This window comes from Numenius arquata, chromosome 7, assembly GCF_964106895.1.
Source record: "Numenius arquata chromosome 7, bNumArq3.hap1.1, whole genome shotgun sequence".
NCBI lineage: Eukaryota > Metazoa > Chordata > Aves > Charadriiformes > Scolopacidae > Numenius > Numenius arquata.
Genome location: NC_133582.1, coordinates 2,911,640 through 2,983,728, shown reverse-complemented (window position 1 = coordinate 2,983,728; position 72,089 = coordinate 2,911,640). Strand labels below are relative to the sequence as shown.

At 41.6% G+C, this 72,089-nt stretch overlaps 1 protein-coding gene across 1 annotated transcript; it reads right to left on the bottom strand.

Annotated features, from left to right (window-relative positions):
- Positions 1 to 21,839: 21,839 nt before the first annotated feature.
- On the bottom strand, positions 21,840 to 45,864 carry TTK (TTK protein kinase). The gene is made up of 21 exons (XM_074150648.1): positions 45,720 to 45,864; positions 45,211 to 45,436; positions 40,612 to 40,718; positions 36,642 to 36,785; positions 35,354 to 35,462; positions 35,165 to 35,240; positions 34,987 to 35,078; positions 34,202 to 34,301; positions 33,400 to 33,496; positions 31,619 to 31,797; positions 31,362 to 31,498; positions 29,713 to 29,839; positions 28,962 to 29,054; positions 28,007 to 28,164; positions 27,767 to 27,918; positions 26,957 to 27,081; positions 26,599 to 26,679; positions 24,261 to 24,437; positions 23,444 to 23,534; positions 23,129 to 23,226; positions 21,840 to 22,165 (listed from the first exon to the last, which is right to left on the bottom strand). Exons 1-21 carry the CDS (start codon positions 45,862 to 45,864, stop codon positions 22,076 to 22,078), a joined length of 2,604 nt encoding a protein of 867 aa, XP_074006749.1. The 3' UTR covers positions 21,840 to 22,075.
- Positions 45,865 to 72,089: the final 26,225 nt, after the last annotated feature.

Sequence of the window (72,089 nt, the reverse complement as noted above, 5' to 3'; positions counted from 1 at the left end):
ACAACGTACGTAGTAACTAAGTTATTACTAAGCAGTGATGATGAGCTCTCCTACTTTCCTAAAAGGTGAGACTGGAGGCAGATGCATTTATGGAGGAGAAGAATCTTCCACAATTATTTCATATGGGCTACAAGAAGGAAACACCCTCCTGGGAAGCTGACAGCAGCCTTTTTGAGGTCATCCTGTCACACCAGTCTCATACACGCACGTTTTCCTTGATTCAGTGATCTCTTATCTCTCTGGTCTCCTGTACAAACATTTAATTGGCCCTATAAACATCTGCACGACTTCAAAACACAATTTCCTCTAGAAGTTTTATGCATTTGGATTTCTGGGAGGAGTTGGGTGAATCTTGTGTCACTGGTACTTTGGAGGACACCTCACTTCACTAACAGCCTTAATGATGGCAAAAGGAGCCAGCAATAAACCCAATATCTTTCTAGAAGGGTTCCTTGGCCTCCTTGTCCTATGGTGCACACCGTCTTTCTTGAGCAATAAAGATACTTGTTTCTCAACTACAGGAACTGGGAGATAGATATTATTCAGAGTGCCTACTCTGGCTGGGCAGATGGTGGGAAGTTTGATGCTCCGAGGGCTGGAGCCCCTCTGCTGTGAGGACAGGCTGAGAGAGTTGGGGGTGTTCACCCTGGAGAAGAGAAGGCTCCAGGGAGACCTTAGAGCCCCTTCCAGTCCCTAAAGGGGCTCCAGGAGAGATGGGGAGGGACTCTTCATCAGGGACAGCAGCCATAGGATGAGGGGGAAGGGTTTTAAACTGAAAGAGGGGAGATTTGGATGAGATCTCAGGAAGAAATTCTCTCCTGTGAGGGTGGTGAGACCCTGGCCCAGGTTGCCCAGAGAAGCTGTGGCTGCCCCATCCCTGGAGGGGTTCAAGGCCAGGCTGGATGGGGCTTGGAGCAACCTGGTCTGGTGGGAGGTGTCCCTGCCCATGACAGGGGGTGGGAACTGGGTGGTCTTTAATGTCCCTTCCAACCCAAAGCATTCTATGATTCTATGATCATCCCCAAGTTAAAGCCTGCTCAGCTTTGAAACGAGCTCTGAAACGGTGTCTTTATCTTATGTTCCAACAGGTAATGCCATGGCAAGCCGGGATTTAGCCCTTAGTTCTAAAGCAAAGGTATGTAGATTACAAATCCCGTTAATTTAAGCGTGTTTAGCTTATCTTGAAGGTTAGTGGGTGAACTTCTCAAGTTAAGCATGTGAAGTTAAGCACTTTGCTTGATTAGGTCTGGTAAAACCAGCATGTTTTCGATGACAGCCCTTTGAATAGAAGCAGCAAATTGATAGAGGCGGCTGCCCCAGGAGCCCCAGCAGTGAAATGTTGTCTGTCACTGAAACTAAGCCTGTTTTAAACTTGCCTCAGGTGACCGAGTCAGAGAAAAGGCAAATGCCTCTGAACTTCTGCCTCACATCTTGACACGAAGGAGGAGCCCCCTTTCTAAAAACCTACCCCAAGGCATCTGCGGTTCACTCGTGTTCTGCTGCTCTTTGCTCTCAAACACGCTGGAGGAGCATTTAAAGTGAGGTTTGGGCAGGTGCTGGTCACTGCTTGAAGAAGGGAGAGTGTTTCTCTTCCTTTTAGACCAAGGACATTTTGTTAAAGGCTTGATGCTGCCCGACCGTACTTCAGCTGCTGCAAATGTGAACACAAAGATGTGCCATAGATTCATAGATTGGTCCAGGCCGGAAGGGACCTCCAAAGGTCATCTAGTCCGACCTCCCCGCAGTCAGCAGGGACACCCCCAACTAGACCAGGTTGCCCAGGGCCTCGTCGAGCTTCACCTTGAATATCTCAAGGGAAGGGGCCTCAACCACCTCCCTGGGCAACCTGTTCCAGTGTTCCACCACCCTCATGGTAAAGAACTTTTTCCTAATATCCAATCTAAATCTCCCCTTCTCCAACTTAAAACCATTGCCCCTCGTCCTGTCACTGCAGGCCTTTGGAAACAGACCCTCCCCAGCCTTCCTGTAGCCCCCCTCAGGTACTGGAAGGCCGCTATGAGGTCTCCCCGGAGCCTCCTTTTCTCCGAGCTGAACAACCCCAGCTCCCTCAGCCTGTCCTCATAGGAGAGGTGCTCCAGCCCCCTGATCATTTTAGTGGCCCTCCTCTGGACCCGCTCCATCAGGTCCATGTCCTTTCTATATTGAGGGCTCCAGACCTGCACACAGTACTCCAGGTGAGGTCTCACCAGAACAAAGTGGCAGAATCCCCTCTCTGGATCTGCTGGCAACACTTCTTTTCATGCAGCCCAGGATGTGATTGGCCTTCTGGGCTGCGAGAGCACATTGCCTGCTCATGTCCAGCTTCTCGTCCATCAGCACCCCCAAGTCCCTTTCCTCAGGGCTGCTTTCTAACACCTCATCCCCCAGGCTGTATTTATACTGAGGATTGTTTCTTCCCAGGTGCAGAACCCTGCACTTGCTTTTGTTGAACCTCATGAGGTTCATCTGGGCCCACCTCTCCAGCCTGTCCAGGTCCCTCTGAGGGAGGGACCAAATTTGAGACTAAAATATTAGTGCAGAAAGTAAATAATCAACCCAGTGATGCTCCTTGGGCAGAAGATGGGGTGACACAAGAACGTATTTCTTAACTCTTCAGATTCTTATGAATCCAAAGCAGCAGTGGATTTCCACGTGTGCAAATGCATAAATAAACCCCCCCAAGGGCTTTCATGGTTGTTTAAAACAAAGCCCAGCTGGACAAGTAAACTCTTTCCAGGATTTTTTAACAGCTTTATCCTGCCTCTCGGTAACACAGGGTCGGAGCCTTCTTCATCTAAAAACCCCAAGCAGTCATCACTTGGCAGAGCTGCAGACGTGCCGCTACGGGGCCATTTCTCCCCCAGGTAAAGGTAAGGCTCGGTTTTAAGCTACGTGTAGAAAAAGGCCATGAATCTGGAGATGTGGGTATGTTTTAAGCTGCCCAACATCAATTGTTTGCTTTCTTCATACTAGAAAAATTGGTAACATTTTTATAAGGATAAATGGGCAAATTTTTGTAAGGGCACACCTCGGGAGTGGTGGGGTGTAGAGATTGGAATGGGCTGCCCAGGGAAGTGGTGGAGGCACCATCCCTGGAGGTATTTAAAAGACGGGTTTCCATAGTGCTTAGAGACATGGGTTAGTGATGCTTTTTATCAGAGTTAGGTTGATGGTTGGATTCGATGATCTTAAAAGTCCCTTCCAACCTGGACAATTCTATGATTCTGTGATTATCAAATAAACCAGAAACGACCTCCTACCAGATTGTGCCATTCTTCTACAGCTCCTCCACCAAGGAGAGGGTGTTTGTACAGTCACCCTTATCAGCACTGGGACGGGCACCATCTGTCATTTTAAATACAGATAGATATACCCCTTATTATTGCTCGGCAAGCGGAAAACGCTGGAAAGCAAGGTAGAAAATGGGCACGGTTTTAAAAAAAAGCAAGGTGAGAAAATGCTGCTGGCTAGCAATGTCCTCCGGAGTGGCACTGAAAAGGTGACTCCTCCCCTCAGCCCCCTCCCCTGCTGAGAATGATAAACATTTTAACGTAGCGTGGAGCCCGCTCTCACGTTAAACTTAAGTCTGTCTTATATCATGGACGATAAACGCCTGATCTGATGATTAGCGCTCTATAAATACCACAGGTTAGCGAGTGGAGGTTAGATGACAGATTAGATATGCGGTGTGTATCTTCAGACAAGTTTATCATAAAACGAGCAAGGTCTTAACGAGGAATCTGTGGTCCAAAAAACTAAATCCCTTTTATTTTGAAGTATATGAGGGGTGACTAACTTCTGCCAGACAGGAACTAACACATTGAGTTTTCCCTGTGACAAAATTAACGTGCCCAAACTCCCCTCGCTGTTTGCCAGAGGATAACTTCCTTATCAATACATCTTAAATCAAATATTTATTTATCTATTTGGATTGGGGGGAAAAAAGGAAGAAAGCAGTTCGATCTCAAATTTTGGATTTTCTTAAAGCTCAGACTACTTAAAAACTGATAGAAAAATCTACATCATTTGGGTTTGATTCTTCATAATCGATTACTGATTATGACTCGTGGAGCCTGTTTGCACAAATCTCCAAGCGTTCACCCAGCCCCAGAGAGATTCTCTGTCAGATATTTCCTCACCACAGTTTACCCAGAAGAGCCCCGTTTCTTCTATCTGTCTTTGACCATCTCCCCACCTTGATGGCTGTGACTTTCTTCTACCACAACCCTGCCAAGGAGATACCTGCTGGTTTCCCATCGGATTTGAAGTAAGGCTGGGAAGGGCTCAGACACAGCTGTGGTAGGATCTTATTGCAGATCTATTTCCTTGCCATTTTCCTACCATTTCCTTACCATTTTCCTACCATTTCCTAACGGGGCAGGGACAGAGCAGTTCACAAAACCACCTCATCCGGGGACAAGGACATCAGGGGTCCCTTGAAATTAGAGGAGCAACAAAACCCAATCCACTTTACATCCAAGTCTAAGCACATCTCCCATTGCATGAGCTTGAATTACTTCAAATTTTAGAGATTCTCTGGTATTACACAGAACTGACGCTCAATCTGTTAAACATTTACTTCACTGGCATCACTGAAGACCAATAAGGGCAAGAGTCTGCCAACCTTTAGGCAATGATTCCTTTAGGAACAGGCTGGTCTGAGAAAACTAGGGATGAAGAAAAGCTGTTGAGTCCTATAGATGGTTGAAATTGTAAAGGAAATCTTTCTGTCTCCATGTGTGAGGCTCCGTTCTCCAGATACTTCAGGAAAAGAGCCAGCTTTCTGATAACCATGGAGTCCAGCAGGAGTGAAGAAAAAATGGCTGAGAAAACCTTGCCAAAGAGGAGCGTGGTTCTGAGCAAACAGGATTAGGAAACTAAGGAAATGAATTTCCAGTGCTCAAGCCCAGAGCAAGACAGTCGCAGTGTTTCCAGAGAAAGAACCAGGATGCTGAGAGAGCAGAAGAACCTGAAACTTTTAAACAGTACAGGTTAAAAACTGAATGGAGGGAAAGGAGGAGAAGATAAAGACAAACCCAAGCACATTTAATAAGAGCAGATTACGACAGGATAAATGTTATTTGCAACTATTCATATGAAGATGTGAGCTGCCCAAGGAGTCAAAGGTGGCCACAAGACACAAGCACTTCCGTGCCGTTCCCTGGTAGTTTGAAAGACATTCGGACCTTCTTCTGGACCTGTTTCTGCGTGCAGCAACTGAATGCTTTGCTCATTCAGCACTGAGATCTCAGCCTCGTGAGATCAACTGCTGCTTGCTCTGGCATTTGGGTTGTTCCTGTCACTCTGAAAAACAGCCCTGAGATTTTTAGAAGCGAGCACATTTGCAAAAATCGTATTTTTTGAAAGACAAGTCTGGCTCTGTTTGTCTCATAAAAGTCTGCGCTTAACCACTCTTTAAAAAATACTATTATTTTAAGGTCAGTGGAAACTCTCATTAAAGTGTTTCAGGAAATCGTCAGATCATTAGAGCAATGGAAATTGAAATGTATGCACTGTACTGATTTCAAACACATTATAAAACAGTGGGCAAGAAATCAAGTGTGTCCTCCGGTCTTAGCGTAACGTTCTCCTTTGGGACCCACACAATTTGGGAATGATTTTATCACACTCTGTGCCAGTGACTGTTCCTAACCAAAATGTATTTTTCCTTCAGAAATGCCTGCATTGTCACCTCTCAAACTGGCTTTTGAGACTAAGTGGAGACATACCTTTTTCTCCGTTAGCTACCCTGGAAAACATATATACGAGGAGCATTGTCCTTGAGAGAATGCCTGATACCTAGAACTACCACCCTGGAGGGAACAGACGCCTTAGAGTCCAGCCGTGCGCTTGAAATCATGTTCAGACAGGCAAGATTCATCAGAAAGCAACTGAGAGTGTTGGAGAATCCAGACGGAATCACAGAATTGTCCAGGTGGGAAGGGACCTTTCAGATCATCCAGTCCAACCATCAACCTCACACTGACACAAACCGTCACTAAACCACACCTGTAAGCACCGTGTCTACCCGTCTTTTAAATCCCTCCAGGGATGGTGCCTCAACCCTTTCCCTGGGCAGCCCATTCCAATGTGCAATAACCCTTTCAGTGTAAAAATTTTTCTAATATCCATCCTAAACCTCCCCTGGTGCAACTTGAGGCCGTTTCCTCTTGTCCCATCGCCTGTTCCTTGGGAGAAGAGACCGACCCCCCCCGGCTACACCCTCCTTTCAGGGAGTTGTAGAGAGCGAGAAGGTCTCCCCTCAGCCTCCTTTTCTCCAGGCTGAACACCCCCAGCTCCCTCAGCCGCTCCTCATAAGTCAAAACAAATGGGGAAAAAAGTAACTGTTTTTATTTGAAATGTCAAAACAAGATGTCACTTTAAACACTTCTAGAGTTAAAACAAATAATCTAGAATATATTAAAAGTACCATGCAGATTAGCTAAAAATATTTAGTTTTGGAAGAACTTTTTTTCCCCCCAAATTCAAGTGTCCACAGCAAGCCGTATGGCTTGAAAAACCACCAGGCAGAGGTGTAGCTGTTTCATCAGCCTTCCTCGCCTTCTGTTTGAAGGTGTGTCGCAGTGTGCATGGAGGATTAATGGACTGTTAATAGAGCATCAAAAACCACCCGTCTAGACCCAAAAACGTCACTTCAGGCAGCAAGAGAATGAAAGAAATGAGCAGAACACAGAAAATCCCACCCCACTACGTAATCGTCATGAGAGGAAGAGGCCTCTGGAAGATCAAACTTTCTTCTGAAAAATATTCCTGAGGACATTCTGACAAAAGAGAAGGTGCACGGGTAGCGATGTCACCAAAGAGAGTGACTTCACCGGTGCAGGGAAGCGCTCCGGATCCTGTTTTCTTACACCTTTATTAAGAAAGTGACACTTCACAGTCGGAGCTAGGAGTGTGCTACGGAAGTTTTAATCTCAAAGATGAAAAACAGGAATGGGGGAAGATTTTTTTTTCTTCCCTTTGATTTTCTTTTCTGACAGTAAAATAATTTTTCCTGCCAATAAAGCATTTCTAGCACTGACGTCCACAAGAAGCCACGGGGTAAGTGGTTGGGTTTGGATGGGCCTTAGCTGCGCATAGCTGACATTTTGATTCAAAAAATGCTAAAAGAGATAATGGTTTGAGAAGATACATCAAAATGTGCATTAACTTCCTTTATAATCAAATGTTTTCTGCCAGCCCTTTCTTTCCTGCCTTGTTTCGTGTGCTTGTTTGTCACCAGGCGTTTATAGAACAGGTAAAACAATTGGACCACGACCTTCTTTGGCTTCACCACAGAGCAAATTAATATAAGAATATATTCTTCTATGAGACGTAAACAAACTCGAGCAACTTACAGCTGCACCCCAGCTCATTTTTTTAAAAAAAAAAAAAAAAATCCAGAACGCTTCTAAACGTGAAAGTGAAAATGGAAGGCAGATTAACCCTCATTACCATAGAGCATGATGCCTAAGACTTTTTTTTCTTCTCACTCCATCACTTGACAAACCCAGGTGTAGCCCGGGATCCTCTCACGTGGAGGTGGATCAGCCGCGGAGAGGACGGTGTCCGCACACCCAGCGCTTCTCCGCGTGAACCCGGTGACTTTTGATCTGACAACGATCTCCGCCACTCTCTTATTTATTTTCACTCCAACCGTCTCACGGGTAAACCGAACTACCCAGGTGTAATTGCAAAACCCAAGGACGGAGGATTATGTGCGGGTTGACTTCACAGATAGAAAACAACTGATAAGAGGCCAATATGACAGCTGGCTGTAGTTAACCTTTAATTGGGATCCAGCAGCAGCGTGCGCTTGCTAAACGTGCTGTTTCAAAAGCAAAAAACACACATAATCCTGTCTGGTTTATGCAACAAGTAAAATTAATGGAAAACGTTAATCTCTGTGGCCTGACGTGACCGTGTTTATGTTATAAAGCCACAAGGTGGTGAGTACTATTTAACACCAAGCCTCAAGTGGGATTGCTTCCATTTTGTCTTTACTTCAAGCTGTGAAACCAGTGCTTTAATATCAACTTTGCAACCACACCAAACGTGCGTGGTTTTATTGAAAATCATCATTTACACATACATGTATCTAAGCAGGTACATGCATCTTTAAACAGGTTTTTGCATGTGCTTTGCTGTGTTTCAGAGCAGTCCCAAGAGAAAGCCCAGGAGAGGCTTTCCCCAGCCAACCTCACCTCTGACCGATCCCTCCTTGCTGCACCTCCCTCCACCGCTGTAATTCTAATACTCGTTTCCCAGTTTAGATTCACCAGAAACATAGGGCGGAGGGGGAAAAAAGGGGCAAGCTGCGTATCCCCACCTAAATTTATCGACAAAGTCCTTCACACCTTCATCCCTGTTTTCCACTGCGTGTAGATATTTAGTGAGACGGGAGGAATAGGATTTCCATGTGAAATGAAAATGGGGGGGGGCAAAGGTTATTTTGGACGCTGCTGCCGTACAAGATAGAGGTAGAAATACAAAACGGGTTTGAGATGATCATTCTATGGATGGAATCTGTATCTCACAGCATCAGAGATGGTGGCCAGGAGGACCACCTGCAAGAATGTAAGAACTTACATGAAGAAGATGAGGTGTAAAGGTGCTAGAGGCTGCCAAGCGAGTGGATTTGTGTGCAAGAACACAAGGAGCGAGAGGGATTGGCAGGAAACTGCTCCTCGTGGCACAGATGGAGCAATCAGGGCAGGAAGGGAAAGGAGCAGAGGCCAAAGAAGCAGAGCTGAGCCATCCAGAGCCTCGAAGGGAGAACGCAGAGTTCATAGACAACCAGAGGAGACCCCACAGGGCTCTGGAGGTGGTAGAAACACCCCACAAAAACATAGATCAAGCCTGTTTCTCAACGCCTTCTTGAACTGTGCAGGTGCCTGTTAAATAGCCATCTCTTAGATGCTGGTGAGCAGGAACCATTTTCTTCTGACGCCTACACCAAGCTGCTTTAAAAGGGTGACTCAGAAACGCTCCTGGGGTCAATGCTCACAGTTCTGACTTCTTTACGGAAAATCAGCTGATTAGCTGGTCTGGCAGGGGAAGGGGATAATGGACAAAACGACTTGTAGAGTTGATCCCTGGGCTTTCAAACTACACGTTCACTCAGAGCAGGTGAAGCAAGAGACAGTCTAGGTACCACCGGCTGACCAGGATGGCAGGAGACCCTCATGCAGCTCTCCCAGTCTCCCAGGGAGACATCTGGGTTCCCGCCACAGAAATCCAAGGAATTATTTCTATTGATAGTTCTTCTCCACCCAGTCGTTGCCCGACATGCAGCCTCCATGAAGAGCAGGGGTTGCGCCTCACCCCCGGTTCACCAGAAGGACCAGCGGTTCTAAATCTCACAATCACCAAAGGTAAAGCCTCAGGGAGGCAAATATTTGGCGAGCAAGGAGCCGACCCGGTGACAAGCGGCATTCCTCTTTCCCACCCCTTTGACCAAGCCCAGCCTCCCTAAAGCCTTTGATCCAGGTGAAATTTCATCTGTGGCAGAGGAGCCTCTGGAAGGGATGAGTCACTGAGAAAAATAAGGTCCCCAACGAAGCCACAAATAACAAAAGCAAATCTGGACAGCGATGTCACCCTGACATTTTAGGCCACTGAATGTGAGCGTAATTAAGCGCAGGGTGCAGCTGAGGCTCAGAGAGGCCAGGCAGTTTCTCACGCAACCCGGCGGTAGATTTGAGACTCAAAACCATTTTTCCCCCGATTCTTCGCCTGGTCAGGGCCCTTTGGAGTCTCTGGGCCGAGCCCCAGGTTACATCTGCTCTCCTGCTCTCCCTCGCTTTGTAGGACAGATCTCTCCTACCGAAGCTTCATGCGTTTGGGAGCCCGTTCCTGTGCTGACAAGCCTGAAGTGGACCAGCCTCCGAAACACACACACACACACACAAACACTGTTGGGGCACAGCTCCAAGACCCGCAGCGCTTGCCAGAGAAACACACACCTCCTCCTTTTTATTCCTCCCAGGTAATAAGCTTAAATTCAAAGTATCCCTCGGGAATTCTCCCCGGGCAGCTCTCTGCAGTGCTTTGAAGCACTCCTGCGTGGTTAGCAGTTGTCCCCAGCGGGAGCAGGCCACCCTTTTCTCCTTTCCAGTTTAGTCAGATCCTCGGTCAAACCTCTCTGTCAAAATTCAGAACCCCCTTAAGACCGGCAAGTAACCATCCCTCAGCCACCGTAAAAAGTTAAGTAATTGCTTTTTTTCTAAAAGATTCCTTTTAAACACAGGGAGACGGTCCACCCTGAAGTTAGCAAAAAACCTCTGCTATCGGCAACACGATGGTGCCCTCAAGTGGATGCAAAACACCCCAGAAACAGGTCAGAGCCTGGTCCTCCTCCTGCTTCGCAACCCCAGCGTGTGCCCACCCGGAGAGCCCTTTGCAACGCCAGAGGAATAAACCTGCTTCGACACTAAAGGAGTGCCAGATCAGAAGCTTCTCCTCTTCGATTTAGGGGGGAAAAAAAAAAAAAAAAAAAAGAAAAAGCCTTGGTTGCAATATTACCTTCCTGATGTTTCCAAAGGGTAAGCAGAAAATCAAGGGGCTTCAGGGCCTACATGCCACGGATCTTGTTTCCCTTCCCAGACACAGCATTGTTTGCCCTCCTCTGGAAAGCAGCGGTTGATGCTGAATTGCCTGACACCAGCCCTTGCTGATGTGCCGTCCAGTCACCCAGCCGTGCCAGCCCCTGGGAGGTACTCTGCTTTCATAGAATGGTTTGGGTTGGAAGGGACCTTGAAGACCATCCAGTTCCAACCGCCTGCCCTGGGCAGGGACACCTCCCACCAGACCAGGTTGCTCCAAGCCCCATCCAGCCTGGCCTTGAACCCCTCCAGGGATGGGGCAGCCACAGCTTCTCTGGGCAACCTGGGCCAGGCTCTCACCACCCTCACAGCAAAGAATTTCTTCCTGAGATCTCATCTAAATCTCCCCTCTTTCAGTTTAAAGCCATTACCCCTCATCCTATGGCTCCCCTCCCTGATACAGAGTCCCTCCCCATCTCTCCTGTAGCCCCCTTTAGGTACTAGAAGGTGCTCTAAGGTCTCCCCGGAGCCTTCTCTTCTCCAGGCTGAACAACCCCAACTGTGTCATGCTGTCCTCACAGCAGAGGGGCTCCATCCCTCTGATCATCTTCCAGCTAACATTGGTCTTGCCCATCGTGTGAATTTGGATGTCATCCTGCTTGTCAGAAACAAATCAGAAGCCTGAGGAGCTCGGTGCAAAGACCTGTTTCAATAGGCTGAGAAGAGGCTCTTAGAGCTCCTTCGAAGTTTAAGGTTCACAGCTAGTATTTTTTTTAATGACAAACCCATCATTCTACTGAAATTTATCATTACCTCTGCCTTTATCATCCTCAATTCAGGATCAGTAATTCAGGTCTAGGTGGTTATCTTCATTGCTAGGGGTAAAAATGAGTTGTAGGAAACTCAACCATACAAAGAGCAAGTCAAGCAGCTAGAAACCAAAGCGTTTCACCTGTGTGAAACCTGTGAGGTTCACAGTCAGAGGTGAAAGAAGAGGGTGGGGTGGGGAAAGAGAGTTCAGTATTAGTCATTTTTTTATTAGTTATTAATCACAACTGCATATAAAAAAAAACATTGGATCCATCAACACCAGGAACTACAGTATGGTTTCGCTGCAGAGGGAAGTGGCTGCTTCATCCAGTCCTGCAGTAACATCTTTATCTTTCTTTTATACTTGGCCTGTCTTAGGGAAAGGAAATTCTTCATTATTAGGCTAAGATGTTCTAAGAGGTGCTTGAGATTAACCTCTGTGATAACTTGAAGTTATTGAGATAAGGTATTATTATAATTGCAAAATTAAGAGAGAAAGATAGGATATTTTAGTTAGCAAGAATGAGCAAGTCTCCACTTGTAGCGACTCCTGTTTACTGTAAGCAGGTAAAATGAACAAGCTGTCATGGAAAATGTGCTTGGATGGACCAGCTTTGGGTGCACAACTCATGCATCAGCAATGTTTATGGATTAACTCATTACACAACCACATCCCTTCTGGGGCACGTATAGGTTTCCAGAAATAGTCAAAAGCAGGATGTCTGATATCCAGGAACGTTTATTTTTCACTAGTGAACTCATGAATGAGAAACTCCCTGAACTCAAAACCATCCTTGACCAGTGGCTGAAGAGGCAAGATTTAATGCTCCGATATAACGAAAGACCACGAAACGAACAGCAAATGCTGTGGGGCTCCTTATTTTCAAGCTGGCTCACTCCAGATCCCAAAAGGACCTAAACTCCAGGACATGGAGGCCTTGTGCTAGGAACTATGGCAGGAGTCTACCTAAATGATACCAGGAACCTGTCAAGGGTGAAACCCAAAAGAATTTGAAAAGAACACTGTGAACTCTTTGAACTGGCATTTCCCCATGAAACCACCACTGGAAAGCTTCCAGCCCTTGTCCCAAAACAGGGAATAAGGACATAGGTATAGCAAAGTGTGAGGCAAGGTGCTGTGGGAAGGCTGAACACACAGGGAGCTGCGCAAAGGAAGGGCTGGTTAAACAAGTTTCGCAGGACTGGTTATAGACCTGCCCATGTAGGGAAATAAAAAAAAACACCCCACCAGTGCGCCCAACTGGTTGTTGGAACATGGCCACCTGCAGAAGCTGCCGGCAGGAATTGCTGCCGGCGTCATCAGCTGGCTACGTGCAGAGTGTGACCCGGTGCCAACTATGTCAATACGTGGTTACAAGCCCAGTAGAGAAAGTTGTAGCACATACACAGGACCTAAAGGTGAACCTGAAGGACCGAACCAGAAGACCTGAACCCTGCTCCTACCACAAAGCGCTGCGGTTGACCACTCTGCCACTTGTTTTCCTGTAGACTTGCTCCCGGCTTGCATCCAGGCAAAATCTTTGCCACGATCCTGGCTTCTAGGCACCCTTCTGAGGGATACCGTATGATCATAGAATGGGTTGGACTGGAATGGACCTTAAAGATCATCCAGTTCCAATGCCCCTGCCCTGGGCAGGGACACCTCCCACCAGACCAGGTTGCTCAAAGCCCCATCCAGCCTGGCCTTGAACCCCTCCAGGGATGGGGCAGCCACAGCTTCTCTGGGCAACCTGGGCCAGGGTCTCACCACCCTCACAGGAAAGAACTTCTTCCTGAGATCTCATCTCAATCTCCCCTCTTTCAGTTTAAAACCATTACCCCTCGTCCTATGGCTCCACTCCTTGACAAAGAGTCCTCCCTCCCCATCTCTCCTGGAGCCCCTTTAGGGACTGGAAGGGGCTCTAAGGTCTCCCTGGAGCCTTCTCTTCTCCAGGCTGGGCAAACCCAACTCTCCCAGCCTGTCCTCACACGAGAAGGGCTCCAACCCTCTGAGCATTTTCATTGCCTCGTCTGAACTCATTCCAACAGGTCTGTGTCCTTCTTATGTTGGGGACTCCAGAGCTCCAGGTGGGGTCTCACCAGAGTCGAGCAGAGGGGCAGAATCACCTCCTTCGCCCTGCTGGCCACGCTGCTTTAGATGCGGCCCAGGCTGGAAGCTACAGTGAAGTTACAAAACACTGCCCGACTACTGGAGGCAGTGGCTCCGGCAGAAGGCGAAGGTGGGATGTCACATAACGTTGTACAGATACAGTCAAGCCATCACTGGTACACAAAACGCCTGCCAAAACATGATTGCTTTCCAGTTGACACTGATGTATCTAATCAAATTCATTTGAATGCTGCTTGCGAAAACTCTCATGTTGACAGGCACAGAGAATGCAATCAAGTGTCTAGTACCCAAAGAAACCCAACCACAGGGCTCCCATTAGGGAATCCAACTTTTGCCGCAATGGGTCAGGGCAAGAGGCAGCGTGGTCTGACATCCTCTCTCAACGTAAACCCTTTCAACAAGGCAAGCGATTCCATCTCTGGCAAAACCTCCCAGATGCTTGGGACCAGAGGTTTAGAGGGAATTCCCAAACCAGAGATTACATCAACATTGTGTATAGTCAGTGCCAAGGATCACCCTTGAACGTATCTAATATCTTTTCGAACACGCTTATGCCTTTGGCTCCCACGATATCCCCCCATTGGCCTTATTTTGAACATAATTACGTTTTGCATCCTTAACCCCAGCATCTTCCTTTCATCCCTTTGAAGATTCTGACCAACGGTTTCGTCAGCTCCTGGCCCTGTGCAACAAGGATTTCTCCCCTCCAGCACCCTGCCAGAGCGAGAGTTTCCCCAGTGAGTCACAGAGCTTGCAGTCTTGCATAGAAGTCGTTCCATCTCCTTGGACACCTTCACTGGTTCTCTCCGTATTCCCTAGCTTTACTAAATCCTTTTCAAGGACCACAGGCAGCATTCAAACCAAACACATTTATATAGCAGCACATCAATATCGTGTTTTGCTCTCCTCCTTTCCCAATAATGAATATTCAGTACAAGTTGCAAACTCCTTTAGACTCCTTCAGTCAATACCACCTGGGCCTGCAGGGCTGCTATTGCTCATTTTATCAACTGCCCTAAGAAGCTGTTAGTGGCACATCAATTTCAATTAGTTCCTTGGACTAATCTCTTACAAAGCAAGACATGAAAACTTCCAAGTTCCTCTGCTTTGAACATCGATGCAGGGAACTTTGCTTTTTTGTCACAGCCTTCTCTTCCTAGAGAAGATGAGAAGCAAGAGCAGCAACAGGAGCGTTCTTTAACTCAAGGCAAACAACGTGCCAAAAGCCAGAATTTCTTTGAACCTTCATTTGCTCTCCCTGAAACCAATTCTTTGTATTTGCATCACCCATCACAGATCACCAGTTAGGAAAAGTCACAGAATGGTTCGGGTTGGAAGGGACCTTAAAGACCATCCAGTCCCAACCCCCTGCCCCAGGCAGGGACACCTCCCACCAGACCAGGTTGCTCCAAGCCCCATCCAGCCTGGCCTTGAACCCCTCCAGGGATGGGGCAGCCACAGCTTCTCTGGGCAACCTGGGCCAGGGCCTCACCACCCTCACAGCAAAGAATTTCTTCCCCAGATCTCATCTCAATCTCCCCTCTTTCAGCTTAAAATTGTTCCCCCTCATCCTATGGCTCCACTCCGTGTTAAAGAGTCCCTCCCCATCTCTCCTGGAGCCTCTTTAGGGACTGGAAGGGGCTCTAAGGTCTCCTCAGAGCCTTCTCTTCTCCAGGCTGAACCCCCCCAACTCTCTCAGCCTGTCCTCACAGCAGCAGGGCTCCAGTCCTCAGGACATCTTTGTGGCCTCCTCTGGACCAGGTCCCATAGGTCCATGTCATTACCTTTGCAGTGCTGGAGCTCCGCTAAGTCCCAAGATCAGACTGGAAGGGATTTAGGCAGACACTCACCTTTGAGTCAGGTCTCCAAGTCCTGCTCAAGACTCAAAACTCCTGCTTGTCTTGTCTCATTACTGAGGTAAGTTATTGTCTGCGGGTACTTTCACCCTAAAACTCACTGAAGCTCTAGTGCCACCCCTGCCCGTGCCAACAGGCATCGCTGGCTCGTCACAAACGAGCGCCTGGCTGCCTTTTACCCAAACCAGCGTGAATTTAGGAATCCTACCTCAGCAGCTAAGTTCTTTGAAAGGCCCAGGCCACGAGATACATCCAAATCACACGTAGCAGAGGCGGCCACAGCAGCTTTGTTTTCCGTGACAGCACAAGAGCTCACACGTTCCTCAGCAGTGAAACATTCCTAGGCTGCAGGCCTTCCTCTGCCTAAGGGGAGATTTTGGTCAGTGACTTCCGACACCACGTGGGTGACAAATGTTACCCCCATTAAGAATAGTTCAAAGCGTGATACCACTCTGCAAGAGCAGCATCAAGAGCTCTATCCCCTCCCTCCCTCCAGAGTCACCCAACACAACAGGAATTGTACAAACTTGTGGTCCAAAATGGTTTTCTGTAGACGATTTCAAGAGAAAAGACCCACAGAAATATTCCATCCAAGACCGCACAGGAAGCAAGCGTCAACGCCAAGAATCTAATTCATCTTTCCTCATAGTTACTTAATCGTATTTTTAATTGGTTTTCAACAGGGGAAAAAAAACAAACCTGGAGACAGAGATAGCCAAAGGATGTAACGAGCAGATATTCCAAGTTTACTTGCACTTACCACGTAACCCGCACGTGAAGTGGGTACAGAGACAAGGCAGGGATGGGTACAGTTCTGTAAGGCTGGAGACCAGTGGGCTGATGCTCTTTAATCCTTGACCTTTTCCTTGTGTTTATTACGGGTTCAAAACAGCGGCACCACTACTCCTCATTAAATCCGTCATCTCTGTCATTGCAATAGCTGCCCAGATTTTAGCAATTCATCTGATTAGAGCTGGCACCTCGGAGTTGCCTCACTGTTGAGCTGTGGATATTCCACCTGCCAAGGGGAGGAATCCAGGTGAGGAGTCAGATTTTTATCTGGGGTTTCATTTCAGCAACTCCCATGAGAGCGCAGCGCAGGCTGTACAAAGCCTCCCTCTGTTTCCATACAGCTCTATATCCTGCGAGTAATGGCTCCGCACGGCCCGCTCCGTTCTTTACAGCCTTTATCTTGCAAGAAGATCTCTCTCTTAATTGCTTTGGATGGAGCAGTGAGCAAACAAGGGCATACCCCGCGAGCTCTCCCATGGCCAGGCTTTGTGCTCTCGGTGGGTGGGAACGGATAACCCGGCTGGGGGACGATACATGCGTTGAGGAGGAAGGGAATATTTTTATACTAACAGTTTATATTGAAACTGGATATGTCTTAGCCATGAGAGTGTTTAAGATACAAAGCCTGGAGGGGTTCAAGGCCAGGCTGGATGAGGCTTTGACCAGCCTGGTCTGGTGGGACGTTGTCCCTGCCCAGGGCAGGGGGTTGGAACTCCATGATCATAGAATCATAGAATCATCCAGGTTGGAAGAGACCCTTGGGTTCATCGAGTCCAACCATCTACCCTACACTACAAAGTTCTTCCCTATATCATATCCCCCAACACCACATCTAAATGTCTCTTAAACACATCCAGGGATGGTGACTCAACCACCTCACTGGGATCTTTAAGGTCCCTTCCAACCCGAACCGTTCTATGATTAAATATGATAAGAAGTTGTGGGGTTTTTTTGTCCTTGCTGCAGAGAACTCACACAAACCAAGGGAGCAGCACCACAATATGAGAGCGCAGACAATGGCGAGGAAGCAGCAAATAGTTTTCAGCTCTCACTTGCCATAATTGGCACCTGCAGGGATCTCAGCCTGTGATCCTTGCTGAGGAGCTCAGAAGCAAGCCAGGCTTCAGAGGTGGGCCACAACTCAAGTCTACTTCAGCTCTTTAATTTTTCCCTGAATTTCACTGAATTTTTAGAGTTGGAAGGGACCATAAAGATCATCTAGTCCAACTCCCCTGCTGAAGCAGGAATGTGATACTTATCCCCGCTGCCAGAATCAGTTATCTGTTTAGCATGAAACCACTAACGGGTGCTTAAAGAAAGAACAGAAAGCCATAGGAAGGACCAAAATAGAGTGACAATTTGACCACTTACCTTCAAGCTAACTCACACCCTGCTCTGCCCTCTCTGCTGTTGGGGATTTAGCCATTCCCTTCCATTTAACCACTCCTACATGGCCAGCAGCAGGAACTCAGAGTGCCTTCAAAGGCCGATGAGAAGCGGGACTCCAACTCCTCCAGGGCCATGGGGACAGACTTGTTCTGCTCCTTGGAGAAGTGTCCTGAGTTAGGCAAGAGAAAAGCCTCCTTCTCTTAGATTTGTCAAAGACAATTCTGGGTGTTGACACATCAAGACAGACTATGAGAGCAGAACCTTCAAAACTTAAACTCCATTTAGTCTTTGAATTCCAACTATACGTACAGCTCTTCAGGCTGAGCAATGCTATGCCCATCCAGAAATAAAAAAGAAAGTCATCATTAGGTTTTTCTTGGTGTTACCTGCTGAATAAAAGTATTAGATTTAACACTTGTAACTTTCCACAACCCCTTTTTCAAACAAGAATTACCAAAGGGATCTCACTGAAGTGTTCTCATCTACTTTTCTACTCTGAGTAGTTGTGGTACCTGGATATTGGCTGATAGAGCATTATCCACGTATCCAGTATCAGGGATTTCAACCAGATACGCTCCGGTTTAGTCAGTCACCACCTCTCCCCATTTTATACAGACACAATGTTCTGAACTGTGGCCTTGAGGGTGACAGTAACGCCTTTTGCAATCTTGAGAAAGCTTCTGGCAGCAACCTCTGTTACCCAACATCTAAGACTGGTATTTTCTGCCCTTTAAAGCTACTCGTCCATAGCTATTTTTATTCTTTGCTTCACGCACACTTTTAAGATCCCAGCAGAGTCTGAAAAGGGAAATAGTCATCTGTGAAGCAAAAAACCAGTAGGAACAGACTGAGGGCTGGTAGGTGGCAGCTGCCAAGGCAGGCAAACACCTTGTAGCGTCTCATTGAGGCAGGGAAGGAGAATAAATTCAATTACCCATTTGCAATGGAAGATTTTTATTTGAAAGGGATGACTGATAACAACCCACTGCCTCTCATCAGCCCCAGTCCTCTTTCATAAGCTACCTTCTCATGCCAGGAGCCCGTTCCTTGTGGGTTCTTTAGCTGTCACGGAAGGAGAGAAAGGATTGATAAACCATACACTACAACAGAAAAAAAAAATAAGGCTTGTAGCACGGTGTCTCTGCATATTTAGCACTAACCAGGGAAGCAAAACAGCGAAAGTTAAACAACATTAGAATAATTAGGCAGAAATATTTCAAGGTATGTAATCTAGACAAGTACTTGGAAGACATTTCAATAATAACTCTTTGTGTAAAGATGTTGCTGCAGAGTAAAGATTTTCTTCACAAGTCTTCCTCTGAAGAGGCTGATAGTTCTTTTCCCCCCTCTCCAGAGAAAGCCGGAGACAGGGTTTCAGTTCCCACACCATTATTCTCCCAAACTCTCTAGACCACAAAAGGTGCAGAACTAACAATTTTTTCCTTCAGCAGCTTCCAGCTTTGTAACTTTAACATTTATATAACAAACAAACTGAGTACAATTAGAATATGTGCTCATTATGCCTGAAATACCACCGAACTTCTGCAGGAGTACTAAAGTTTAATAAAAAAAAATAAAAACACACACAGAAAGAACAGGACTGTTACAGGGAACAAGTCTTCAACTTTTTTCCCCTAGAAATATGGGATAGCTCCCCCCATTCCCTGCAGATGACTGAGTGAGACTCCACAATCTGTTTCATGGAATAACAGTAAGTTTCTAATTCCAGGTTTGCCCTTAGGGAGATGTGCTGTTCCTGCCTGTGCCCCACGGCTGAGGGGAGCCCAGCTTCTCTGCCCCCTCCTGCCAGACCAGGCTGAGGGCAGAGGGGCTGGGATCAGGAGTAGTTCCCACTCCTCATCCCTCTCCCTGTGTAACCCAGAGAATCACTGCTATCCTGAAACAAAGGAGGGCAGGACAGACAGAGGAACACCACACCCCAGAATAATTAACACTCTTTTACAAGCTCTTGCTCTGTCACAGCAGGATAGTCCCAACTGGCACATGGAGGTGGTAAGGGCCCAGAGTTTTGAAATACAGACATTAAAAAGAGACCTAATAAAATTACAGAAATACTATTCTTCATTACAGAACCAATTTTTTTTTAATTATTTGAAGAATTGTTTTGCTGCTTTGAATATGAGAGAATTAAGAATAACATTTCCCACCCATCAAGGGTTAAGAATAAAGCTTCCCACCCATGTTTTTATTATATTAGAAACTCTGAAAATCTCATTTAAAAATCAAAGCTATTAAAGTTTGGGAGAAAATGCGATACTCCTGAGTTTCACGTATCGTTTGAGATCAAAGTGCTTACTGTTCTTCTCTCTCATTCTTCTGCTCTTAAAGAGCTATAAAGTCATCAAAACTGATAAATCAATGGCAGGAAAGGATAGCAAGGACACATTGAAATAGTCTTTCCTCTGATATTGCTGTTAAGATAGGTATTCATAACTCACGATCTCTTTTCTATGCTATTAACTTCAGATCAAGACATTACGATAGTGCTATGAGTGATAGCACAAGTCTAGTACCGCTCAGTGTGCAAGCCTGGGAAAGGGTTACGTTGGGAGCTGGAGAGTCAGGCAAAGCACAGCTGCCTCTTTACATCTGCATCACTGCGGGATAGCTTGAGATGAAGGTACCTCAGCCCTGCCAACACACAGCAAAGGCAGTGGGAATTCCCCTTTTACAGGGACAAACAAAGTTCTCAAGAACAACATCCACATCCTCAGAACATCAAACACAACTACCCAGTGTTTTGTGATGCTCAAAGTCATTTAAGACTCCTCGGGACTCCAGAGCATCTTCCCCAGGCAGCAGTTGGCTTAAGTAAACCTCCAGCAGCAAGAATGACCATTTTTTACCTCCTCTGCCCCAGAAAGCTGACCTAATCAACCTGCCAGATGACATACAGGTGACAGAAGTGCCATGAACGTGCACCTCCACCACAGAGGCAGAAAGAATTTCCAGGCAGCTGATTTGCGCTCTAGTTCAGGTTAGCAGGTAACCAGTAGCACCACGTCACTTGGCATTTTGATCCTCTAAATCTTTCAAGAGTCATGGAAATGACAGCTACAGAAATCAACCCATAGTAAGACACCAGTGACGTTCCAAGATAAAACCAAAATCTTGTGACTCCAGGCAATCTGAGGGGAAAAAAAATACTCAAAGTGGAGAGAAAGTGAATATTTAAATATATGTGTACAATGAGAGACAAACCTCCCTCACCTTAGGCCTTTATGAAGCACTACATTATGACAGCCTTTCCCAATATGAGTTATCTAAACTTAAAATACAAAAGCTATCACAAAGACTTAAAGATATTTCAATGCTCTTCTGAAGCTAAGAAAACACGAATTCAGTTATCTGACATGCAGAAATTATCCAGGAAAGCTTCCCTAGTACCCACCTTCAACTTTTTCCATCACTGATGGAGTATGTCATACTCTTAACTCATAAGCAAGGAAAGAGCCACTCTAAGAGTGAAGTTGGGCTCTTTACGTGCAGGGCTACCACGAAGGAAAGACAAAACAGACTAATTCAAAATCCTTGGTCAGAATAGACATCTGACAAGCTTCCCGCTTTAGAAAGTGTCCGAGGAGAGCATGGCAGCCATCATGGAACTGAAGACAATTTAAAACTATTAGATATTATTTTAATACCTTTCAATGACTTTAAGTAAATTTTAAATTCCTACAGTTGCACCAGAAACATAACTCAGTTGAAACAAAACCTGATCAATCCACTAACAATCACATCAAAAAGTGCTACAAAATTCAGCACATGTCAAGAGTGGTTAGTATGAATGCATTTGAAAATCCAAATTAGTGATTTCCGACCATCATGAGCCTTGACAGGTTTTCATTATTTTGAAATTCGAAAAGCGTATTGGATTTATAGTAGCATTTTTAATAGAACAAAAGCCATTTTACTCCTATAACTTCAGAACAGTAGTGATGCTTCCACCACATCACTTAACCACAGGAACCACTCAAAAACTGGGCGATGTTTACATGTATCTCCCAGTGTTGTAACTGATCACATATATAAGGAGAGTCCTTATTTCCTTAGATATGATCAAAACTGGACACAAAAGGTATTTGTTGGCAAAGGACAGAACTGCACAATACTACGTTCATGTCACAGGAGATATTTCGAGAGATATCTGCGTGTTTTTCACAGACACCAATTGTGTCTTTTTGTTTCGAAAAAAACTTCTTTTGTTTTAGCCTCAGAGGGATAAGAGCTTGAAGATTTTCATCCAAGTTTTTGTACTCCAGACACCGTAGTGCTTTTTAAGTAACAAAAACCATAACCACCAAAGAGCAATTTTTATTGTTCAATCCACATGGCATGCAAAGACGGAAACAGCCCACAGCGAAAAAGCATTCCACTGAATTATTTTTAGATGATCTGCAAGCATTAATCGGAAGACATACAGAACATTTTAAAATGTGAACTTTATGCTCAGTGTCCTTTTAAAAGCTAGCAGCACAAAAATATTTTTGGAACAGACCAGACATCTGTGTTGCATCCTGAGCGGTAGTACATCACTTTGTTGTCCATGATTTTTGACTCCCGAGTTTTGCAAATGCTGATACATCAAGACTTTTACCGCTGTTGCACTGTTCATATAAAGTCTGAAAGTCAATATAAACAAGGGTATTCAGGTGAACAAAGTTATTTCACACATGGATTCAAACTATATCTTTATAAAAAATGTTACGACTTGAATGAGTCTGAAATATTCCAAACTCCACACTAAAATTTCTCTCTTAAATCAGAAAATAAAGATACACTTAAGACAACTGAGTCGTACCAGCTGTAACTCAACATAGTGCCTAAAAGAAAACACACTGACTTAGCAGCGTGAGCAAAGGGATAGGGCTTCACAAGCTGGCAGAGAGCAAACTAATTACTGAGATTTAAAATCAAGTTTACTCCATTAATTGTCTCTGATGCGGAAATACCACCATGGCAGGAGAGAGGTATTTGCATACTGCGGGTGAGCAAGCTTTACATGAGATAGGAAAATTAGTGGACACAGTCACATCACAAAAGGACAAGCTCTCATTCACCCCCATATTAAAAAAAAATCAGGTATGGCTAGCAGCATAAGTGTAAATAAACTTGTTTAGATTTATTTCATGCATACTGAATTTGCTTCCCTTCCCACGAAAGCAGCTTTGCGTTCCACCTCAACTTACATATTTGACCACCATCGCCTCTTCCGAGGGACAGGTGGAAAGAACCAAGCTAGTGAAGAGTCATCCAGCTTATCTTTCAGGCAGAAAACCAAGAGGCTGGAATCATAACACCTCAAGGTATAGGGCCTAATTTACACACAGCGATGCATTAACAGCTCAGCAACTTCCAGGAAGGAAGAACAGTTACAGTCCAAGAGCTTGCACACTTGACAGAATGATTTAGATCATTTCTCCATAATGACAGCTCTTAAATTAGAAGACCTACAATGTGTAATGTTTTTCCAGCTGTGGTTAAAGCTTTGATATATGTATCCTTTCAGCTTTCACCACCAAACACTAATCTTTCTCTGCATGAACACGTACTACCATACGAAATAGAAAAGAAAGTGTACTTACCCGAGCAGCTCTAGAAATAGAGTTGGGAGAATTCAAGCCAACGAGTTGGCCAAGAATACGTTTCATTTCCTCTGTTGTTCCCTTTGCATTTGGAACACCTGCAGGTAATTTATACATATATAAGTTACTAGGGCAGTTTGTAAGGAGTTAAAGAATTAAAATACAGAATTCTTTTCTGAAACATATGCAGGCACCAAACAAAATAGGTTGTTACGCCAGCAAGTGGAAAGTACATATAAGAGTAAAGCATTTTGTTTTCTTAAACAGAATTATAAATACTATTCAATATAAATGTATTTTTAAATAAATGTGTACCTGTTTGACAATGACTTTGAATTTGAACATAGGGATGTACCAGCAACTCCGAAACAGATATTCTTTGTTTAGGATTTCTTATTAAACAGCGCTGCAAAAGAATTAAGAAATAATTTAATTTGAAATAAATTAAGAATTTCCCTAAGAATTAACAGCGAGGATCTTCAAAACACCCTGGAGGTGCATGTCAGAACTTCCTACTGCAGAACTACATGCTCAGAAAGACTCAACTCAATACAATAACAGATTAACTAATTACCTTCATTAGCAATCATCTCCAGAGTAAAGTTTGGTAGCCTGTTTTACTCCAGCAACAGCGTGGGAAGAGGTGAAGACCAGAACCTACAATATCCTTTTATTCTCACTGACCCAAAATGACACTGAGATTTGAAAGTTAAGGGGATGAGTGGTGTTTCTGGCTTTCAGTTTGTTACCTGCCGAGCAACACAATTAGGGCTCCAGTGAAAGCACAGGCCAAGTTCCAAAAGCAAATACTCAGGGTGAGGGAAAGGGATGGCGAATACAACGGCTACTGTATTTCCTTAAGGTTGTTCAGCCAAAGGAGTTAAGCCAAACTGCTTTAAGTATTTACTTGTTTATTAGCTACTGAGCCAAAAATAAGACTTCTACTATGGAAACTAGATGAAGTAGCTCTAGTTTCATTAAGTGTTGTGGAATAAAGCCTGTTACTACCAGTGGCAGTGAGCCTTTATTTGTGAAAAAAACTTTACTCAAGCGCAACTCATTCAGTTTAAGAAAATATGCTTTAAATAAATTGCCATTATTTGAATCAAAAGTCATCTTAGGGGACAGTTACCTTTAGCACATCCTGAAGATCCTTCTCAGCAATATCTGGAAATTCTATTTCATAACTAGGATCAACGATGGCATGCAGTTTATTAATTGGATTTGTTATATGTTGAAATGGAGTCCTTCCATATGTCATACAGTACAAAATGCATCCCAGTGACCATACATCACTTTTGGGGCTTATCTAGTATAAAACCAGAAAAATTAGGATTACTCCTCACTTAAGGAACCGTCCCTTCAGTCAATTTGTCATAATACTTCTACAGTCATTTCACTTAACAGGGTGTATTTTACATTGGATAACAGATCTTAGTAACTAGATTTCAACCACCACACCTGGGCTGTTCCTTACAGGAGGATTTTCCACTTCTCCTGTGGAAGCTGAAGCACTTCAAGAAAAGCACATAAAGTTGGGGGATTGGGGGAGAGAAGGGAGGTGGGGGAAGAAGCACACGGAGAGCCTGACTCCCAGCACAAGAGTTAGATTTTTCCTTAGATGAGCTGAGCTCCAGAGCAAATCTGCACTTTGCATGCAATATTTTAAAACCATTAAAAAAAGTATCATCTTTAACAAAAGACATCTCACTCTAAAACATTCTATTCTGTGTTTAGAAAGACATGATTGTGTTTCACTACATAGTGATACTTCCATTCAACTGTTAAAGTCACAACCTTTCAGTGTGTATATGCATGTACATATGAATATAGATACTTACATAGTATAAATATATATTTTTTTTTAATACCTTTCCACAAAACTATATACCCCTGAATTGAAGCTTGACTGCCAATGTGAAATTGCTCTCCTTCAGTACGTCCCTCATCATTCACATTCCATTGCCTGGCAAAGTTATAAGAAGTTCTACAATACACAGTACTCCATAGCATAGAATGGGATACACAGAGCCCTCATGTGTTTCCCCTAAAATATTAGGCTTCATTGTATCAACTTTTTTAAAAGACTTTAATTAGGTATCACTCATTTTTTGCAAAACCTGCCTCTCATTTAAAAGAAATCAAAAATATGACAGTGACATAAGCATCACAATGTCTTGTTGTTTAAGCAAACATACTAACAACGGTTTATATCAGGAAAAAACGGTTTCTATCAAGAAAACCTGCTTTCAGAAAAAGATTTCTAAGCCAGGGTTATTTATGCAGAATGTTAAGATGCAGCTGTGCAGCAGCCAGCAGTACCATAAGAGCTCCACTAATTTTTGGCAGAACAAAACTAAAACAAAAGGACATAACCCGCACAACGGGCAACCAAGTGAGTGAGGAATGATCCTCTCGCTTTGCTCCATGGAAGATTCCTCCAGAAACACCCCTTGAAAGCTCTAGCCTGGAGTGATTTCAGTGCAAAGTAGAACTTGTCGGAGATACAGAGCGTGGTGGACCCTTAACATCGTCAAAAGACTTTTGCAACATTAGTCATCAGTACAGCCTGATGTGTGAGAGGCAGCATGTATCTCACTGTGCTCCATATTGCTGTTCAATGCCATTCACACCAACAACATAGTGGAAGACTGGTTTATATTGCTGCCTAAAAATGGACTTTAAAATATTTTTATGATTATGGCTCCAGAGGAGGCCATGAAGATGCTCCAAGGCCTGAAGCCCCTCTGCTGTGAGGACAGGCTGAGAGATTTGGGGGGGTTCAGCCTGGAGAAGAGAAGGCTCCAGGGAGACCTTAGAGCCCCTTCCAATCCCTAAAGGGGCTCCAGGAGAGATGGGGAGGGACTCTTGATCAGGGAGGGGAGCCATAGGATGAGGGGGAAGGGTTTTAAACTGAAAGAAGAGAGATTTAGGTCAGATATTGGGAAGAAATTCTTTGCTGTGAGGGTGGTGAGAGCCTGGCCCAGGTTGCCCAGAGAAGCTGTGGCTGCCCCATCCCTGGAGGGGTTCAAGGCCAGGCTGGATGGGGCTTGGAGCAACCTGGTCTGGTGGGAGGTGTCCCTGCCCAGGGCGGGGGGTTGGAACTGGATGATCTTTAAGGTCCCTTTCAACCCGAACCATTCTATGATTCTGTGATTATCAGCTTAGATGTTATCATTGTATTATTATGAGCTCCTCCAACACCCAAGCCTGTGCATCTGTTTCAATTTCAATTTCAGTCATTAATTAAGCAGTTACACGTTTCTAAACACCATCTGCAAAATGCTTTTAGGTAGTTGAGAGGAATAAACTTAGCTTTCAATCTCTGCCCACCATCATCGTGGCACAATGGATTTCCTTGCATCCTAGTTTCAGTGGAGGATTTTGAGAAAACTAAGTCTTAAGATATACGCCTGAATTACTTTCTTCTTAATATAAATGGAAGAGAAGAAAAAAAGATCATATGTTACCTTAGATCGAGATTTCCCATTTTCTCCATAGGAAGACATATCTTTTATTGCTTCAGGTGGCATATAATTCATTGTGCCAACCTAGCCATAAAAAAAAGTTAAACATTTCTTTAAGTGAAGCATGCACTTAATTTAACTCACCTGATAAAATGTTAGATTTTTTGCCTCAAAGCACTGAAAAGCACCTTGAAAATTTGTTTCTATTAAGCCCGAAGGCCGTTGTTCTTCCCTTCTATAAAAACTTGTAAAAATTCATATATACATATAAACCCATGCAGCAGTCATTTAATTAACATAATCAGCAAGTACTATAGCACTTTCCAGAAAAGTGTACATGGATTTTCCAGAAGCATTTCACCTGAGAATCTTTAATGATGCTTGTCACATCTGGCTGCATTTGGTTTGCAATGCCAAAGTCAATTAGTTTTAACATCCCATCCACTATCAGAAAGTTTGCTGGTTTCAGATCGCTGTGAATAATGCCTGTAAAACAGAGTTTAAAGTCAATCCAAGTTACTTCTATGGGGTTTTTTATTGCTCAATTCCCATAACGCTTGCACGGAGAGAAGGTGCAGATCAGCTTTACCCGGCCAAAATCAAATTATTCTTTGCAGATTTCAGAAAAGCGGTTCCGTTTCTTTTTAAATAGTTAAGACTTGCTTGAGTTTATAGTTCAACTTATTGCTTATCTCAAAGGTACCATTCACTGAGGATTACATATGAATGAGCTCTCACAAGCCCTACCTACGTGATTTATTATGAATTTTGGTTATTATCCACATAATCAACCAATCCATCTTTATATTTTGCAAAATTGCTTGTTTCAAGGACACATCACATAGTATGTAGCCTGTGTTTTAGTAGGTTTTGCCGTCTCTCTATTATTGACTGTTCTAGTGTTCCTGTGCTGTAAAGGCCATGAGCTCTGCCGTATGTAAAGGTCTCTTCACTTTTTTTCCTGAAATAGGATCCAGATCTGCTCCTTTACATTATTCCGTCAAAGAGAACACAGAAGCATGCATTTTTTTCACCATACAGTAAATACCCATCTTTGAAGATCACTGGGCTTATACGAAAACTAAGAGCTGTATCACCTCCAAACTTTTAACACGTTCTTATTACCTCTGTGATATAACCCATACAAATACCTAGAATTATTTAACTATACCATATTCATGGATTGTGTGAACAGCTTCCAGCATATTTTTCCAATAACTCTTCCTTTCCAATGGATCGATGTGTTTTTTCTTCTTGAGCCAGCTATTGAGATCAATGTTCCCACACTCCATTACCATGTAGATATGATGATCAGTGATTTCACTATAAAATAAATATACTTGTGTTAAATTTTAAGGCAACTTCTTTATATAAAAAAGATGCTGGTTTAATAAGATTAGGGTTTACTCACTAGCCATAAAGGCGGATGATCTTATCACTGTGCTGCTGCAGTTTGCTCAAATGAGCGATTTCATTCTTGTAGCTCTCAACAGTCTGTTGATCAGCTTCTTCTAGATTCACGTATTTGACAGCATAGAGCTGCTTCTTCTCATTCAGCACCTGAAACACCTGCAAAACAGTCTCAGTTTATAACTTCGTTCAATCCGAGTTCTGATTTACTACGGTCCTTCAACTCACCACAGCAAGAACCTCCAAGAAAAAGTCTACTTTTTCAAAAGGAAGCAGCCACACTAAATTTACAAAAAAGTTCCTACAAGACAGCACGAAGAAAAAGAAAGAAACCACCAGTTCCAACAGAAACAACCCTCTATCAGAAGGCATCTTGGTACCACGTTATGTTTCAATAAGTGCATTCAATCATAAGTCTTGAAGTGTTCCTAAGATAAAGGATGTTCACCGATTTAAGTGATTTAACCTCGGAAGGGTTGGGTGATCACTTCCTTCCTATTTCCATAGCTTCTGGCAGCGTTCTGATCACATCTCTTCAGAGTTTCTGTTCACTGTTTATTCTTTACTTCAACACACATCCCCCTTTATCTACCTGCTGCTTTTACTTTATTTCTCCACTAAAATCAACAGGACTGTGCTTAACATCCTGTGCTAATTGAAGCATCATTTTCATAATAATACATTAATTCAGTTATTAGTGCAGGCCATCCGAAGACTCGGATAAAACAGCATTGTACCAAATCTAATCTGTGCGTTACCTTTCTTCTGTATCCATGAGGGACCAAGTCTAAGCACAGCATTAAAACAACAAATTTCTAGATGCTCTGGGTCACTCAAACCCTCTGTAAGTGTTAGTACAAGGCAGTCCTTATTAGACAACTTCATCATCTATGTTTATAATAGAACTACTACTTTGTAAATGAGTGACTGTCTAAAAGGATAAAAGAGCATCTCACCTTACTTGAGCCTCCACTTCCTATTTGCTTTAATATTGTATAAACTTTTCCTTTGATGGCAAGACATTCATGTGAAGGGATAGAAGCTGGAACCTGTGAACATACAGAGGAAGTTAAGAAAAATAACTATTGTGGAAGTTCAGAAAATTAGCTATACTTGCAACAGAACTTGGTAGAACTCTGCACTTTATTATGTTAATATGCTTTAAGTTGTCGTGGTCTTTCTGAACAGGATGAAGTATAGCAAAGCTAAACTTTAAATAGATTTGTCTTGAAGGCTAAAGATCTCTATAGCAAAAGTATTTGTATAACGATCATCACTTGATATGGAACTGAACTCATAAAAGATACCAATGCTTTTCACACCGGGAATCAAGAAAAGGGTGGTTTTTAATAAGGCTTCTCTACTACTACTATAAAAATACAGCAGAAAAATAGTGACTCTAGTTCTTGCCTCTGTCATGAAGTATTTCTGAAAAGGCTTAGATTTCAGAGATAAAGGCTTCAGGATTTGGACACAACCGAACTGATTTTTCAAGAGCTGACTTATTTTACCTAAATTCAGACATACGTATGAGAAAACGGTTATTTTGAGAATAAGCAACCCAGACTACTTTCTGTTGCTCATCCAGAAAGGTGAATAGCAACTTTAGATTAAAAATATATATACATACGTGCATATATTTAACCTAAAGTAGTCTCCAATGAAAATATGTACTGAAAAATGGCAGAAGACAGCCTAAAGTCGTACCTGCAAACCAACTTGATTTTGAAATGGAGTTACTGGAGTGTGAGGTAGGAAATACGGGAGCTGGCTGTAGGGAGTAGAAATCTGACATCCTGGTAGGAAGTTGTTCTTTACAACCGGAGTTCTGAAACTAAAGGAAATTATGAACAGTTGCATTTAGTTGTAGGGGTTTTTTAAGATTATTCTAACAACAAAGTTCAAATCTTCATTGTTTCTTGAAAGTTAAACCCTATTGAGTAGCAAAAGCCTCTGCTAATTCAATAATTAGCATCAAGACCGGTTCAGCTTCTTGGCTTAGAAGTCTGTAGAGTACGCTTAAATGGTAACATACTTGGGAAATATTTCTTAAAACATTAGCTAATTAAATCCCCATCTTCAGATACTGGCTGGCACTCCCCACAAACTGGAAAATGAAAGAAGCATAGAACTAGAAGAGCTGACCATAAGACAGCAAGGCAGACAGGTTTTTTCAGCTTATTCTTCTATATTCCAAACCTTTCTAGATAAAGAGACTTTTTTTAATTTTAAGTGAGCGTATTGAGGCAAATAACTTCAAGGCAGTCAGGAGAGGGGTTTTTGAGAGCTTTAGCTACGCTGCATGAGAGGAAAGATCATGTATTTAAGACTAAAGATTGCAAGAAATTCTTTATGTTTTTTTGATTTGTTCCCCTCATGTGTCTACAGTATATTTAGTTCTATCACCAAATATACCTCTTTTCCCACAGTATTTATAGCAACTGATGCAAAGATCAGAACTGGAAAAATTTATATCACTAGGACTTTTTCTGTGGAAAATAAAATGACAAAAGTTTGAAGAAAACAGTCAAAAGCAGTCAAAAATCAATGTTCTCACTGAACACAAAAGCACTCCACAATTCTGCATATTTACCATGTGCCATACATACTGTGTGTAATGAGAATTTAATTTTTAAAGAAGTTTGAAGGAAGCAAGAACAGAATCTATTCAAGGACTGCTTTTATCAAGTTCCATCATGAGATGATATGCTTCACTCACTCCATATATTCTCAGTTCTAGAGCTACAGAGACAGAGATCCTCCCAACAGGAACGGTGCTTACTCATCATACAGCCTTAACCTATATGATTCATCCTAGAGACTTAGGAAAATAGTAAGTAATCATATAATTAGAAAGATTTATCAATATAGGCACAGGGGTTTATGCCTAATTTAAGATTGCGGGGATAAACAAATGCTGGCGTTTCCTAACTTGAGTGCTGGATTCTGCAAGCCTCTAGATTCCTTACACTTTTTTTTTTAATTGTATTTGCATCACGGGAACCAGGCTGATACACGGTTATCAACCTAAAAAGCCTGTCAGCCACAAAAACACAAGGCATCTAAAAGAAATTGTCACGTAGCAGTGACCAGAGAAACAGGTAAATGCTCTAGAATAAGGACTTATTGATTTGATGGTGTATTTCCAAAGGCTGAAAAACTGCCAGGGAAGACAAAGTTCCCCAAATGCAATCTGAATCTTGAAGTCAGGCACTTGACATCAAGTGTTGGAAGCACTCGGAAACCTTGTTTGCTCTCTGAACAGAAAAGCTTAAGAAACCCCATTAAAAGCTGCTAAAAGTCTTTCTAGACATCAACTACCGTTCATGAGGGTTTGGCTCAAAGCAGTGCCTTACCAGTCCATGTAATCATTACACACAGTGCTTGGTGTTCCACAGAGATGTGATGGATCACTCTTCTTAGAAACAGCATCTGGTGGGGATAATCCCTTTGAAACAGGAGGACCAGGTTGATCAAGGCTCGATCGTTTTCCCTACGGAGGGCAAAGATACTATTCTGCACAAAGAGCCACAATTACAAACACAGAAATCACTTTTTCAACATGTGAGAGCTTCTGCAGCTAGAAAACCACTGCAAAGTCCTCTTACTTTACCTCTCTATAGCAGCTTTTCTGTGTCACTTCTTGAACTGGCCATTTTTTTCTGGCGCTAACACAGTTTAGTTTAATGTGTTCCAACTGCTTTCTGTAGCTTTCACCAGCGCTAAATTGTTGCTGTTGACTTTCCAGGCTCCTCGGCTCTGCTATCTTCAGCTCCTGATGCTGGACTTTTTCTTTAAATAAATAAAAAAATCAGATTATTAAAACACTTTAGTACTTGGAACAGTTTCTGACATTTATCCCACAGTTTCTAGACTAATTTTACCTCATTTTCTGTATCAGAATAAACGAACACAGTTGACTTACTAGAATCAGGCATTAAAAGGCATTAAAACCTTTGGTGGGGGGGTTAGGGAAGCACTGAAGTTGAAAAAAAATCACCATTTTTCAAATTAAATCTTTTTCTTTGCTACAATAAGTAGGTATGTATATAATCCTAAATCCAAGTCTTACAATATTATTACGAATTTTCACCTCACTTCTTCAGTAGAAGCAGAAATCAGAAAGCCACCCAGGGAACTGTGTTTCATCAGAAATACAGAAGTGGCAAAGCGTAAAAGATTAGTACACGTACTCCATGTTCCATGGTGTTGGTACTGTCATCAGTAGTAACCTAAATTTTACCAGCCCTGAAATACTTGCTCTCAGCTCAAGGTGGTCTCACATCACCCTTATTTTTATGTCATGAGGTGACTTCACACAATAGTCAAACTCCATGCATTAGATAAATACTTAAGTAGAGCTTAGGTTATTTCTGGAATACACCAAAAATGTGTTTTTCTAGAAGTTAAAAATCATCCCCCCCAAAATATGTTAACAATTCAATAAGAATCTCAGCCATTCGAATGATAGCAAAGCTTAGATTTCTTTAAAAAAGAAAATTTACAAAAATTAGACAGAAGCATCCTCATGTGGTATCTTTACAGACAATCACGGAGCACAAGGAACGATCCAGTTAAGGATCCAATGAAAACCCATGTTTAGAGCAAGAGCATTTACAGTAATAAAAAGTGTAACAGTGCATTTGGTTGATGCTGAGATTTAATAAGTCTCTAAAGAGTACACATTTATTTAGTACAAGTGTCATTCACACAAGGGATTCCTGCAGTTCATAAATTCGATGACACTAAATATATGGAAAGAACAGTGAAAATAATTCAGGGGTTTTGCAGGACATAGGAAAATCCTAATATGACAAATAGTCTCTGACACAAACAGCAGCAGAAAAAACTAAAGTTTCATGTAAGCAGGATAGAAAACGCTGAAAGCAACAGAGGATGCAGATGTTCTGCATTCAGAGAGAATTTTGGGAACTTCGCACGTTTTTTTGAAGTGCAAGACGATGTCACGGTCTCCCCTTTTTAAACTTACTTCAGCCAAAACAATCTCAGATTAAATGTCAACAAAAGAAATTAGAGCTATGGCATCTATAGGGTAAACAAGGACCATATTCAAGGAAAGGCACAGAGAAACAAACTGCTATAATTTGAGTATGTCTCAAAATCTAAACAGACTCCCCCTCCAGAACATTATAATCCTTGGTTTGAATTTCTCTCAGCCAACATCCACCTGTTGGGTTTTTTTGGTACAAACTAGCACTGTTACCCGATAAAGCCAAATTTTAACTAAATGCTCCTCAATTCCAAGGCAGACCAAGTTTTTCACTTTTTGAAGAATATTTTCTTTAGCAATGCATTTTCTTTAAAATACAGAACAGCAAATTTTAAGTGGTTATTCTATTTCAGACTACTAAAACATCACACATTAATAGTTACCTTCTCTTTTCATCACCAAACTCATATCCATTTTGGGTTTGAGAGTTACAGTGGAATTGGTAGCCATTTCTAAGCTGTTGTCATCCAACATCTGCAACTAAAAAAACCAAAAAGCATCTTAAAAAGAATCAAAGGAGATCCCAAGCATAGTGTCTGAAAGATGTTTCCTTATGTTAATTAATGACTGATGAGACACAAAGCAAATATGCTTCAGGAAACAGTGTAGGGTACACAAACAAGTACTACTGTGTTTAAATCCATCAACAACCTGTTATAGAAACCATAAGATGGAAATTCAAAGACAAATGCTTTCAATTCTTGAATTTTCTTTCAGGGAACAGGGACACAGGAGATGAAAATGCAAGGCACAGCTCGAAATTAATTGATCAAAAGCCATAATTTACAGCTCCATAGAGCATTAGTGAACTCAATTAAACAAACTTCACTGAATAGAGTACTTCCCATGATAAAACTCATGGCCACAGGTGAAAGACCTCCTGTAGTCAAGATGAAATCTGATTATCTCCTCTTTACAAATCGTATGACAGCTTTTAACACCCCCTCATTTCTCCCATCAGGTGAGAGAAAGCTCTTTCTTAATGCCTGATTATGCTTAACAAATTTCAAATTTAAAAGCCAAAATTAATGTTTCTATTCACAACTAATTACTTAACATACATTAAACATTCTACCTTATTTATTTCTTGAATTGAAAAAGTGTTTATTATTTTCCTTTCTAATATCATAGGACAGCCAGGTAGAGTTCCTTATATCTGTTTTAAAAAAAAAAACCTTAAGTTACCTGTAAGTCTCCCAGGTCGTATGAATCACCCCCACTAGATTTTGGTTCTGATGGCGGAAGAGGTGGAATGAAGGCTGTACATTTGGAGCTGGATATTTGCCTATTGAAATAACAGATTCAGAATATTGGGCTTTAGTTACCTTCTCAGAAGATAATTATGCAATTTTTACTCTTTGGTTACATATTTCTCCCCCAAGTTCCCATTTCCACATGAATTTAGTTTCACAGCAATAAAAAAGGAAGAAAGTTGGCATAACAGGCTTTACTTGGGGGCGAGGGAAGCTTTTTCTTCTCTGTTTAATTTCAGGCTGTGCTGTGGTCAGGTAACATGTAGCAAAGTGCTATTTTAACTGGCAGATTCTTCCAATATTGAACAATTATTCACAATAAAATGAGCATAACCACTTTCTTAATATAATCATTATCCTATGGGTTATGTTAAAAATGAGGATTTAAAAGTTTTTTGGAACTTACAAGACTGCCTTATATCTAATTTTAGGAACTGGAATACACAAATGTAAAGTTATTTTGAACAAAGTTTATTTTTGCTTAAGTCTCTATTTCTTTTGAGCCTACTGATTACCCAGAATAAGAAATTGCTCTCATACTAAGAATCAGAATAATAAGATAGGAAGCGGGTTATTGCAATACCTAGTGCAGTCATGACTACTTATCGATAATACTTTGATTAATTTTAACATTCTCAACGGGTATTTCCAACAAAAACGTTCTGTTGAAAAGGAGCATTAAGCTCTGTGGTGCTGCAGAAAACCCAGTAACCGTACCTCCTCATAACACTGGCTGTAAGAGGAACATCTGTCATCTTCTCATCATCATCAGTGACTAGTTTCACAGGAACCCTCCCAAAGGGACAGGCCTAAGAGCAGATTGAAAGTTATCACAGGTGTAAAGAACAACTGAAAGTTTAAGTTTTTGAAGCAAAACGTTACATGTTTTATCTACCTGGTTAGATTTGTTTAGTGGTCTTAATGGATTGTGGCAATTTAATAGGGCATCGAATTCCTGTGATTTCTCCTCCCTGAAGGGAAAAAAAAAAAAACCAACAACACAAACACAAAGCACCGTAGTGTGTATGTGTGGTTTCTGTTTAAATGATGTTTTAAGCAATTAAGTAAGAAAGCAAGCCATTACCCAAGCAAAGATCTGGTAACAGTAGAAGAGTTTTCACCAGATTCATTCCTTTTTATGCTTCTGTGATTTCCAACTATGCTCTGAAGTCCAAACTCTTGTGCACTTGGTACTGTAGGTAAATGAGTTAGAATTATTCAGATAATACTGCAGATTGTAGCTATTTCAAAAGCCAAGGGGTTCTTTTATAAGTGCAATTTAAAAATACATACACTTGCAGTAATCCAGTATCACTGACATATCAGTATTTTCTATTGATCTAAACAGACATTTTATATAATTAGATAAGATGTCCAAAGGCTACCCAAGCAATTTAACTGTGAATTCAAAAACCTCACTTACCTTATCCTACATGCAGAAAGAGGAATGCAAACACCAAAAGCATTGGTTTAAATAGTATCTTGGGGGAGTGAGGAAGAAACCCACACTTTCAGAGCAAGTGGATTTTCCAAATCTACATTCTGAGAACACACCTCCGCTCCAGAACAGCATCATCCAAAGGATGCTTCTGAAGCTTGCTCCATAAGAATTCCTCACGAGATTTAAAACCTCTTATATTTGGATTCATTCTCTGTTCATTTCAGTTATTTATCAGCTCGTAATGAGAACGCCCACACCTGAATAACTATAATAAATCCTAAATTAACTATCAAAACTCAGCTTGTTTGAGAGGTATCTCAGAGGTACAACTGTCTAAATGATCCTAACAAACCCCCTGCTACTGCAGAGAGCCAAGATATTGATAATAGCCTTGACTGTCCTGTTCTCCTCCTGTTGAGCACTAGCTTTTGGGCTCTGACTTCATTTATGTGATATTTAATTTTGAAACAAAATTTTTGTGCTACCTCAATTGTGTTTCTGTAGATCCATCTGGATTTAAAGCATAAAATAAATATGAAGTTGAAATGGATTTGTTTTCCTAGATTTGACTAGTAAGCAATCTGTATAGCTTACTCTGTGTGTTTCCATTCTAATTCTTCTCTACCACCAGTAGCTCTTACTTCATACTTTCAGCTGGAAATCTCTATTACAAAACAGAAAGACCTAATGAGTCAGAGAAACAGAATTGAAATCTACCATCCTGTCTCCTGCAAACTAAATTCATTGCATCAAAGATGGAACTGAGTATTGAGGGAATAAGATGTAGAATATAGATAGATATGCTTTTTTATTAGACAATAACAGATTTTGAGTTTGCATAACTAGAAAGGATAAACACTACAGAATATTTTTTTCCAATCAAGCATTACAACATGCAAAAAACTCTAACAATTTAAGAAACTGCAGTTACCTGCAAAGTTTTCCTTCTCTTCATCTGAAAGCAACTGCTTTTTTTGTGAATGAAAGTTTTGCAGAGCAGTTTCCAACATTTCTAGTGGAACAGCAGAGCACTCCACAGCTTTCTGAAGGAGCTGCTTACACTTCTTCATATTTCCTAAGCAGTAAGCAACAAAGAAGTAGAGATCAAGGAAATAAGAAGTTATACTGGGGCAGCACGGTCTCTTTTTTAAAGACACGATTACACTCATGCTGCCTTATATTCACTTTGCATCGTTCTGTGAAGCCATTGTTCATGAGGCATTTCCCCACCCCTTAAATATCCACTTTCAAGATACTGCCTGAAACAAGCTACAGGTGAATCATAAAAGTCAATTTTTCACATAAAGTTGAAAAGCAGGTGACAAAATATGCCTTATACAGTCGCATAGCATTTGTTTAATCCTATAGGAACTGTAAGGAAACAACACAAATTCTAAAATTCAGTTTTCTGTAATATCAGCAAGGAAATAAGAGCTTTATGGACTTTCATTTACATCTGACCAGATACAAACTTTTACGTATGCATTATAAGACATCTTTAATGCACATAATAGAAATCAAAGTTAAAAGCAGCTGTTAAACCAAACATCACTACTCCAGAAAGCATGACCATTAGGAAAAGACTGAAAAGAAAGGATATTGTTTCATTAATTTTATACATTACTAAATGCCATAAACAGAGACTGAAGAGAACTGGGAAGGAAGAGGGTGTGTGTTAAAAAAAAATATACTGAAAGCAATCAGTTTACATACATAAGCATGTACACATACAGCTAGTAAAAAACCTTAAGAGTCAAATAAGGAAAGAAGCATACTGCAACCAGAACATTTTCCTTTGTTTAGGGAGCATCAGGGCAAAGTGATGCAATGTTTTGTTAGAGCTGTTAATGCCCTTAAGTCCCAAATGCCCTTCTTCCTCAGTTCCAAAGCAGCGTAAACCGCTTTGTTTTTATAGGTGCCATATACATATATAATTATTTCCTATACTATATAATAGTATATTTCAGAGCTCCATGATGTCTCTAGCACTCAAAACTCAAACTGGAGTTAGCTGGCAATGTCACCTGCAGTTCAGACTGGGGCAGGTGGGGGAGTAGATATTAGGAACTGATGCTCAAGTAATATTTTAAGAATATTAACTGGATGGTGTTGAACACTGAAGCAAGGAAACACCAAAATAAGATTAGCTATGATTTCATTTAAGTGTATTTTGTGCATATTTGTTATGCTTTGTTTAACCATATAATCAAAAACTATTTTTCTCCCAAACCCTGAGTAAGTGGATAGGCTTGGTATTTCTTTTTAAGAAACCTTACCCAGCATTCTGCCTTTGGCCATATTTAGTAACCACACATTGCTTCAACAAGACCTACTATTCAAAATGAAAGTAATTCCTCCTAGTAATATGTGCCTCTCATTGAATAAGAAATAACATGAGGCTAAAACACTTATGTTAAAAATTAACTGCTCTATTCCCCTTTAACAGATGAGGAACAAAGGCATAAAAGCAAAGCCAGAAGTACCTGTGAGTTTCAATCATGTACAAAAAGAATGATCCACTTAAGCATAACATTCTAAATAGCCAAAATTAGAGTTTTATTAATGGTCAGAGTCGTCAGTAATTCACAGCAAATTTTGCTCCAAGCACACTACACAAGGCACACCAAAAGAAGAGACAGCTCCTCATCTGACCTTTTTAAATGAAGTTGTATTCAGCATTGAAATAAAACCAAACCAGAATGCTATCTTTGTGTCATTCTTATTTTCAAGTCATGAATATTCAATTTATAAGGAAATCAGTATCCATTTGCCAACCAGAATTTCAAAATTTTGACTTGAGCTTTAGCTCACAATTCTGCTTAAGACAGGGAAGTGAACGTATAATTAACTTTTTTTTTCTTAATGCAACGGGAAGGACAGATGAATCCAGAAGCAATTGGCAGGTTGTCGAAGCACTGCTGAAATGCTCAGAAGGTGGTAACAAAGCACCACCCTCCTCCTCTCCCCCTGGCCTAAGCTGGACACACTCAGTGAAGAAGGAACAGCACTCAAAGCACATACAACTCACACATTAATTACTCCTCTATAATTGAGCCCGTGTGTATGGGCCACTGGAGCTCCATCCACGTTACCAAATGTCAAATAAACCAGCTCAAGGATATCAGATACAAATCAGGAGAGCACATGAGAGAGAAAACAAAGCCAATCATAAATGGCTTATTGGTTTGGGATTAGTCCTTCGGTTGGGGTTGACTATTCGCTGCCAAAGTAAGAGAAACTATTGCATGAACATATCCCATAGCTATGGGGTAATTAAACTCGCAAGTGATTGTGACAGGGTGAATCCAGTCATTGGTAACCACCAGGAGCATTTCTACACGTTACTTAAATTACACAATAGGTTTTATTACACTTATAATGCAAGAATAAGTATATTGTCAAATAACTGTCTTATTATCTTTTTTAATAAGCATACAGGTGCTCACTAGACAAATTACTGGCTATTTTTTACTACTGTTTACAAGTTCAATGCAACAAGTTTATATTAGAACAAGACCAGTCAGATAACTGACTCATCTGGAATAGAAAAACTGTGGAATTTCAAGTCACAGATAAGCAGTTTTTCGTCCTCTCCTCCCTATCCCATGGAAGAATCTTATTCATTATCCTTCCTCCATCAACCACTTGATTTGACATGTATTTGAGGGGGATTTACGCAGCCTTTCCTGCTCCATTACTGTTATTAGTTAAGAAAAAATTAGACAAATAAGTATTTACTTAGTGACTTTAATAAAATGGCTCTGCTTCATGGGACACAGTTTGGATTTATAAACTGTATCGTAAAAAACAGTAAAAACATAAAAAGTACTAGACTTTCCACAGGCAGTGGTTTTGTCTATAAACCAAGTACAAGGGCCACCTTCCTTACACACAATAAGAAAGAAGTGACCTACCAAGACAAGGTGAACTTTGTGGACTCAATACTTTGTGGTCCAAAGTACTGAGGACCTATTTTTCTAGATATATTAGAACATATATAGTCTAGAATAATCTAGGGGGAGAACTGGAAGAGCAAAACTGGAAGATCAAAAACAAGAAAACCTCAGAGTTTAAAACAAAGAAAAAAAAAAACCACACCCCAAGTGATAAACCCAAGTGACCCCAGCAGATATCAGCCATCTCCACTGTCCCAACAGGAATATTCAACAATGGAACAGAAAACAGAAAAGTCAATTAAAATCCAATTGCTAACTACTTAAGATCCTGAGTGGCAGAAGGGAAAATTTAATTGGACCAAATTGCACATTTACAGCATTTTTTGGTCTAACAAAAAAAAAAAAAAAAAGACACACAGAGAATCTAAAGTCGGTTTTTGGAAGGAACCAGAATTTCTTCCACAAGCAAGGTTAAAATATCTAAAGGGAAACTGCTCGGGGAAGCTGTGGCTGCCCCATCCCTGGAGGGGCTCAAGGCCAGGCTGGATGGGGCTTGGAGCAACCTGGTCTGGCGGGAGGTGTCCCTGCCCAGGGCAGGGGGTGGAACCAGATGACCTTTAAGGTCCCTTCCAACCCAAACCATTCTATGATTCTATGATATGAAATGAGAATCATTTTTCAACACAGCAAGAGTCTTACTCATTCCTCCCACTGTAAGATCTAAGCTTGGAAAAAAAACCAAACCAGAAATCACTGCTAATTTTCATCTTGTTTGAAAGTTATTTCTACAAAGGAAAAAACCTATTAAGAACTGTGCACATATTTTTGTTGTAAAATGAACCCACATTCCCATTAAGTTTCAATCAAAAAGAAGAAGAAAATCCAGATTTTTCTTTTTTCTGATTTAATACCTATCTGTTTCCTTGCAAAAAATGTAACAAAGGAGTTTAAAACAACAAAAGCTAGAACACAGAACAGCACCACCAAAGAAGTTTTTCTACACACCTTGTGCCAGCTCAAACTGTGCAAAAGCCACGTGCACAAAAGCAAACTTCTTGCAGTTCAGTCTGGCGAGATGAAACTGGTCCCGGGCCTCCTCTGGATCCTGAAGACTGTAAAAACAGCACATCAATAGTTATAAGGTAAAGAGCCCAAGTAACACAGATGAAGTTCCACGTGCTGTGTGACGTGGATGGCTTTTCCAGGATTATCTGTGCTAGTTCCATCTATAGCTGAATTTTTTTTCATCTTCCTTAAAGCCATTAGTGAAGTATAAATTAGCAAAGAGCTTTGAAAAGCTAATAATTCAAATATATGAAGCTGACCCTTTCCAAAAAACAGGATGTGCTCAAACCTGAAAAGAAAGATTAAAGACTCATTCTTTGTCACCGTTTATATTATTCCTCAAAATACGTAGATAATTTTCCCCTTGGAACACCCACCAACCTGTACAGGCTACAAGCTAACACTATCCAGAGAAAAATCTCTATTCTTCTAGATGCATCCACTCCTGTACTAAGGAGGCTGCAAGGCAGGGGGACAGGGAGGAGAGCTTTAGAAACACCAAGTGTGGAAAAATTTATCATATTAATGAAGTCAGAAGAAATATACACTATTAGTTATATCCTGCAGGAATAGTCACAAAGTTTTCAATCCATGACATTACTTTAATGCTGAACACCAAAATTGGGTTTTGAGCTTCCCTACACTGAAGAGCTTCCGCAGCTTCACCCAAATTGTCAGATTCCCTTAGAGATGTGGGTCACAGAGAAATGGTTTCTGTTGGTACTTCTGTAACACCAGCCCTGGAGAAAACAAGGGCATTTACCTAATCACTATCTCTATCAAGGGTTCTATGGGAACACCAATTTCCCCATATTCCCAGGAAACACTTTCTTATCAGTTATATTTGGTAGCACAAGGTGGATTTAAGTCTGTTTTCTGCAGACACACCAGGAGCAGCAATGGCAACCGCTGTATACTTCAAAAAATGTAGAGAATGTGCCACTAAATCCAGACAAGATACTTCACATTTAATAGCTGATTTTTTACTTTTACTACATTTTATTCCTAGTTTTACATTCAGCCATAGATTGCCAAGTAACCAAGATGCTTGCACACAGGACACCAGCATCTAAATATTCTAGAGGATCTACAGCTTAAGTGAATACTCATCAAGATAGAAATGGCATGAATGTACATCACTATGAAATAATAAATTAGCATTATGTTTCAATGGTCTCCTCCTCCCTTTTTAATATTACCGAAAAAAGAGGTTTTAACACTTTGCAAAATCTACAATCAACAAATAAAGGAATTTCTTCCAAAATTCCACCCTGGTTCAACAGGTAAGCAATGGCAGCACTTAGAAGCGGGGACAGTGAAAAACTTATTACAGTGTCTCAAAAAATAAGTACAGACAAATACAACACAAAGCTGGAGAACATACTTCCAGTAAAATTCTGGGGAATTGAGAATGAGAATAGTCTCTCCCACAGTTTAGGCACGTTACTGGACCCCAGTAAGTTTAATAAACTCAGTTCTGATCATTCAAAGCAGTGGGAGAGGCACAGCCTGTCTGCCATCCGCAGGCAAAGTCCAAGTAACAAATTAAGCTGTGACATGAATTGCATTCACTTTCACAAAGCACATTAAAATTTAAGTTCCTGTAGAAAGCAGCAACGACTTGGAGAGCAGTATGCAGAACAAAACCTAACATTAGCAATGGGCATCGAGTGCCACACACTTGGTGGCACTGTACTACAGCCAGAAGCGTTACATGAAAGCAGGCCTGGCACAATTAATACAGATACAGATAACTAGTCTCAGACACAACTGACTGTTCACCTTCGCCTGTTCCAGAGTACATTCACAGTACATCACAAACCACCTCAGTATCATAATAGGTCAAAAGGTTTTGGCATCGTCAGGCTGCTGCTAGAGAAGATACCAGGACCATACAGGTCCAGTGCCAAGAATGGAATGATCCAGCTTTGATCAGAAGAAAACTGCTGGTGCCAACAGACACTGGCAATCTCAAGCTGTTGTTGCTGCTTCTGAAGTTTGTGATGCTCTGACTCGCTTTTCCCGTTAGGCGGAACATTTGGGAGAATAGCACACAGTAGTCTACTGAAGAGCACCTTTCTTCTCCCATCAAAGGCAGCTCCATCAGAGCACCCCTGTATCAAAGTGTTACTTTACTTGCAATGACTAAAAAATAAATCAGAAGCACTCTAGGAAGTCATGAGATGAGAGGGTTTTCTTTAACAGAAGCTAAAAAAAGCAGGGACAAAATAGACAGTACTAGACAAGCCAGCAACAGAGAAGGTGAGTGTGAAACGCCAGGGAAATCTCAAACACCAAGAAAATCACAAGCAATGAGTGAACACACCAAACAGAAGATCCAAATAACCACTCACTGATTAACTTAACATTAATCTCCAAAAACTGCAGACAAGCAACGTTGCTGCTGTTTTTCAGATCTGATCAGTCAAAAGCAATTTCATGTTCTGATGTTATTACACATGTAGTTCATAAATGTAGTTTTATGTAAGTAACTGACATTACATGCCACTCAAAGGGAAAGCATTACCTTATAATAAACAATTGAGAACTAGCTAATCTCTGAAAGGAATTTTTTTTGGGGGGGAGGGGGTGATGACCATCATTTAGGGAGACACTTATAGCATCAATCCCAATGGAACTTTGCTAGGTCAGATTTTCGTGGGTACATTTTTTAAGAGGGGTTTGAGAGTGGGTTGTTCATCTTTTTTAAAAAACAATTTTCATTAGCAAGTCAGGAAACATATGACTGATGGTATTTGCCAATTAAAAATACAAAGCAGAAAACAGCGCAGATCCAAGCTACCCAGTGAGCTGGGTAGATTCTACAGTAATGCTGACTACCAAAGCAGAAGGTATTTTAGGATAGCTATAAAAAAAAAATGCATGTTAATAGTGAAACAAGATAAGTTTACCCTTCCAAGAAGGTCCCTGTAAAGGCTGTAGCAGTGAAGCAACTAAAGACAATTCAGCAGGACACTGCAACTAAAGCTGTTAATAACATTCATGCATTCTAACATTAACAGGCTACTGACAGTGCTTTCAGCTTTGCTTTCTGCAATACAACACACAGAATAATAAACACAGTTCTAGTATCCATTTTAAAAGTATCCACCTTTAAAACCATGTTTTAAAGATCAAGTGGAAATAGGTCCAAGAGTTTTAAAGTGAATAGGGAGTTAGGAAATAATCTTTCTGAACTTAAACTCCTACTGTATGTAATAAGGTGCTATTATCAAGGCACATCTGTTATCATCATTCTGGAAAAGAAATTACAGAAAGTATGAGCTGGAAGCTTATGTTACACAATTTCTGTTCCGAGGACAAACAACTAACCTTGGAACGAGAACACCATCTCTCAGTATCTTTAAAGAAAGGCGGCCTTGCTGGAAGATATGCTTTACTCCACTCACACAAAACCACCTTACCTCTTCAAGATACTAAAGATTCACAGCAGGTCATTATTCACTCTTGTTTCTTTCTCAACAGTAGATTCAAGAGATTATTTCCATTGTACGCTTTTAGTAAACACTGATGCAGCAAGGTCCATGCAAATGACAGTACAGATAAAGAAGTAGATGATAACATACTGCAAGATCAAGCCACCTGCCAAAAAAGCCAAACAGGAGGACGTACAAGAAACAGCAAAAGACTGGCTATTTTCACTGGAAGACCACTTGCTCAACTCTAATTGCTAAGGATTGCTGCAATGTTAAAAGGTAGCTCTTCAAAGTATTTCCTGTAATGATATTGGAAGTGGCAAAAGAACTCCTGCAAAAAAAATAACCCTGTCCCAAATTATATCTGAAAATGTCTGAGGCACCACACTGTTCACTTTTGGACTGAATAAAGCAATAAATGATGTCATGGTTTGGGCCAGACTGGCCACTGAAATGAACGACAGATGCTCTCCCCCAAACCAGGACAAATGACCACAGTCAAACCTCATTTCCTAAGTATGAAAGTATAGAACGATGTCCCGAGACATTCCTCCTACCCTAAGGCAGGTCATTTAATGTAGCTGGAATGAGTCTTTCCTAGTAAGAGAGGAAGCCAACTAGACAAGGACAGACCACTACGGTTTGACCAGATGGATTAGACAACAGCAAATTGTTTACCTCACAGCCACAGCAGTTATACAAGCCCACAGGGAAATTAAATGTAACTTACAACATACACAGTTTAATACAGAGATTATAGTTACCCAAAGTTACAAGATTTCACCCATGTGGCTTCTTTTGAGCTGAAGTATAAAGCTAAAAAGTCTCATGCTATTTCCCCACATACATAGAATCCAGAAAAAAAGTGCATTAACATCTCTAAATCAAATAGCTCTGAAGAACCATGTTTATTAGCACCTACCAAAAATGCAAATACTGTGGAGACAACAGATAAGCTGACTACCCAAAGTTGCTCGCAGTTTCAAGGAGCCGGTATGAAAACATCCACACTCAAAATGACTATTTGTTGCAGAAACCATTAACTATCAAGCTATTTTTATCATTCAAATGCAGAGTTCTTAGACTGAAAATTTATACTTACGCTTTCAACTCAGCAAATCTCACAAGGATGCGAGCATAGCTCTCATCTTGACTATGCTTTTCTGCAGGTAACGCAGTCACCGCTTGACTATAACGACCAATGAGTCTGTTCAATAAGTTAGCGTCCATCTGAGGAATACCCTTTTTCTCTAGCCTGAGCAAAAAACACAGCCAGTCTTCTGGATTATTTGTTGTCATCATTATTTGATTAACAGTTCCAGAGTTATCTGACAGAAAGAAACCAAAGGAGATTGATTAAAACTGCAGCAAATATGAGCAGAAGAAAACACTTTTTATAAGCTTGCATGTAAGACGACTAGTGATTTTATTATTTTTTTTTTTAAAACAAGATTAGAGCACATTTAAAGAAACAAGGAGAGATGAAATGTATTTTGTGGTCATTAATATTAAAGAAACACGAAACCTTTACTCCTTTCAGTTAACGGTTCTTTCCCTCAATCTAGGTTAAGATCTGTTGCAGAAGTGGCAATAGTAACAAAAACCACATACCTGTTGTATCAGCTGAGATTTTAGTACAGTTAAGCTCATCTGTAATATTGTCTTCATTTCTGTATTTGTTTTTCAAGTCTCTAACTCTGTTCATGATTGAAGCAATTTGTGGCAATCCTCTTTCACTGTGGTCCTCCTCCTCCATCTGCAAACACAAGGTTAAAAACCAGTGATGTTACTGAAGAACCTTAATTGGAATTAAAGCCTCTCACATATATTGTGCAGATTAATTAAGACTCAACCATATCCTGTAACATGAATACTCTATTAAACCTTAGTCAAGGTAGTTATACGAGTAAACTTCTCGGCAGAAGCCAAGATAAATGAGCAAAAGGAATTGGTATGTAACCAATCTGGCCAAATACGAGTCCATGCTTCACAGCAGCCCTTTCCAATAAGGTATACCCAGTTTTTGAATAAAACAGAGGGTGGGACATGTTGCCTGAATAACTAGGAGTCTGCTGTATTAAACCATATCCTGAATCCATAGATTAGGATGGCTAAGAGGCAGTCCCACTCTGAGCCACACACTCCTGCCACCTCTCTGGAATAAACAGCAATGAAACTAGCATTTGTCAGACCTCATAGCTCAGGGACAAATGCCAACAGAAAAGTACGTAAAAAAGGGGGAGAGCTTTTATTTTTTATCTTTTTGCTTGATGTTTTTCCTGCTCTCTCAACTGTGTCACCAGACAGACAAGAGAAAGGAAAGGGAAGAGGAGATACTTTCATTTGAAGACACCTGTAAGGCTGGGTTAGACTGCCTGGGACATGTCACCCCACACATACACCTACCTTAAACATTTTTCGTATGGAAAGAAAACTTGATTACTGTAAACTTGAAGTTGTAACAATATTAATCTTTTCCATCCATCACAGGTATATCTTACAGTAGAAATAAGTTTCAAGACATAAGAGATACTACAACCCATCTTTTAACATTACTTCCTCTCTGTAATGGATAAGATATTTTTTATTTAACATAGAATCACAGAATGGTTCGGGTTGGAAGGGACCTTAAAGATCATCCAGTTCCAACCCCCTGCCCTGGGCAGGGACACCTCCCACCAGACCAGGTTGCTCAAAGCCCCATCCAGCCTGGCCTTGACACCTCCAGGGATGGGGCAGCCACAGCTTCTCTGGGCAACCTGGGCCAGGGTCTCACCACCCTCACAGCAAAGAATTTCTTCCCAATATCTCATCTCAATCTCCCCTCTTTCAGTTTAAAACTGTTATGCCTCATCCATATTTGGACAGCGAGACATGCTCTGAAAAATATCAGTTTATTCCTGTTATACCTCAAATTTTAACATTTTCCTTCTCTAAAGAAGCATTACTTAAGTGAAATGCGGTGCACTTACTTATACCACTGAGATTTTAAGTCAAACGTTTTGAAATAGTTCTTGTCCTAGTTCTCATTAAGTTTTGCGGTTGCAAAATTTACTGCCTGGATGTCTACCCAAAAGGATTCATTCTAAGATATTACACAAACCACTGAATACAGGTGAATCAGTAAGGTATATGTAATAAATTACTAAACTACATTACTTATAATGAATAATATTCAGCTTTTGTATTAATTCCTGGCTGGAATGTCTGCTTTATTGAAGAATATAATCCAACACTGAAACTAAAAATTGGTAATTGAGGGGAGGACTAGCCAGGAGACAGTAATCAGAAGATGAGGAAAGTTCACACATGAAACCCCGAAGGCATATCTGCACAGTACAGGCTGGGAGAACCCTAAAGCAAATCGATGTACTTTGTCAGCTACTAAGAATTATCTCCACATAACAGAAAAATAAATTATAAAGCTTCATTTCAACTAACATCGTGTTGGAGAGGTATGAACAAAATGGGCTAGAAGTGAGCAAAGTCAGAGATAAATATCTAACTCCAAATCTCTGCTCTCCTGATTAACAGTGAAATATTTGAAAATTACCACTACTTTTACATATAAACTAATCCAAATAGCAAATAATTCTGGATAAGCCTTAGCAGAATTAAGGCTGTGATGAGACAGGGAGGAACTATGCCATCTCTGCCTGAATAGAGGTCAGGAGAAATAAACAATATCAGTAAGAAACAAATATATACCTTAAAGATTCACTACGCATCTACAGCACTATTCTGCAGTTTGGGACAGTAAGAGGACCCAGGGATCTTCTCACCACAAGGAGAGATAATCACAATCTTGCACGTTTAATAGACATGTAGAAGCATGAAAAGATACTATGGGTGAAAAGCAAAGTTCATCAGAGGTAGGATTCTTTCTAAAGAACAAACTAACTAGGTAAAGGCTTGCAAGTTCCATGCATCTAATGAACAGGAGAATTTTAACACTAAAAACTGTGGTGAATTAAGTGCATATGCAGGGGATTTGAATTCCCAATTACTGTGAAGTTGGCCACAGAAACAAGTAAGGTAATGTGCTCTGGGCAGAATAAATAGGTTCAAAGAAAGACTAAGATTATTTTTACAGTGAATTATTGGTCTTCGTTCCTTTCATACTTGGGCATAACACATCAATGAAAAGTTGCTGGAAGGCCCAGAGAGATTAGATCTATTTTAGATGAATTATCAATAGAGATGCAATTGAATGGGATAAACTAAATTCATCCACCTCTGATTCCCCTATCAAAAAACTAAACTTGGCACCACTTTCAGGAAGCCTCACAATAAATTTTAGAGTGCTAGTTGTCACAAGTTCACACATCTTTAAAAGTAGCAGAAACTATAAAACAGAATGATTTTCATGTTCACAGAGCTTGTTTGTACAGCAGAAGCAGGCAGATTTCATGTTCTGCCTGTATTAGAAACGGCCCATCAAGAATATAAGTTCTGCTCTTGTCTATACAGAAAAGTTGTTTTAGTAGGTTCAAAACATGGGGGTTTTTTTGTGTGTAAACTCCAAATTTTAGTCTAGTAAAAGCACCATGTACATTACCACTATCAAAAGGTCTCAGCATCACTTCAACTACTCTTGGAGACTGGTGAGACATTTAACACATGACTTCATAATAGCTTTGCAGAAAAGCAAAAAAAGCACTAAGTTCTGAAAATGGTTCTTTCCTTCAATTACAAAATGAAATATTTTCAGTGTCTAAGAAAAGTAGAAGTAAGTATGCCCCAAATAGGGCTGGAAGCAAAACCTACACAGAAGAAAAACTATGAAAGCTAAAGACAACATTCTAGATCAGTGCTATCTGAAAAACATTTTTTGTTTCACTGAGCTGAGACTAAATATAAAAGAACCCTACCTCCATTCTTCTTTAAAAAAGAAGTACGTTGAATAAATTCTAATTTCAGCACTTGTTTGGAACTTCCTTTATTAGCTGTTTCTCCCTAAAGTGCCCAGGGAAACAAATCTCAGGCTGTTCTGAGACTGGCTCTGTAAACTGTCCCATCTTTTGGGGACCATGTTGCTAAAATTACATGGGTGATTAGTGTAGCAAACACTGTTCACATGCTGTTCTAAAGATGATACTTATTTACTTCATAGGGGAAAAAAACCCAACACATGTGTCTCTTCATAAAGAAGATTTTGGTACATATTGCAGTTTTGCCTTTGATATAGTAGAGGGGGCCACGGGAACTCAATACACCAAATCTCCTCTTTACAGGTGAGAATATCCTTAAAGATCTGTCCTTGAACTGTACCCCATTCCCTCAAAGTACGGATGAAGACAGCTTCTCCAAAACCTGAAGCACCAAGAAGATCAAAAGAAATTAACCTCAGGTTTAGCAATACCATCATCTCTCATTATAACTGTAATCACTGACAATTCCCAAATGGATCTTTTTTCTGTTTTAAAGACAATATTTATATTTGCCTCACCATTGTAAAAGGTTCATTACTCTCTTTACACTGATAGCTTGCCAAGTGTAGTAGACAAATCATTTCCTGCATAAATTTGATCTTAGCTCTCATCAATACACGTCAAACTTACATTTCTGGTGTGCTGCTTAATTGTTCAAGGTTCAACGTGTACTATACGGAGAAAACTTCTCCCGAAGAAAGGATATGTCTTGTCAAAAAGATAACGTGGATGAGGGTCAGGCTATCTCAGATGATCTCAAGAATCCAGCAAAGGCAAGAAATGTAGCTCTCCATCCTGAAGAAGTTCCTGTGTATCAAAAATGGAATGGTTAGACATTGAAAAGTAAATGAGTATGAGTATAACCTGTAAGGAGGTTAAGAGACAGGGAAGCAAAGAATAAGGAGAACGTGCATGCAGAGATCAGGAAGATACAGAACAACCTTTAAAAAAAAAGTGTAGTAAAGTAACTTCAACCCCTCACACAGAGCCACTAAATAAGGAGCCAAGGAACGGAGACTAAAAGAGCAGAGTATGTTGTAAATGGATGAAGTGGCAGTACTGGTTATCCATAGGATTTCATACGTAATACACCCAACAACATTTATTGATACTAAAGAGAAGTAACAGTATCCAGTCTTGAAATACCGGATTTGCTGTGTTACACTATTTGTTCAGTTTTCCTCAAATGCAAACTTTGAGAAAGTATGAAAACACTTTTTAATCCTTGAACAAAAAGGTATATTCTTCCTACCCCTGCAATCTACTGAAATACTGCATCTGTTTAAGGAGGTATAGAAGGCAGTAAAAAATTTAAGAAAGCTCCCAAGAGCTTGCCCAGCTTTTTTCCTCCAAGCCTAGTAAAATATATTTAAGTTATCCTTTTACCTATATTTTCCTTATACCTCCAGACCCTTGTGGCTACAAATGTTAAAGATTTCTTTAGCTCTGCTCCTGTGGTCTGATTAAAGTGTCTTACAGTGTCTAAAGAAGAACTTTGAGTTAAGTCCTCTACTCGGTGTAGAGGAGGTACAAATACCACCTCAGGTTCAGGAACTCTGCCCATGCATGTGTTTTCTGGTGCCTGCCTTTCCTGTGCAGAAATATCACAAACAAACAAGAGGGGAAAACTAACTATAGCCTTTGTCTTCTACAGTATTTGCATCATTCTGCTGATATATTCAGTTTGTTATTTAATAGTTCTCATCATTTAAGCAAAGGTGCTCATGCTTGATGGTAGTAGAGCAAATGCTGTCAGTTACAGGGAGCAGAACTTTCTCCAAGTGCAGTTATATCAACATTGCTTAAACACACCACAGTGCTACCAAAAACCCTACCTCAACACTAGCATCTATCACGTGGACATTCAAGCCTTTAAAAAGTTAGTACCCTCAGGATCTTCATGCCTTGATTCAAGGCAAGGACGAATGGAAACATACGATAACAACACACAATCACCTTCAGAAACACATGGCATTAGCTGTCATCCCTCCAGTAATCAATTAGCATTCTGTAGATATTAAAGCAGAAGCTAGTTTTTATTACTGCTTTGAAGAAACAGATACTGGCTTTCACACTGCTGAATTTATTTAAAACCCATGGGCAGTCATGAAAGCAGAAGACCTTGCTAAAAGATGCAAGCTTTTAGGTTAATTTTTAAAGAGCAAATTGCGATGGCAGAAATATGAAAGAAATCCTGTGACTTTTGCTTACTGTAGATGGATGTTAAAAAAATGGTTACTAGAAAGAGTTAAGCTACATTTTTCCATAAGCAGTCACCAAAATCTGACTTCAGATGAGTGGCACAGCCCTCCAAATCCTCTCCAACTTTAGCTCCCTTCATACTCTGATTACAAGTCGGTGTTCCAAGATTAGTAATTAGCTATCTAACTAAACGGACTCAATAACTCACTTCTAACCTGTTCCCTAGTGCAGCCATTAGTAGAAGTCTCTCCTTTATCCAGTCATTATGTCACAAAATACATACAAATGTGGTGGTTTCAAAGCCTCTACCCAGGTTTTAAAAAAACCCTATATATGTGCATAATCTTTGCTTGGTTTTGTTTACAAATCCTAAAGCCTAAATCAGGTTTGTTTTTTTTTTTTTAAAGGGAAACAAAAACACCCCAACATTAAAAAAAAATAATAATTTTAAGAAACTAGCAATATTAACTATGAAAATAAATAGGAAAAACTGAAATTCTAGTGTTAGCTATACAATAATATAAGACTCAAAGGTTCAAAATAGGACTAATCAGAAAGAAACTGAACAGCAGAGGAGCCAGGTGAGCCACTGCAGCATCAACAAACCAGAGGCCACATGGCAGGTAAGTTATCAAGAGGCAGAGGAGAACAGAGCAGCGCACAAAGCCACTGAGACACGATGTTAAGTTCTGAAGATTTAAGGATATAGCACAGGAGTAACAAGGGACACAACTGAGAGCCGTTTTAGTTTAGGGTATCACTTCAGGAATAGCTATTGCTTTATCACCTGAATGGGTAGGCATTCCAAGATTTTTCTCTCCTTTTCCCTCTCCTTGCCCACATGCACCTTCCTGTCTCCAAAACAATATGCCTAAATTAATATCAAGCACAGTTCTGCTTTATATGTATTTCTAGAAAGTGCTACTCCTCAGCCTAACTGAAGGTAACTTGCACAATAACCTCAACCACTTTGATCTTCTTCTGTATTTGCCACGCCTGCATCCAGCTGTATTATCCAAAACTTCTCTTTCTTTTAATTTCATAGCACACCAAGCATAAACAAGGAGAGAAACCAACACCGCTCTCGAAACCCTTCATAAAACTCGGCTTCAAGCAACCACAGAAGAGGAAGGCGGTGAGAGAAGGTGGTGCGAGAGATGAGCAGAGAGAGCTAGCCGGTTCCCTTGCCCGCAGGGAACCCGGAGCCGCGGGCCCCGTTCTCCGCCGAGGCCGCCCCACAGGGCCGGGGGAGGCGCCACGCCCACCCCGCGCGCTGCCGTTCCCCACAGGCCTACGCCGGGCCTAAGGACGAGGCCGGCGGGAGGCGAGCCCCACGGCATTACCGCAAGCCCAGCACCCTGCTGCTGCCCCCCAGCCCGGCCCGACTCACCCTCACTGCTCCGGCCAGGCCAGGGCGCCCGCGCCGCTCTCCGTTTGAATATCACCGACGCCCTAAGAGCCCGCTCCCCATTGGCCAGAGCGCCTGACGAGGTGGGGGAGGAAGCGAGCGCTGATTGGCCGGAGGAAGGAAAAACAGCCGAGCCCGCGTGCCTATTGGAGAGGAGTTGTGGTTTTGTCCCTCCCCTTTCCCCTCCCCGCGCCTCTTGGGGATGCTCGTGCCGCGCCTCGCGGCGGCTGGGGGGGGCGGGTGCGCGCAGGCGCGGTGCGGCGGGCGCGCGGTGGGGCCGTTAGTCGCCTCAGCCGCTGAGGGGGCAGCGGGGTTCCCGCCCGGCCCGGAGCTGAGGGGAGGGAGAAGGCAGTGCCTCGCCGTCCGGGAAGGGTTTCCGTTGGCGGCGGCGGTGGTGGTTTTTCCCGGCGGGCTGGCGCGCGCCGTAGGCTTCTCTTCCCTTTGCGGAACGAGGATGGGAAGCTCCAGCCGGAGTGCTGGTCAGAGGCGGCCGGAGCGGGTGCTGGTTCCCCGCGGCCCTGGGGCTCTGTCGTGGCTCCAGCCGTCATTCCCCGTTCTCACAGGGAAGGAAAGGGAAAGTGTGAGCTTCCTGGCTTCAGTTCTCGATTACAAAGGTGCAAAGCGCAGAAGGGAGATAACGCGAACTCTCTTAAAATATATCTGAAAATATTTTCTTCTTTAAGCGATGACTGGTTATTTTTTGAAGCTTCATTTAGCTGTAACAGAACAGTGGGATGGTGTGCCCTGGCCAGCTCTTTAAGATTACGTAGTTCCTCTACTTTTTTCTCAGACGGATTCTTCATAAGCTGATCCCCTATCTGCAGTATTGCCTAAGGCAGCTAAAATCGGCTCTTTCTCCGACCTGTCCCTTTCTTCTTGGAGTTGGATTATAGTAATGCAAATGCACTAAGTAGAACAGTTCAGCCTCTCAGTTTGCATTCTGGCTGTATGTATTAATTGCTATGTTCTTTATAACAATTTGGTTCTTCTGATGCTTATAATATTTTTCAGGCTTGTTAACACACTATAAAAAGCAGTTAGACGTATATATGCGCCTTACTAATCTGGTAAATTACTAATCATTAGCTTTCCATAGACACCACACATGATATGATACCTGAACTGGTCTTTCATTGAAATCTATCTTGCTCATCTTTATTCATCTAGAATTTAAGTATCTCATCTAATCTAGTCATACAAGGTCACTCTACAGTCAAGGAAAAGAGGCATTTCAAGAGACAAATTCAGTCCAAACGCTTGTTTCAGAATGTCACGGATCATTCCATGGAGGTGCTTGTTTTTCTCTAGTAAGTATAGAGCAATTCTAAGTTTCAGCTAAGATGAAGTAAGGTGGTATTTTTTTCTACGTTGCCTTACTCCTCTTTGTGTATACACTTTTTGTGGCTTTGATGGTTTTGTGGCTGCGCTGAGGTTCTCACGTTCCAGCAGAATATGAATCTAGCGACAACTTAAAGATGCAGCACAACTTGCATGAATCCTCTCTGCATCTGTCTTCACTTGAGGGATATACATTATTTTATTAGCAGTTTTTATGGGGGTGAAGGAGAAGAGAGTTGTATTGTTTTAGTGATTGAATAATGCTGTAAGGAGTTGTTATTTGATTTTTGTAGCTGTGATGAGAAACTGGGATACCATGTAGAATCTTGGCAAAACCAAAACGAATAGGAGAAAGAAGACAGGGTAGACCTCTGAAAAAAACAGCAAAGAGAAAAAAGTGTCAGAGAAAGAAAGGCTGTAAAATCCTCAATAAAATATAAAGTATTTGCAGTGTTTGGATTGTTGGTAGAACCGTTTGCTTATAAGTGTTTATGCTTGTTATTCATTATAAAGTCAGAGATGTGTAGGGAATTTAAAAAGTATACCAATCCAAGTCTCCACCTAAAGGTGATTCCAGTTTGAATGACAGAGGTGTCATGTGAATCACAAAAAGCAAGGACAAGATTGTTGGAAATTGGATTGTTTGGATAATAGTATTGCAAATCCAAATGTAGCAAAGGTACAAGTGAGTGATTTTTGAAATGTTGATGAAATCTTTGTACCACGCTGGTGTTTCCTGCAAATGGATCTCAGAGAAAGGCCTTCCTATTCTAGTTGAAAATTTGGCAGCCACTAACACATCCTCTGGACTTGGTATTTGAGGTTTATGAAGGGTTGACCTAAAAGAGAAGAGATGGTTACGACTCTCATTGGTTACAACTAATGGCAGGCATTCGGTGGAAAGTGCGTTTGGAGAAAGCTCTGGGGTGGATTTCATGTACTCCCGTTTACTGAGATGTTCCCCACTGCTGATGCGTTGCTACAACCTATGGATGTCCATGAGAAGAAGCAAACAAACATTCTAGATGGCAGAGTCACCTCAGTAACCGAGAAGTTGTTCTGAAGATAATCAGTGGGTAATTAAGAAACTATTAAGATTTTCAGCAGCAAGAATAATCACCAGCTGTCTAGAATTCCCACTCCTCCGAGGTGTTATGTTTCCATGACATACTGCTTATAATGAAGAGAAATAGAGAACAATAGTTATTTATATCAGAGGATCTTGTCCCGTGGCGTTTCTTCCTTTACAGACCTAAAGAGATTAATATAAAATGACTGCCCGAAAACTTGAGACAAAGATGGTGTTAAGGCTGCAGGGAAATGACTGGGCTGTTGACTAGGTCCTGGGCTGAGGGGACATGGAAATCTGGTGAGCGTGACGTGAGAGATTGCTGAACATTAATAACTTTGTGAGAAGCTGATGAAAGCTACAGGTCCCGCTGTGGAAGGTTCTCACCTGGTTATGGAGGTGTTACGCGAGGAATAGCCAAACTTCACAGGTATTTGAAGGAGAATATTTTGGGAAGAGCAGCTTTTGGGGAGTACAATTGTACAACTCCAAGAGCACCTACTTAACCACATCATGTGATCACTTAGGTAATGGTGCCAGATTTACCAGATTTGAATACAGATTTATCAAAACTGGGACCAACAGAGAAAAAGGAATTAGAGGCAGGTTCTGGGAGGAGACTGGGACAGAGAAAGGGAGGTGCAAGGGCAGCGAAAAAGAGCTGAGAAATGGGAAAACAGGTGATAAGTGCTGGAAAGATATGTGTACATTTTCTTGCTTTTCCCAGAAGGCTTGTAGTACAATATGTTATATTTAGCATAACTCTGATCATTAGCAGAGCTACTACGTGAAAATTTCTAAACTGTGCTAAGAAGAGATCAGGCTGGATAATCCAATGGTCCTTTCCACCTTGAACTCCACGAATCCACAAGACTCGAGAGAGACATATCCTTACTGTTCAAGAATCGATCAGCTTTGTTATCACTTGGAAAGGTTGGGTCTCGTCTTACAAAGTTTCTTTCAGACAGATTTGTTACTTCACAGCATCTGCTTTTTGGGGCCTCGGAGAAATAATTTCTGATGAATCTTTGTAGCACTTGTATAAATCTATGTTTCTTGTTCTCCCACTCTGTTCTTTGTATTTCTTTGTTCTTCCCTTTCTGCTTTCCTGCTTAAGTCTCGAGTACTGGGAGACTGGTCTTAAGTAATACTCAAAATCTGTCAAAAGAGTTGCTTAATCTGGATATAAACCACTGGTATTTGCCAAAATCCAGCTAGCAGTTGCACAAGAGAGTGCTATGGAGAAGACAGGGTTAATTATACTTCTTTTACAATAAGGACACATCTTTACTCATGTAGTGGTGCAATGTCTGATTGTTCATTATTACAAATTGAGATGACTGCTAGCGTTAAGCCTTTGGTTACTATTGAAAAAAAAGACAAAAAACACCAAAACAGGAGGGTAGGGTTGATTTTTACCTCCTCTGAGGTCTCTAAAAGGTAGGTAGCCAGACAAAAGGTAGGTAGCCAGACAAAGCTAGTGATCGTGTTCCCTTTGCCACCAGCAAAGGGCAGTCTGTCTAACCCTATGTCCTTCCAGTCCACAGATGCAGTGAGGGACCATCTAGAGGTGTCTTCTGTCCTCTCAGCTGGCTGTTGAGGGAATACCTGCAGCAACGTTAGTCTGAATGCATAACTTGCACTCAAATAAGGTAAAGTGAATTCTCCCTTAACTGCTTCCTTCCACAAGCAATACCATTTCTCCTCATCCTGTCCTCTGCTATATCTCCTAACCTAATTTGTTACTAGCTTCCTGCCTCCAGGGATATACTTTTTCACTGGTCAATCTTTATCTTGTTTTTAAGTTAAAAACAATGGCTTTAATTCAGCTGATCACCCGCCCTCCAGTTGTTAATTTACTCCCCTTGGAAGTAAAGCAGCAGCCTGGATATCTCAATGATGAGCTGCTACATAGGCCAAACATCCTTTTTTATCCTTTTAGTGCCTTTTTATTTTCAGATGCTTTTCTGTGTATCACTACCTCATCAGAATACCTTGGAAATACCTGAGAATTTTGTTTTCAGCACCTGTGTAAGACTGAGAAGTATTATTCACGCCTTATATTGGCAAACTAAGGCATGGCAAAGTGAGCCTTAAGTCATACATGATGCCCAAAACACATCGAGGGATCAACCCCAGAGATCGTGATAACAATTCGAGCACATTTAGGACTTTCTCATTTGAGGATTTCTTTGGCACTCAATAGCTGCACTAATCTTTGAGGAAAAGTATATTATTATATATAGCTACTTCAAATGATGGTAATTGTAGACCTATTATAGTGTCAGCCTCTACAGGTTGGCACTGAGTGCAATAAATAGTAGGCGATAGCTCACCTGCATACTGGGTAATTACTAATCTTTTCAACTGGAGTTCTCTTGTGTTTTGTTCTGTTATCTGGCCAGAACCATATATGTGTGAGGCCACACAGGAAATCCATGATGATAAGAGAGTTGTGGTACCTTCAGTAGGAGGATAATACCCAGCTGTATATATCGATTTCATCAGATCCAGCTGGTGCTGTTCAGCAGCTTGCTTCATACACGGCCAAATGGAGTGACAGATTCACGTGGGCTGGAAATAACTAAAAAAGAACAGAGTTGAGAAATCATCTGAACATTCTGTTGTGCAGGCTTATAACTTCAGGTCACACTGGATCCAAAGGTTCTGTCAGATGTCCATGTAAAAAGAGCAGAAGAAAACATTTTGTATATATATCGGTCAGAAATTTCCTTTTGAGTTTCTGTTTTATAGCAGCTAAGCATGGTACAGTTACCATGTTTACTGCAGCACATTTTATATAAGTGCGTTCTTGAATATTTTAAAAAAATATCAGGTAATATAGATTAACTGCAATAAAACCTATAAATTTGTTACACTGGCTGCTATTCATTTCCTTAGCGAAATGTTAAGTCTGAGTTTTGACTTGTGAAACTGTAGATAATACTGACAGTTACTCCTGTGATTAAAGCTTTGGCAGCAGTGGTCTCTTAAGGGCAATTAGTCAGACAGCTACAAGCTACAGTCTTTTCTGCCCGCATTCTGGTCCAGTTGGGCGTGGACCAGGTCCAGTTCAGAAGAGACACAGTTGTACTGGAATGGTCCTCTGAAACCTGCCTGAGAAGCAGCATATGGTAGTTTGTGCATAGCGTTCCTCTGCACGGCCCTTAGATTCACGTAGTTCCTGTGTGACTTGGCCAGAGAAACCTCAATCTATTTTCACCTCTCCCTTAGAAAGCCCTGAGAGATTGCAATTTACTTTTTAATGAAAATAAGGGATGTGGGCAGAGGGACATCATCTGTGAATGCCTTCCAGTTTAAGACATCTGAGGCCTGAGTTTGCTCAACATCTGTTCTTCACATCTTTCCTGATAAATGACTTGACTTGAGACTTCGCTGCTGTTAGGTTTGGGAGAAAAGGCTTAGGTTATCAGAAAGAACCCAGTAAAAGTTGTTTTACTTGGGCAGCTCAAAGTAGTAAATTTAAGAATGTGCATGGGTGAAGGATGCACCTGCTCGCGATACCAGAACAAGGCCTAAAGTTATTACAACATGTTACCATTGTTCACTGCATTAGGGTATTTCAGAGAGTAGGTGGCCATAACGCAATAATGTGCATCAGTCACTTTAACATACACCTTTCAAAAGAGGTGTAACAGACACCTAAACAGCAATCACCATTAGAGCTGTAATATGACATACAGCTAGGGTATCAGACAATTCTTTTATCAGTGTCCAAAAAAATCCCCAGATAAATACCAAAGTGCATTTGTTTATGGTGAGATCGTTAGGACCCCACAGAGAAAATAGGATACAGAATTGTTTCTGGTAATTCACCAGTCTGTGTGACTGTGTGGGGTCTTTAGAAGGCTGGGAGATCTATAAAATGTTGGGCTTGCTGCTCCACAGACTGTGGGACTGTTGAGGCCTTTGCCATTGTTAGAAGTCTCCTTTGATGTCTCGCTTTCACTGGTAAAGGACTCAAGATACCACATATAATTGGGAATTCAGTCCTGAAAAACTGATGGCAAGGTCTAGATTTGGGTAATCTAAATGATACTCTTAACCAAAAGAACATGAAGTGACTTCTAAATACTTAACCAAGAAGTCAGTTCTTATCAGATTGGTTCCAGATGCAGCTTCTGTAAGCCCATCTAATGGGCCATGATATTTAGTAACAGAAAAAAAATCTAACAGATGGGTTGATTTTCCAGAAATCATCTGCTGGGAAAAGGAGCAGGCCTAGAGAGATAGAAGGTCTTTGAGGATGACTACATCCAAGAAGGCACAATCAAGGTCCAACAAGCCTAGAGAGGATCGGGCCTTCAGGCACTAAATCCAACCGATGAGAACGCTTCTTCTGCCCCTCAGGAGTAAGTACAACCCCCTATCTACGTCACCTCTTACTTGCCAGTTACTTCTTTTCCCAGTTTTTCAATAATTTTATAAAAACTGAGGTGATAAAAAGTGAGTAAGGACAAGTCTTGTGTTTTCTTTATGGGTCATCCACCGTCTTACTGAGGTTTAGCTAAGGCTTAGGGCTTTCATTTTCCTTCTTCCTTATCTATGAAAAGTGATGATGATAATGCATTTGTAATAATTGCAGTTCCTCAGGTGGGAGATACTGTTATAAGTGTGTAAATACAGTTATTGTTACTATTGCATAAATAATAATCTATTTATACTGGAATGAAGTGTCCCCTCATGACTAGAAGAAGTAGGGTTCAAAATTTAAGTAGCCAATCATTAATACTCCACCCTCTGAATTATCAATGCATCCAAGCAATGTATTGTTATGCCACAGAGATTGCTCTTCTGACCCATCTTTACTGATGACCTTAAGAAGGAAGTAAATAAAATATTCATGAAATTGATAAGTGAATGGGAGGAGGTGGAATAGATGTGAGTAACATACAACAACCATAGAAAACAGAAAACAAAATTATGAAAAAACCCCCACAAGCTCAAACCCCACAAGTTCAAAAAGAATGACTAAACATGCAATCAATAATGCTGCAAGGGAAGTACAGATGATGTTAGACAAGGACATAAGTATCTCATAACTGCCCCCAAAAGCAATTGCCATTTTAAGCAATTAAGGGCTCTGGCGGAGTTCTCATGTATCTTGCTTTCTACCTGTTTTCTCCCTCTTTTGCTGGAGGTCACTACTTCCATGGTGTAGATAAAGAAGGCAGCATGCTTCTTTGATCCCAGCGACAGCGGGATGCTCCACTGAAGTGGCGCAGCTCAAACACGCATTTCTTTTGGTGTGCTCTGCTACAGGGAAAGTCCCCTCAGGCAGTGGGAGGAAGGTTCACCTCTTTTCTCAGCAGTATGACCAAAACATGCAGGCCAATTACTCTCCTACCCCTGGAAATGGGTAAATGCGTCTCTACCTTGAAAGTTCTCGCTGTCTGTGCTGATAATTATGAGAAAACCACTCCAGTGTTAACAACGTGCAAGGTTTGTCTCACACTTAACAGTGGAAGACTCCAGCAACGCTAAGCATTCCCCTGCTCATTTCAACAAGAGATTTTGATGTGGTAGATGAACTGTGAGCATGCACAAGCCACAACTCTACAACAAATTAATGATCTGCTAACAAAGAAGCTTGTCATTTCAGCCAGGATGGCAGGGACCTGAGTTCAAACGCCTTTGCCACCAGAATTAACAGGGAGATCAAATTCAGACTTTCCTGGCATCTTTTTCTCAACAGCCCTGGAGAGACTGCACCAAAAGCATCACTGCGGTTCCTGATTACCACATTATCACAAAGTTATTTACAAATTAGAAAGAGTTTGGAAAAACATTTAACAATTTAGGCAGTCGGTAAAAAATGACACGGGGACAAAATGGTATGAATTTTATTTGTGAAGCCGGACAAGAAGTACCAATGTATCATCCTATAATATTCCGTTGGACTGATTGAAATGACACGAAAAAGCAAGAGATTCTAGTACTGCACAGATAGGTCAGCTTTGTGTTGCATCATCCTGGTGTTAATGTCTTGAGCCTTCTTCGGAGGTAGGTTGTAATTGCTGTTCATCAGTACTGTTGAGAAAGTGGACCCTGTTATTTCTAATCATATAGGAAATAGGGATTAATCAGACCTTGCCAGAGAGGAAGATGGAACCTGAGATACAAACTGTTGGTTGCAACCTCAGAAGAATGCCTGCTTGTGGATACTGCTTAAACTGAAGTTACCTAGATTGTTTTTTAATTACCAATACAGCCAAATGATCACATCAACACTCTCCACAAAATAACAGAGAGTATAGAAACTCTTTTCTTTCTTTTTCTCTGCCGTGAGATTATTTTTCTCAATTTATTTTCATCAAAATAGTCAGTAGTTGTCTTGCGTTGAAGGTTATGGTTTGATTTGTAGTGTATCAAGAAAATAAATATTTTCTCTGCAAGTTTTTAAAGTGTGATAGATTTTAAATTAAGGCTTATTTTCCTGCATCATTTTAATGAAAAAAGAAAACTTTGGTGAACTGAAGAATAAGCATTTAAGGAAACTGAATGTTTCTTAGGCTATTTTTGGGGTACCTCCCAGTAAATAGAAATAAAGAGGGTTTTTTTGTTTTCATAATAATGAGACCATGTAAACAGTGAAGAAGGGTAAGATCTGAAATATCAGAGATTGTTACCATTGCTGGAATTCAAAAATAGATTTTAAACTTCAGCAAAAGAGATGCAAACTGAAATCTTAGATTAGACACAAAATTGACTGAAATGCTGTTTTTGTAAAGCATGAAGGAAATGAAAATTGAAGCTGAAGGAAAAAGTCTGGTCCCCGATACTAAGTTATTTAAAAGGGCTGAAATAATGATATCGGATGATGTTTTCCCACAAAAAGAATGGACTTTTCCAGCCGAAAATATGATTCAAGATAACACAATGAAGCAAAGCCAGTGGAAGCTGTTACCAGGCTGATTGCCCAGAACGCAGCCTCAGGAGATATTTAGAAGAAAAAAAATTGATCTGTTTGCCAAACAAGAGGCGCATTTTCAGATCTTATTACTAGGAATAAATATGTGGCTGATTTTTATCAGAGCTGTACATCGCAGCACGAGAACCAAAAGATCCACCTCAGGACATGCTTGTTAGAGCTCTTAATTTTAGCTCATTTTCAGTGAGCTAACCTGGTTACTGAAAGTGGTCCAAGAGCAGCAACGTGCGCTCCAAGATGCTGGTGAGAACTCTTGAACTGAGAAGCTCTATCCTGGATGGTTCTCCTTGCTGTCCCTGCTGCTTCTGGTACCCAAACAGCACTTTTTAAGGACTGCCTATAATATATAGCGCTGTACAGACTGCAGGAGGTGCCTGATGGGAAGTATTGCTTGCTCCGCAAGAACCTGACTGTAATTTAAGAGACAACCATGATTTTGCACAGAGCCAGTTCCTGTATTCTGTCCTGACCAGTTTGCAAGACGGTTAATATTGAAAAATGAAGTTACTTCCTTGGGAATCAGATCTTGCGTGCTGAGCTGTTCAGTTCTCTAATTGATGGAGCGTGAAAGCAGCAGAAAATTAGGAAAGGAACCATGGCTTGGGTAGCAAACTGTACTTGTGTTAACACCTCCTCCCAAGGTTTCTCAAGGAAGAAGGTTACTCAAAAAGGAGCCCATAGATGAATGGCACGAAGGAACCAACCACTAAGAGTGATTTAATCAAAAGTATGAGAGCTGAAATTAGCAATTAGCAAATGTCCAGACACATGATACCGATAAAAAGAGATTAGGAGGCTTTGTCCACCCTGCTTTCCATTGGGCGTGGGAGCAGCGTGAATAGACACGCACGAGTTAGCTTTGCACGAGAGGTAACAGCAGGGAAGACATGGCAGCACGGTGTGGGCCAGTAACCAACATATTCTGTATTCATTGCACGGCCATGGCTTCTGCTTATCTTAAAAAACTTCTTTTTAAAAGCAAAGACGTGAGAATAACCTCTTACTCCATACTTGGAGTACATCACAAGAGGGCTTGTCTCCAGGGAGAAAAATACAAGAACAAAGGAAGCAGAGTCATCCTGGCAGTGCCCATTTCTGATGCTGTCTAGGGGAGAAACCACTCCAGTTGCCCAGTCTATTACCTTATGCCCTGGGAAAGTTGAAATTCAGCTTGTGACACCTTCGAGAACGTTAACACCATTGCCTTAAGTGAGCAAATGATCTCAAAACTGCTGATACCAAATCCTTCAAAACTGAAGTGCAGTCACAAGTAGGTAAAGTTGTTGACATTTTGACCCTGCTTATGCTGACCGGTTCATACGTACTGGGAGATCCTGATTATTGACGACCACAGTCAGTTGGCTGGACATTGGCACTTGGCTGCCTCATTCCCAGTGAATAGTTCCTTATGTTGATGTAGCTAAAGGGTGCTCCGGTGTATGGATATGTGGACTCTGCATGAAAACCAGTTTGAAAAGCTTGTGCCTGTTTGCAGTAGCAGGAAGGGAATTTAATTATGACCAAGTGAAATATCTTGATTGTCAATAAGGAAGATCCTGTACAACCAAGAAAGCACTGCAAGGGCTGCCTTCCAAATAGAGAACCCTGTCAGGAACCCTTCAAGCTTAACACTGTTTGAAGAATTATGTTGGAAACTTCAAGCCACTAATATCTGCAATCCCAGTGGATGTTTAGACAGTACCGAACCCGTTGAAGATGGCCTGAGTGTTGAACAAGGCAGCAGCAAAGATCAAGGACGGAGCTTGTGCAGAGGAGATGAGTGGGATATGTTTGAATTAGCCATTAATCTGACCTGTCAGTGAGTGATGTAAAGGAAAACTACCCTACAGATGTTGAAAGTGTTTTCGGCAGATGATCTGTATCGTTTCTGTAGGGAGAACAGAGATAAAGCCCACATCCTGAGTGTTCACAGGTACTCCCACTGACCCAGTCACTAACCAGTGCACGTCTCGTGCCTCAGTACCAGCTCCTTCGTACAAAAATGTAAACTAATACTTTCAAGATGCCTTAGAAAAACAAATGCCAAGTAAAAGCTGTCTAAATCTCCAGCGCTATTCCTTCCAAAAATACATGATAACTTCAGATAATAGAAGTTAAATTTTTAAAATTTACCAGAGCAGGAATAGTGAATTATTCACTGTAGTGCACAAATCCAACATAATCTAAGTGGATAAGGAGGAAGATTTTTGTTCTCCATCTTAAATTGAAAGAATTGAGCATTCATGGTTGAACAAATCTAATGCCTTATAGCTTCTATTATTCTGTGAGCATTCTGTGAAATACAAAGTCCTATTTTGTCCAAAAAAAAAGTGCCTGCTGTCTCTCTGAAGTGCATGGCAGCTGAGTGCCTGATTTATTGCATTTCCTTACAGAAACCACAAAGCACCTTAAAAAAAATCTGCTGAGATCTCAACCAGCATTAGACAGATACAGCAAAATTTTCTCACTGTACCAAATCATTGCGCGCCGTGTTGAGTGTGTCATTGGAATCTGAATTCCCATGTCTAAAAATCCCACAATGTTTCAAACTGGCTGGCCAGAAGACTGGCAGAGCAACCAATAACATCACATCTGGTTTGCCCTAGTCCTTATCTTACACGTCTTCTGAGAAGAAAGCATGTGTGGTCTCATATTAATACCAGGAAGGTAACTTGAAGAGATACGCAAGAGAATGCCACTACATATTAAAGATTGCAGGATCAGATGACTTTAAACACTTTCTAATTCCTGCGTGCACGAACAGGGAGCTCCTGACAAAACTCAGACACAGAAAGGAAATGTACAAGACTTGGAAACAAAGACGGGTGACTCAGGAGGACTGTGGAGACATGACCTGAGCTTGCAGGCATGGAGTTAGGAAAGCCAAAGGCAGTCAGGAGCTGAAACTTCAGTCCTTCATCAGCTTCTCCAGTATGGGTCCTTACTACGGGGTACAGCCCTTCAGGAACAGACTGCTCCAGTTGGGTCCCCCACAGGCCACAGTTCCTGCCAGAAAAGCTGCTACAGCGTGGACTCCTCTCCACTGGGTTCGCTATTTCTTCGTACTCAGTAGGTCTTGGAATACATAGTATTGGAAACTGAAAAAAAAAGGCAAGGTATGGAAAAGATAAGTGTAATTCCAGCTCTTAACGCAAAGGAGATATCTTTATAACCTGGTGACAGTGTATTCTGTTAGTTATGGAGGTTGGCGTTGAAAACACACTCACTATCATCTCATTGACCACACACAGGTCCACCCGAATGATGTGTTCTGAGGTGTCACCTGCCAGCTAAAGGGAAGATTCAGGCAAGCATGAAAAGAAGCTGAACTATGAGGGGAATTTGAAAACCAAATGGTTTCGTGCGCCTTTCCCTGTCCCTCTCCATCGGAAAAAGCTTGCTAAGATATGACACAAGCCGGAGACTGGAACTGTATTGGGTTCCACAGTCCATCACCTTGGGACAATTTTTCCATGTTAATTAATCTGTATCAATCTACTGCTGGGACAGAGCTAGCAATATATTGGAAGAGATGAGTACTCTTCCTTACTACACCTATATTTCTCATATTTATGCAAATGGAAAAGCTAGTTTAATATAGTCCCTAGTTCTATGTTCAAATCGCTTCCATCCTTCGTAGATTACCATTTATAGGGAAAAAAGTGGTTCAAGAGAAATAATTTTTCTCTCATCTTTACACAAAGCCAAATAAAACCCACAGCTGCAAAGCAGTAATGAATCCCGTGCGTAAAGCTGGATACGGCCATGAAATTCCGGAATCTCCTCCTATTCTTTTACACTTCACCCATGACAATAGCAATGAGGATCAGTGGACCTTTTTCTGGCCAGAGACCATTCTCTAAGATGTGTCCACAGCTTTTACTTAGTCCAGCGCTTGTAACATTCAGCAGAACACCTGACTGGAGACTGACCTTGAGGCACACACTCATTGTGGTGTCTTCTGCCTCCTTGCCATTAACACACAGCCTCTCAGTTACTTTCACCCGCATCCTCCAGGAAAAGGAAGTGAGACTCTGTCCAAACTTGTGTCACAGCAGGTGATGGTGGCTGAAGGAGTTGGCTGTTGTTTGCTCACACCAGCAGTTAACCCGAACCCTACCATGACCCAGATAGTGGCAGGAAAGGTGACTCGGCGCTTTGTTGGCTGTCATAGCTGAGACGAATTGTGTAGCAAAGGGAGAGGCCCATATGGAAATGGAGAGTGAAACCTTGTACGAGTGTCAACACATCAGGAAGTCATCCAGTACATGGAAAAGCAACAAGGGAAAATGTAGGGAGAATGATAAAAACATGAAGGGGATTATGTGAATAATACTTTGAGATTGCTTTAGCAGCATTTGAAGTACCCGTGTGTTTGCTTTTTCCATGTGTCCTGCAGCTCTGGTGATGCACACGCTGATGGTGGTGGGTCTAGACACGGGTGTAAGAGGAGTTGGGCAAGAATGGCATCAGGGAGATGAAGCCAGGAAGGGAGTGGGATGGTGTGGGGAAAAAGACGCAGCAAATCCCTATTGAAGATAACCCTAGAAGTAGTAATGTGATGCCTACTGAAGGTGTGAACAAAGCCTGGCATCAGTATGTCAGTCTATGTCCCCACTAATGAATTGACGGTGGGGAATGTTCCATGATTCTGAACTGAAACCATCTATACTGACAAGCTCCTGATCCACTTTCAGCCTGAACCAACGAGCCTTCTCCCTAGCTGTTTCTAAACCTTGTGCAGGTGGTAGGACCCCAACACGCTCAGCCTTTCTTCGCAGCAGAGGGGCTCCAGCCCTCTGAGCATCTCTGTGGCCTCCTCTGGACCCGTTCCAACAGGTCCATGTCCTTCCTGTGCAGAGGACTCCAGAGCTGGACACAGTGCTCCAGGTGGGGTCTCCCCAGAGCAGAGCAGAGGGGCAGAATCCCCCCCTCGCCCTGTTGGCCACGCTGCTTGTGATGCAGCCCAGGAAGCGGGGGGCTTTCTGGGCTGCCAGCCCACGTTGCCAGCTCATGTTGAGCTTCTCATCCACCAACACCCCCAAGTCCTCCTCCTCAGGGCTCAAATGGTGCTTCTTTGCTGAAAGGCTGGATTCTGCAGAATCAAAAAAAAGTGAATCGTAGGGACACGCAAATGTCTCGAGTATGTGGGACAGGTATTTGACCCTTGCCCTGTCGTTCTGTCTTTAGTCAGCCTGGCCACATCTGCACTGAGTTTAAGGTATGACTACTGTGAAGACATCGGGAATTACCCTGTGCTCACCACACCTCAACCTATTTACCTTGAGCAGAGCGGAAGCAAGCACCATATTACACTGTTTGTATGGATTTGGGAGCCACACCTTGTTATTACCTTATCTTTGGGCTATGATTGTGAGGCATCCTCTGGTATTTACATTTATGCCACTGTTTTTCTCTGCAACCTGGGACGGCTTCTTTAAGATGCTATGGCTGCATTTCTTCATCTCTAAATTGGGGGCAATGCTTTCCTCATGAGATTGCTATGAAGCCAAGTTAATTAATGTTTATAAAGCACACAGAGGATATCTGGGGTGAATGAAATAGATACATGAAAAGTATTCTTATTATTCATAATAGGACAGCACATTCTTCTTGTAAGGAGGGACAGGTTGCCCAGAGAAGCTGTGGCTGCCCCATCCCTGGAGGGGTTCAAGGCCAGGTTGGACGGGGCTTTGAGCAACCTGGTCTGGTGGGAGGTGTCTCTGCCCAGGGCAGGGGGTTGGAACTGGATGATCTTTAAGGTCCCTTCCAACCCAAACCATTCTATGATTCTATGTACACAGAGAATATCCACGCTGGCTCAGAATGGGTTAAGGTTACCTAAAATATGTATAAGGGTGGGATTCATTTTATTTAGCCATCCAACACTTAGGTATCTCACCTAGTCACTGGTCTAGGCTCTTCATAGTATTGATAGAGACAGGAAACCTCAGACTATGGGATGGCAGAATGCATCTTGCTCTGCCAGTGTCTATTTCTCCTCGTTGGGTGTGAAACCTGGAGTAGTTCATACAAGATACAGAGGTGCCAAGGTAAAGTGAGATTAATCACAGACTTACCATTTTGCTCAATCAACTGCTGCTACATATTATTTATTCAAAAGAATGATATGGCTAAAATATTGCCTATGTAAGATGATAAAAATTATACAAGCATGTATATGCTCTGCCATTGCACATACAATCATAGAATCATGGAATAGTTTGGGTTGGAAGGGACCTTTAAAGGTCTTCTAGTCCATCCCCCCTGCAATAAGCAGGGACATCTTCAACTAGATCAGGTTCCTCAGAGCCCCATCCAACCTGATCTTTTATGTCTCCAGGGATGGGGCATCTTCCACCTCCCTGGGCAACCTGGGCCAGTGTTTCACCACCCTCATCTTCAAAAATTTCTTCCTTATGGTTATTATCATGCTGTGCTGTTGGTTGTACAGCCACGACACAGGAGCATCACCTAGAAACTCCGAGTCCTGCAGGCATGAGCTCAGGTTTCTTTGTCAAAGGCACGGCAAGCCCTAACCACAGAAATCAAATACGCGGCAAGAATCTATTTAAACTCAACATCAAAGCCGAGCTCATGTTTGGTAAAAGGAAAGGAGGAGTAGGGAGAGGTGAAGGAGGTGGAATCACCTCAGGTACCATTTAAACAGCGGTAAGATCAGTGAATCATTATTAGAGGTCACTATACCTATATAGGGATATTTTCTTGGCAGTCTCTACCCATAACGTGGACCAGATGCTGTTTTCCATGGCCTCACCTCCCATGGCCAGAGCAGTTTTCACACTGGCATGGCAGAGGGGTTGGAAACTGCCAATATCCGACTTGCCTATAAGGTATTTTTATCCAAGGCTGGATTTTTATCCAGTTGCCTTTATCCAGGTACCTTTACCTTACCTACTGTGTCCTCGCTGTAGGTGTAGGTGATTTCTAGCATACAAGTGGCCGAGTTCCTCATTGCTACGGCATTACAGATAAACTATTATAATTTGAAATTAATAGAATATATGGCGTTACAGATAAATTATTATTATTTTAAATTAATAGAATATTTTTTAAACTTCCTGCAATCCATAGTTGTTATACACTGGGTGCATTCCACTCATGGATGAAATTCCATTCATACAGGTACTAGACATACAGAATATTCAGATTTTAGGATATACTGAAAGTTATTCCGACATGTTTAATATTGTCAGGCAAGAAAAAACCCTACACATTTATAGGGAATCTGAACCCAAGTGGCAATAAGAGTTGCTATATATGTTATACATGGTTTAGTATTTGATTTTCTAAATAAAGCAGGCTTGCAAACAAGACTCCATATCCCTCATGTGATGGCCATGAGGGATATTCTGGCTGTATTGTTACTACTATTATTAATAACTATTATTGCGACTGTTCAGTCGTTTCTGACACATTAAATACAAAACAAGTGGGACAGAATACCACTTGCCTTCCACCGCTTCACAAGTCACCAAGTAAAGCTCTCACACTTGAAACGCTGGAAGTAATATGAGAATTAACTGGATACAGATCTTTAAATATAAACACGGGAGTGGAGAACTCACCATCCAAGAGTATTAAAATATTAAAATAGTTGGTCAAATAACTCTCTGAAATATTAAAGTTGATTTTTTTCCCTGCTTGAAACACTCATTAATTTCAAGTGCATTAGAAAAACGTGTCCAAACGTTAAATTGGTTGATTTCACAAACTTGTCACTCATTAACATGGCGTGGATTCAGGACTCAATTTAAAAGGCAGAAATAGGATCCTGTGAGAAAGAAAATAAATGTGTAAGCGATTATTGTCCATCAACCCAGTATTATGAAGTACAGATTTTGTCATATAGCCTTGCTATGTGAAGATCAAAAGTCTGACAGATAAAGGTAATGGTATAGAATCATAGAATGGTTTGTGTTGAGAAGGGACTTTAAAGATCATTGAGTTCCAATCCCCCTGCCCTGGGCAGGGACACCTCCCACCAGACCAGGTTGCTCCAAGCCCCATCCAGCCTGGCCTTGAACCCCTCCAGGGATGGGGCAGCCACAGCTTCTCTGGGCAACCTGGGCCAGGCTCTCACCACCCTCACAGCAAAGAATTTCTTCTTAAGATGTAATCTAAATCTCCCCTCTTTCAGTGTAAAACCCTTCCACCTCGTCCTATGGCTCCCCTCCCTGATCAAGAGTCCCTCCCCATCTCTCCTGGAGCCCCTTTAGGGACCGGAAGGGGCTCTAAGGTCTCCCCAGAGCCTTCTCTTCTCCAGAATGAACCCCCCCCAACTCTCTCAGCCTGTCTTCATAGGACAAGCTATAAGGACATAGGACAGTATATAAGATGAAGCTTCTCTAGGTGCATGAATTGCATGAGTTTATGAAAAAAAATAGAAATGCAAAAATTACCTAATTTAAATTACATAGATTAACAAGTAGTTAATTGGCAGAACAGAAAGGGTAACTGCAAATGGCGTAGTAAGACCATTTCTGAGATACCATGGACAGACCTGGCACTCGCATTCCTAGAAAAATACTGAAATCTCACAAAAGCTTTGGTGAATGATATAACATCTGGAATATATGCCTAACAGTCGTAGTCAGACCAATGTGGTTTGCAATCCAATAAAAAATCAAGAGGTTACTAAATGAAGACCTATGAACACTGACAGAGAAGCGATTGCTGAGAGTAGACTTACCTATACAACAGGGCAGAGAGAAGTGCAGGTGGTTAAAAGCTGCAACGGGACATTCAGACAAGAAAAAATTATAATAAACAACAATAAAAATTATAATACTTTAAATAGATGATAAATGGAAACTCTTGTATGCCACAGAGAGAAAAGGTACGATTTTCCTTTTGCTTTGCTGCAGGAAGTTAACTGGATGTTACTTCACCCAGTCTGGGCTGGAAAGAGAGTGGAGATGGTGACACCAAGCAAGAGGGATGTTCCAGCTCCTCCTTGCCATGACAACCAGGAGGTCTGAGGACCACGTCCTCTGTGCCGCAGCTGCTGACGAGTTCTGGTTATTACCTGGACCTGCACCTTGGCAGAATTATCTGCTGTGTTCCCTGTGACAGTAAAAGAGAGGAGACAGATCCTCTTACCATCAGATACTGTCCTGCGGAGTGTTGTTCTTCAGGTACCAATATTATACTGCGTAAAACTGTAAAAAAATTAGAAGTATGATTGATTTTCTGTAGCTAAACAGCCTCTGTGGAGTTTGAGTATACCCCTAGCCCTGTACCTACAGACACCCTTTCTGGAGCACGCTGCTATAGTGTATGCTACTATATCCCATATGTACATCTCTAAACTTCAGGCTGTATGATAGCCATTTCCACGTTCAGAGCTAACTGGGCACTGTTATTTTTTTTTCCTTACCCAGCGTCTGAAGTATGTTATATTGCATTACAGCAACTTTTTTTTTCTGTAATACACTCTAACAACTGGTCTTTTTAAAGGAGTGTGGAAAATACAGATAAATTGCATCATCCATAGTTTCTCTGACATACTAAAAAATTTATTTGAACAGCAAAGGAACTGTTTTCCTTCCCCAGAAGGTTATGCTACCAAGTAGCTACAGTCTTAACATATTCCATGCTTTCTTAAATTCCCTTTTTAATGTTTCAGACAAGATTCTTCAGTGCTGAAGTAAGGCTGATCGCTCTGTCATTGAAGGATGTCCATAGAAGTCATTTCAAAGATAGATCAAATAGTCACAGATTGCTAAAAGCCACAAAGTCTATTGGAGAATTACCGTTCGCTGGCTTCTCCTGTTGTTACTTCCTATGCTGTTAATAGAATAGAATAGAATCATAAAATCGTAGAATGGTTTGGGTTGGAAGGGACCTTAAAGATCATCCGGTTCCAATCCCCTGCCCTGGGCAGGGACACCTCCCACCAGACCAGGTTGCTCAGTAGAAATAGAATAGAATAGAATAGAATAGAATAGAATAGAATAGAATAGAATAGAATAGAATAGAATGTTTCAGTTGGAAGGGAACTACAAGGATCCATCTAGTCCAACTGCCAAACTCCTGTCCAGCCTGAACAGCCCTGTGG

Excerpts from the sequence above, each read along its gene's own strand:
- TTK (XM_074150648.1), bottom strand. The coding sequence starts at position 45,864 with ATGGAGGAGGAGGACCACAGTGAAAGAGGATTGCCACAAATTGCTTCA. Across the intron at positions 31,798-33,399 it reads TTTGGTGATGAAAAGAGAAG|AAAAAGTCCAGCATCAGGAG; the intron begins GTAACTATTAAT and ends ATTTATTTAAAG. Across the intron at positions 28,165-28,961 it reads GAAGTGGAGGCTCAAGTAAG|GTGTTTCAGGTGCTGAATGA; the intron begins GTGAGATGCTCT and ends ACTGTTTTGCAG.